Source organism: Herpailurus yagouaroundi, unplaced genomic scaffold (assembly GCF_014898765.1).
Source record: "Herpailurus yagouaroundi ecotype Mexico unplaced genomic scaffold, PumYag 162, whole genome shotgun sequence".
Classification (NCBI taxonomy): Eukaryota; Metazoa; Chordata; class Mammalia; order Carnivora; family Felidae; genus Herpailurus; species Herpailurus yagouaroundi.
Genome location: NW_024412403.1, coordinates 36,975,797 through 37,037,547, shown reverse-complemented (window position 1 = coordinate 37,037,547; position 61,751 = coordinate 36,975,797). Strand labels below are relative to the sequence as shown.

General features: G+C 34.7%; 2 long non-coding RNA genes across 2 annotated transcripts in view; both read left to right on the top strand.

Moving 5' to 3' along the window:
* The window catches only part of LOC121035766 (uncharacterized), a 21,373-nt gene extending 12,531 nt beyond the window's left edge, over positions 1 to 8,842 (top strand). Inside the window, exon 4 of the long non-coding RNA XR_005793057.1 lies at positions 8,762 to 8,842. This is a non-coding gene — a long non-coding RNA (uncharacterized LOC121035766). The remainder of the gene's footprint in view (positions 1 to 8,761) is intronic.
* A 2,520-nt stretch (positions 8,843 to 11,362) lies between these two features.
* On the top strand, positions 11,363 to 42,364 carry LOC121035765 (uncharacterized). The gene is made up of 4 exons (XR_005793056.1): positions 11,363 to 11,473; positions 36,362 to 36,442; positions 38,692 to 38,880; positions 42,210 to 42,364. It is a non-coding gene; the product is annotated as an uncharacterized LOC121035765 (long non-coding RNA).
* Positions 42,365 to 61,751: the final 19,387 nt, after the last annotated feature.

Genomic DNA, 61,751 nt, shown 5'->3' with positions numbered 1-61,751 from the left:
TTTTTTTTTCCTTTTTTCTTTTTTCCTTTTTTTTCCCCCTTTTTTTCCTTCCCCTCCCCCATGGGTTTCTGTTTCTGACACCTGTTTTGAATATTGTCTATGAACTACTAAATTTTTCTTACTTTCTGTAAAGTTGTTTAAAATATAAATATAAAATATAAAATATATTTAAAATATAAAATGCAGTTTAAAATATAAAAATGCAGTTACACATTGGAAAATATGTTATCACCTGGAAGGTTATAAATGGTATTATCTTTACCTTATTAATGCAATCATCACTATTGCTTTCAACTGGAGAAGCAAAAAGATGCAAATAGCATTAGAGTTTTATGTACGGTCTTTCTATTAACCTATATTATTTTCCTCACAGAGGAAAAATACATTGAGACAAGAAAGTGCATTATTCATCTTGGTTCTGTTAATAATTATGCTTTTATCTACCTATGAGAATTGAGATAGCCTCTTTGGTCATTACCTTTGCCTTTAGATTATCTAGATTTTCCAAAAACTTGTGAAACACAGACAAAGTGATTAACCAGCTATACTGGAGACAAGTGTACCACTCTTGAAGGGCATTATAGCACCACAGGAATTTAAATGAGATACAAATAAGTCAGTCAGAGAAAGAGAAAGACAAATATTATATGATTTCACACATATGTGGAATTTAAGAACAAAACACTTGAGCTAGGGAAAAAAAAGAGACAAATCAAGAAACAGACTCTTAAACTAAAAAGAACAAACTGCTGGTACCAGAGAGGAGGTGGGGTGAGTTAAATAGGTAATGGGGTTTGGGGTGTATGGGTGGTTCAGTCGGTTAAGGTCCGACTTTGGCTCAGGTCATGATCTCAAGGTTTGTGAGTTTGAGCCCTGCATTAGGTTCTGTGCTGACAGCTAGGAACCTGGAACCTGCTTCTGATTCTGTTTCTCCTTCACTCTCTGCCCCTCCCCCACTTGTGCTCTGTCTCTCTCTCTCTATCAAAAACAAATAAATATAAAAAAAATTTTAATAGGTTATGGGGATTAAGGAGGGCACTTGTGATGAGTACTGGGTGTTGTATAGAAGTGTTGAATTACTATACTGTATGCCTGAAAGTAATTTTACACTGTATGTTAACTGGAACTTAAATTAAAAATAAGGAAATAAATAAATAAATAAATGAGATAGAGAAAGTCTTTGTCAGTCAAATGCCTGTCCAGAAAAAAGGAACATGTAGCTAGAAGTAGAACTTTGAAAAGTCACTTAGGGTAAAAGGCCCATATGATCCCCTCAATGCGTGTATAGCCAGATGATACCACTTGTTTGCTCAGCTACTTCTAAGAAGGCTGGACTTTCACACCTATGAGACATTTGTTTGGGTAAGTATAGTATGCAGGTTTGGGTCAACAATTCATTTACTTAGGACAATGCACTAGAAGCTGAGTACTTCTAGTAGAGAAGTACTGGGATCTCTCGATCTCTCTCTCTCTCTCTCTCTCTCTCTCTCTCTTTCTTTTTCTTTTTCCCCTTCCTCTCATCCTCATGGTGCTTAGATTCTTTTCTCCATAAGATAAATATTTAATAAATGCCACTTAAACATAAATGACCCATTATGAATTAGCTTATTTGGGGTGTAGTAGTTTGAATGGGTTCTGAATCATCTCTAAAATGCTATGGGTTGAAGATTTAATAAATGTACTAACTACCTGTCTCCTCTTCATTTGTGAAGCATTCACAATTGCCACAAAAGCATTAGATACCTACAAGACCCGGCTCTGTACTGATTTATTTTACCAAATGATCAGATCAAAGAAGCCTCTCTCTGAGACGCAGGAACAGCATACCATGTTCTTCAGATTTTCCTCTCCCACTTTAACCTGGGGTTAAGGGATAAAATGAAAGCTTCCTGTGGTCTTTAGTAGTTTCATACTCTGATTTCCAGAGGCGATCCTATCATGCTCTATTATCTTTTTGGCTATTTAATGTAAACGTGTTAAAAATAATGCCTCATTTATAAGTGCTAATTCCCACACTACTCTGCATATTCCCTTGAATTACTAGCGCTAAATATGTCATTTTCTCTTAATATGAAACAGTGTTTTTGTATGTGCAATTATTGTGAAGAGGAGGACTACTGTTATTTAATAGTATGCATTTAGAAATAATAGGTATAATTTGATTTTCAAGCCATCTGTGCTATTTAGTATATTCATAAACTGGACCCTAATTATCTTTTACGTATGAATATAAGGAACTTGGTATGTCTTCAGTGTTCTGTGATTTTCCCCCCAGATTTTAACCATGCCAATCAAGGGAAGACTGCATGTTTAAAAAAAAAAAATGGAACTTCACTAAAATTGTTCACCATATTGGAAAATTGACTCACCAATAGACTCTGTTGGTGTTAGAGTTGTGGTACAGCATACCACAAGCAATTTGCATTTTTACCTCCCTCAGGGTGATCCTAAGTAGAAATGCAGGCTTCTAACTATGTTATTATATCTTATAGTAGAATCATGTCTGAACATTTATATACTGATGCACATTATTTAATATAAACGATTTCCTTCTGTTTACCCATAGGAATCCTAGGATATTGCATTGATTTTTAAAGTATCTTTTAAGTTGTTTATATTTTCTATGAATTTCACTTCACAAGTTTAAAGTGGTATCACATAATGTTTATTATAAAATGGGACTTTGAAACTGATATGTGTCCTGAGAAATATTGCTCTGAATTAATCTCACTCCCATTTCTCCCCCAAACAGTTTCACTGTGTCATTTCTAAGTAATCTGCCCTGACACTCCATAACGTTCTTGCTTTAATTTAAGTATTGCTATTCCTGAATGTACTACTTCATCTACATCCCTCTTAAGTAGATTTATTAATTTCTTTCTCTTATATTCTATGTACCAATGCCATAAAGGAGATATAGGTAAAACTTTGTTTCACATTGCTGCTTGCCAGTGGTCTCACATCCTTCCTTCTTCACGTATAGTCCAGTGCATGGAAAGGTCATCAGAGTTCACTGCATTTCATCCCTTCATGTTATTGTCATTTATTGAAGTTCACTTATGAGTTCAATACCTAACTCACCTTGTCTTTCTCCTCCACTACTCTTCTCATTATCATTGATGACTTAAACCATCACATCAGCGATCCATCTAAACTTTTATTGTTTCAGTTTCTTTACCTCTTTCTCCAGGACAGTAATCTTTCTTGACAAAATCATAGGCCCCCAAAACACTTGTTTATATTTTTGTCTTTTCATTATTGACTTCAAATATTACTTCTTTTATCCATCATAGTCAAAAAGTGAAAACAGCCCAAATATCCATCAACTGGTAAATGGCTAAACAAAATTTGGTGTATTCATAGAATGGAATATTATTTGGCGTATTAGTTATATTAATTAAAAGAAGTACCGATACATACTACAACACAGATAAACTTTGAAAGAATTATGTTAAGTTAAAGAAACCAGACCCAAAGATCATGGATTTCATTTATATGAAAAGTTCAGAGAAAGTAAATATTTAGGAAAAAGATCAGAATAATGGTTACCTGGGATGGAGGTGGGGATAGGGATTAACTGCAAAAGGGCAGGTGGAATCTTATTAGACTTCTAGGAATGTTCTAAAACTGGGTTGTAGTGATTGCTGCACAAATTGGTAAATTTACGGAAAACTATTGAATTGTACACTTAAAGTGGGGGAATTTGTTACATAAATTATACTTCACCAGCCTTATGTGCCCCTTCCTTCTTAACCCAACCTAGAGCTAATTGTCATTCTCTATAACTAACTGAAAAATGTGGCTAACTCCATTACACTTCTCCCCTCTGATGCATTAATCTAACTTTTTAAAGCTGCTGACTGTTCTTAGAGAACCACGCGAAGTGCTAAGTATTTCAAAATTATGATGAAAAATGTCAAGTTCTTATCACCGCTGCCAAACAATCATACCAGACTTCTTTAGTAAAGTTATTTTCTGAATTTCTGTTTTACAACATCCCCTGTCTCGTCAGTCTCCTCTAAGCCAACTCGTCCATCACTCCTTTAAGCCAACTTGCCCATCACCCTGCTACTACCCTTGTCATTTCACTCAGCTTCCTGTATATGAAACCACACACTATGCTTTCATTCCTATTAGCATGGAATAATAAGTGATTGTCCCAATCTAAAGAAAACTTCTCTATTTACACCTCTATTACCCATATTACCAACCCATGTTCTATTAGCCATCCTATATTACTAGCAAAAACAAAACAAAAGTAATCAAACAGATATCCCTCAATCCTGTACTTGTATCAGTTTTCTCCTTTAACATAATTTTATTCCTTTCCACGGAACCATTGACATTGTTATGGTCATACAATTACCATTGTCCTATACCATTCCCTTAGTGGTCACCACCTACCTAAAGAAAATTTTGTAAACCCCGTATCATTCAGTTTTTGTCCTCTCTCTCTATTCCCCTTTCTAGGGCTCAAAAAGTTGTGCCCGCCTATTGTTTCTGTTTCATCCTAATTGTTCTTCAGTACACTATAATTAGGCTACCAGTGTATTGTAATTCCTCTACCATTAAAATTAACAGGTCTTATGAAGGCCAACATTAACATATTTTATTTTGTCAAAATCAATGCTTGGTTTTCTGTCTCTTCTTACTTCTTAACAGTATTGTATGTTACTGGAAATTCCCTACTTCATGAAAGTCTGCATTTGGTTTTCAGAATACCACGTGCACATAATTTTACTCCTATGTCCCCAGTACATGATTTGAAATTTCACTGCCAGTCCCTCTTATTCTTCCTCAATTGTCTCCAAATTTATTGATGTCATAATTTTAAAAGTTGCAAAATAAATACATTTTATTTTTTATTTATTTATTTTTTTTATATATGAAATTTATTGTCAAATTGGTTTCCATACAACACCCAGTGCTCATCCCAAAAGGTGCCCTCCTCAATACCCATCACCCACCCTCCCCTCCCTCCCACCCCCCATCAACCCTCAGTTTGCTCTCAGTTCTCAACAGTCTCTTATGCTTTGGCTCTCTCCCACTCTAACCTCTTTTTTTTTTTTCCTTCCCCTCCCCCATGGGTTCCTGTTAAGTTTCTCAGGATCCACATAAGAGTGAAACCATATGGTATCTGTCTTTCTCTGTATGGCTTATTTCACTTAGCATCACACTCTCCAGTTCCATCCACGTTGCTACAAAAGGCCATATTTCATTTTTTCTCATTGCCACGTAGTATTCCATAGTGTATATAAACCACAATTTCTTTATCCATTCATCAGTTGATGGACATTTCGGCTCTTTCCATAATTTGGCTATTGTTGAGAGTGCTGCTATGAACATTGGGGTACAAGTGCCCCTATGCATCAGTACTCCTGTGTCCCTTGGATAAATTCCTAGCAGTGCTATTGCTGGGTCATAGGGTAGGTCTATTTTTAATAAATACATTTTAAATATTTATCTTAAAAAAACTATGCTACAGTACTTTTAAAAATATATCCTTTGGAATCTAAATGTCATAGGTATTCAATATTTATCATCATCCCTTAGGAAAAAATACTAAGCTCTTCTTTATAAGTAAAAAGTAATTAAATGTTTTTTTTCTTCTTGAGCTTGAATTTATTTCACTTCCTCAACAAAATTTTATCCTAATATATTATTTACTCTAGAAAGACTTTTATTGATAATCCTATTATAGTTTTCAGCCCCATAATTATGTAGATAAAGTAAAAATATTTTTTGAAAGTTTAGGTTATCATAAACTCCTATACATTAAAAATATATCTTCCAGGAAAATTATTAGATTAGAGTTACTCAAAACAGCATAAATGTATTGCACACTTTGATATGTAACTTTGAATCAAAAAGAATAGTGTTGTATTTAAAATACACTTCTTTTTTTTTAAGTTTGTTTATTTTGAGAAAGAGAGAAACTGTTAACAAGGGAGGGGCTACAAAAGAGGGAGAGAGAGAACCCCAAGCAGCCTCACAAACTGTGCTATCATGACCTGAACTGAAATGAAGAATTGAACGCTGAACTAACTGAGCCATCCAGGAGCCCCTAAAATTCACTTCTTAATGAGATGAATGGATCTCGATAATATATTGGATCATCTATCCATTGTTCATTTCTATAGATTTAAACACTGGAAAAAATTATTTCTTTAAAAAAATAGGAATTTGAGGAGTTTTTAATAGGAAGTCTTCAGAATTATATGACAAAAGGCATATCATGACTAGTAAAAAATAACATTCTTTTGGCTAATGATAGTTTAGGTTTTATTTTAACTTTGTTGAAATTAAAGAATTAGAAAGCAAATAAATCACAAAAATATTTGAAAGCCCAATCATTTAAATTATTCACTTTCACAGTTTCTGGGAAGGAAGTATACAAAAAAAGTTTTTTTACTTAGAGTTACCAAGTGACTTAATTTTATCTGTTATCCTTTCATGTATAGGTACATTTTTAAAGCTGCGATAATTGAAAAGGATTGTGAAAATTGAAATACCATTAATTTTAAAAATATCTTCAATAATATCATGTTTGATTAAAGTATTTTTATCTATTCATGTGCTTTCCTTATATTTTTGGCAAAATTCAAAAATGCAGATTTATCTCTTTCAGGTTAGGGAAAATGTTTGCTATATAACCTAAATTGCAGAAATAATCAACCAAAGCAGACTTAGTTTTGCAACTTTACCCTTTAAAATATTACCTGACAGGGTCTAGTTAGAGAAGATGACCAGTTCTCACAATTTATTAAAACTATAACTTCATTTCTAGAAAGTCTTCAGATTCCATCCATTATACCAGATACTGTTTTCTTTTTTTTATCCTGTATCATTAGGAGCCAAAAGGACAGGTGAGAATCTTGCTTTCCAATTTAATAGAAATTTCTTATATCCCCTGGTGGAAGGATTACTCCCTTGGTTACCAATAAGACCTCTTAAACCAGCAGAGCTCAGATTCAGGGTCAGACTTCTTAAACCAGCAGAGCCTCTTAAATCAGCAGAAGTCCAGATTTTGGGGTCAGAGAATAAGCATTTTACAAGTGGTTTTCAGTTGTAATAGTGATATATACTACCCCCAATTCCATTCCTTGGTTCCTGGACTCATGTATTGTGGCTCTGGAAGAGACAACATGGTATATCTTCCACTGTTTCAGTGCATATAGGACTGAAAACCCACTTCTTAAAATTATGCTCACAGTAAGTGCAGTAGGTGAATATTGAATAGGCTGCTGAATAGCCCCCTGACAGAGTAGTTGTTATGGAAAGGGTCTAATCAAATCATTATGCCACTAGATGTAACACTGGAGTAACAAGTTATGATATTATGTCTCATGTACAAACAACATTGGTCATTGCTGCTGTAAGAAAAGACACCCAACCATCAATCACAATAGATTTGATGAAAGGAGGCCATGTCTTTGAGTTCCTGCTTAACCTATACTCCTACTGCCACGGCTACTTTGTCCATGAATTCATGGCTGCATGTTATAGGCTAATTTGTGTTTCCCCCGAAACTTAAATATTGAAGTACTCACCCCCAGTGCTGTCAGAATGTGGTTTTATTTGGTGATAAAATCTAAAAAGAGGCAATTAAAGTAAAATGAAGCCCTATTGACCTTTGTCCTTATTTAAAAAAAAAAAAGAAGAGAGAGAGAGATAAAAAAGAGAGAGGAAGTGAAAGAGAAAGATTTTAATACAAACAAGGCCAGAGAGAGGGCCAGTGAAGGCAAGGGAGAAAGCAGCCATCTACAAGTCAAGGAGAAGCTCTAAGGAAAACAAACCCTGCTGAGCCTCCAGAATTGTGAGAAAATAAATTTCTATTGTTTAATACACCCAGTGTGTGGTCCTTTTTTATGGCAGCTCTAACAGACTAATACATTGGGGTAAAAGGTAACTCATATCCACAGGCCAAGTCATTATTGAACATTTGATTTTAAAATCCTTCTCATCAGGTAGGTTCTTTTGTATGTGACCACACTCTCAAACCCTAGGCCCATTTTCAGAGGTCTATTATTTTATCAAAATCTCTGATTTCATTAACAGGTGATTGTTTCCTCTGATAGAGCACAGTTGCAAGTCAAGGTTTATTTGACATAAAAAGAAGGACCTTATTCCATATTTCTCAGGAACATTACTGTAGTTTTCTAATTCAGGTTTTCCACGGAACTGTTTGGGTTATACAGATCAATTACACATCCAATTCATTTCTAGGGAATAGATGATCAATACAGCACTGGATCAGATCATTCTGAATGCCGTTTTGCCCTGCTCTCTATCATAGCAACTCCGCCCTTCTTGCTCTTGTTAAATACCTCCTAATTAGATTATGCCACCATGAGGTCCCATTTCAATGGCATCATCTTTGACTTTTATCACTAATATATGGGAAAGGTCCACTACAGTAATTTTTTAGAAATACTGGTGCAATATTCAATGATCTATTTTTTCAGTGTATTTCTCCTAATGAAGTACTTACTTTACTCTGTATTTGAATTCCATAGTAGGTTATATGTCATATGTGATAAAACATGACAATGTTTCTATTTTCATAAGTATTTAAACTTCTTTTTATACATCATACAAAGACAGAATCAGCTTCCTGTAGTCACACAGTGACATGCACTCAGAAGCCCCCCACAATTGGCTTAATGTTCAGCTGCCCAAGAGACAATGCAGCATAATGTTAGCAAAGGAGATAAGTACAATATCTGTCCTCTCTAATCCTTGCCTTCCTGTTTTCATATAGCATTTGTGAGGCCCCATGAGCACAGTATTTCAGGTGACCCACAATTCATGGAATTGAACAAGAAAGAAAACAAGTACAAGGTAAGTTGTTACATCTATGACTGAAAAGCAAGGGTGCTGACAGCCCTGAGGGATCATACTTTCTGTTCAAGCTAAGACTTAATTCAAATTTTGAAGATGGCAATAGCATTCTAAAAAACTTGAATGACCAAGGAACCCTATCCCTTCCTATCTTGCTTGTGTTACTTCCCTGTGTTTGTTGATAACCACACTGAAAATGATGTCATCAAAAAATAGGGAAATATGGCACCATCCAGATTTTCCTTACTCATCAGCAAACCCAAAGGAAGAGAGTGTTGAAAGAATATGCAAAGTATGAAGAAATAGAATAAAAGCAGTCGAGCTAATCTGGAGCAGTATTCTGAGAAAATGAAATACATGTGCATCAAGAGCTATGGAATACAAATTTCAGTGATTCTGTATGGGTTAAATGCTCCTATATATGTATGGAGAACTGAATTTCACAATATAAAAATGAACCTTAAAATCCATGCTAATAATTTAAAATTTCAAATAGCAAATAAGTTAATACTACAGGTCAAGAGAGAGCCCAAAAAGGGAAAGGTCTTATAATATTTTTAGTGACTTTAACAGAACAGTTTTTCTACTTTTTGAATGAGGATATGTCACATTTTTATTTTGCACTGTGTCCCACAAATCATGTAGCGGGTCTTGTATCAAAGTATTTCTGGGATCTTAGCCATAATAGGCCACTATTGAATCTGGGTTTCAGGCAATCAACAAGCATATGATTAGAAACATAACTAGGTAATTGCAAAAGGCATGTAAAGGGGTTCAGAGCATGAGACCCCAAACTTGTCACTTTGACATAAATTATTTTGAACTGAAGGCAACTGAAAAGAAGCAGTCACAGGATAAGCTCTCTGTCCTTCCCTTATCTTCCTGAAAGGTGAACATAAATTTCCCTTGTGAAGGTGTACCTCACCTGTTTCCTCTACCAGGATGGAGATAACATCTTTATCAATAGAGTTGAGATGGCACCGAGAAAGGGTCTCTATAAACAAACTTTATTAACTTGCCCTTGTCTTCCATAGTTTCCCCATATATTTGTATTTCCCCATATATTTATTTCCCATAGTTTGCTGTCCCTAAAAAATCTAAAAGCTTTTTCTTTTGCGTGTCACTTCTTTACAAATTTATTATCCTTTGCTAAGATGCTATTACAAGCCCAAGTTCTAACTACCCTTTTGAGTTAGTCATCACTGGGGTTTCTCTGCTGACGATCATTGCATGTGCTAAGAAAGTATTTTTATTTTGTTAATCTGTCTTTTGATAGTCTAATTTGGAGGGCCTTATCTGGAGAATCAAGAAAAATAGAGGGAGAAGTGTTCACTCCCCTATATATGTGATCAAGACTTTTTTTTTTTAATGTTTATTTATTTATTTATTTTGAAAGAGACAGAGCCAGCACAAGTTGGGGAGGGACTGATAGAGAGTGACAGAGAATCTGCACTGCCAGGTTCGAGCTTGACATGGGGTTTGAAACCACAAAACTGTGAAATCATGACCTGAGCTGAAACCAAGAGTCGGACATGCAAGTGACTGAGCCACCTAGGCGCCCATGGGCAAGACTGTTAAATATATCACAATGGCATGTTCAAACTCGTTATATCTTGTCTTGATATAATAGGATTAGTATTTGTTCCCACATGTATGTACAAATATAGATATCTGTATACCATGTAGATCTATGTATCTATCAAGTTTTTTGTTGTAATTTTCCTGAATTTGATTTTGTGATCAACTATTCAAGTAGTGATAAAATCTGGCTGTAATCATAAATCTAGAAATTTTGTGAAGTCATTACAGTGTGTTCCCCACCACACACCATCCTCTCCCAAAAAGAAAAAACTTTATCAAATAAAAAAAAAAAAAGTTACAAATGACGGTTGGGATACTAGAGTGATTTGAATCTTCTATATATCACCATTGCAACTCTACATATCCAGAATGTTTCCCAGTCAATACCCTTCTACTTACTACCTTCACATCTTGGTCTCCACGTTCAGTTGATTGGTAGTGAGTTACATGGGTTATTTACCCTGATTATCATGAGGATGCAGGGCTACAATTATATAATGGATATAGGAAAGAATGTTTCACATACAGGTGATCCAGCAGAACTTCTCTTGGCTGGCTGTAACTGTAAATGGTCCATACAACAGCTATAGCCTGCTAAGAGTAGGAATCAGTATATGGTAGGTATGGAGAAGTGGCACTCAGTTCTCTTTAAGGAAGGTTTCAGGAAGTGTCATTAGCAGATAGCCTCTAGCTGTCAACTTCTTCAGTGTTGGCTTCAGCTGCACAGATTCACTTCTCCCATGTTTCCACTCTTCTAGAAGAAGCTTCATCTGATGGCACAGGTATAGAAGCCTGGCCATTTTGTACTGGCAAAGGGTAACTCCAAAAGGCAACCTTTGCCCCAGAACTCACTGCTGGGTCGGTCAAGACTTTATCATGCCTATATTGTGCTCTCTCTTTGCCTGATCTTGCTTCCTCTTTCTTCTTTCCAAAGGGTCATCCTTAATATAAATCCTGGACCCCAGAATTCTTACTTTCTCTTCTGAGGAACGCAACCTGTGACAGAGAATCACTGATCCTTTATTGATGAGAGTCTGGGTCACTCCAGCAGGTGAGCTACTTAAACCAGTAGAATTACTAGCTAGGGATCTAGAATGAGCTTAGGAAGGCAATGATGAATGTCAATTATCACCCTGGGACCAACTGCAGCATTAAGAGGGCTGTAGATCATCTCAGTAACACTCTTCCTATGCTGTTTGATTTTTTTCTACTGCTGTAAAGAAGGTGACAGTAACATTCTTTTTGTACATATTCCTTCATGTGATTATAGATGACAAAGAAAATCCAAGAAAGAAAAATTATTGGATCAGCTTGAAAAGTATTTATATGGTTTCATATTGTGAGAAGAGAAATCAATGGGCTAGTAACTATACTTAACCATGAAACTTTCTGTGGTTTATAAATATTTAGTTTTATTTTGTAGTACATTTATTAAATCAATTTTATTATTTACAAATTAATGCAACTTGAATGGCTCTAAAAACTAGATTCCTCATTTGGTGCCCAAAGTAATTTATAACACTGGAGAAAAGTAAGAGAAGTATGTAAAAACACTTGGCAAATTAACAGAAATCTTGATAGCAAAGTTGTGGACTGTTCTGAAATTAGGTAAGGTATTCCCAACTTTATGATAAGAAATAATTTCTAAATTTTTTAAGTGTTGTTTGGAAAAACAAAAGAGATGTAACATGTGCATTTGTTTCTGAAAAGAAAACACATTCAGTAATTTCTTAGTGCAGCACATCTCTGGAGAAAACATTGATTATCTTTCAGGGTTGTTACACTTCAAATGGCATGACCTTTAGCCTCGGAACCTGAAATGATCACTCTTTTGAGTAGCATAGGCGTTGACATCATGCTTTCCAATTTGGAGGCATATTAACCAGAATGATTCAACCATTTAATCTGTTATTCTTTATGCAAACATGTATTCAAACATTAGTCAATTTTTGCTTACCATTCACCTTGACCTGGGCAATGTTGGTGTGGAAATATTTTGGTGAACAAAACAAAACAAAACAAAACAAAACAAAACAAAATATAATCATCTTGTTTCTGCTTTTTACGTAAAGGTTTTTTTCTTGGTTTTGTTTTATTATTTTGTTAATAAATAACTATTTAAATATATGATTTACAAAAAGAAGTTGATCTAACATCTTAATGGGAGAATTCTGTACAAGATCCTTTTCTGCTTCAACTCCTACTTACTCAAACATTAAGTTCTAACCTTACCGTTATAAATTATGAAATTATTTCATGCTATAAACACCCAGGAGAAAGAAACCAGAAAATAACAGGTGGCAATAAAAATGTATTTGTACATCTAATATGCAGCCAGGGCAGTAAATCAAGACACAAATGTTGCCTTGTGGGAGGAAAGAGCATCCAAAGACAAAGACAGAAAGCAGCAGTGTGGCAAACAGACTTTAAGATGGCCCCATGATTTCTGCCTCTTGTATAATGCTCTTGTGTAATCACCACCTTTTCCACCCTATCCTGACCTTGACTTTGGGCAGGATACTTCCAACCAATAGTATAGCAAAGGTGATGGGATGTCGCTTTCATAATTAAGTTGCTTTGTATAAGATTCTGTCTTGCTAGCAGACTCTTTCTAGTCTCCCTCTCTTCCCTTGTTGGCAAGAAACAAGCTGCCATGAATCTTATAATCACAATGAACTGAATGCTGCCAATAGCCACAGAAGTGGCAAAGCAGAAGCTTTCCTAGTCAATTCTCCAAATGAGAAATCAGACCTTGCCAACACCTAGATTGCAGACATGGGAAATCCTCTGCAGAGAGCATAGCTAAATGATGCCTAAAATTTTAACCCACAAAAACTCTAAGATAATGCATGTGTTACTTAAGCTGCAAATTTTATGGTAGTTGGTTACACAGTATAGAAAACTGGGGTGCCTGGGCGTCTCAGCTTGTTAAGCATCCAACTTCGGCTCAGGTCATGATCTCACAGTTTGTGAGTTCGTGCCTTGCATTGGGCTCTGTGCTGACAGCTCAGAGCTTGGAGCCTGCTTCAGATTCTGTGTCTCCCTCTCTCTCTGTCCTTTCCCCACTCTCACTCTGTCTGTGTCTGAAAAATAAATTAACATTAAAAACATTAAAAAAAAAGAAAACTAATACAACATGTATGACAATCTCTGAGCTTTCATCACACTAGCCACAAACAAAGAGAGGTAGGAGAAAATAAATGAGGCCTGTTCTGTGCACTGAAATTTGAAATATAAAAAATGGCTGGTTACAAGAAATAAAAAAGGCCCTACTCTCCAGGTCAATGGTCTACTCAAGTGGGCAATATCTCACCATTATAAACCTAATGATGTTCCTCCTGTTGCTTCAAATTCTTAAATGGTTTCCATTTTTTTTATATAACAAAATCATTGGAAAATTTCATAAAGGTCCATATGGAGCTCTCACCCTATTTTATCAAGTACCCTTTGTGCTTCAGCCACACTTCTCTTTTTTCAAGTCTGAGAAAAAAGTCATATTCATCTTTGACAAGATCTCATGCTTCTATCATCTTGAATTAGGTTCTCTTTATTTTGCGTAATAAAATTTTACTCATTTTTTATACCTTTATAACCAACCATTGCTTCCTCATGGATACTTTTTATGATCCTTAAGACTAGGACAAATGCTCTATTTTAATTCTTATTATATCATATTTCTCTATGATATCTCTTCATGATACCTTGCTCTATAAAATCTATATCTCATTACCACATCACAGAGGGTAAGAGAGTGAGTAGAGAGGCAAGAAAAAAAAAGCAAGTGCTTGAAGATTATTTGTTTATTGAAAGTAAGTATCCAAGTATGATTATTGTAATATTGGTTAAATATTAATTCATTCTGAAGTACTAAATAATGGCAAGGAGAATGCTTTTCACAGCGACAACACATCTGAAGTCATTGGGAGATTTAGAAGATGTAAACTTCCAAAGACTTCTGGTAGCAACTTAAATGTATGGATATTTCATAAAGCATTTACTGTGGCAACGAGTATAAGCATGTATCCGGAACAACTTCTTATGTTAGTATTCAGAATATTTAACATTGTTTTAACATATGTCAAGAATATTAAATTCAAGGAAATATAAAACACATATTATGATAGTCCAGTTTGCTTCCCACACAGCAAATTGTATGTGTAAAGAAGTAATACAGCATTTAGTGTGATTCAGTGAAGTATGTTTTCTGAGACTTGAATCTTTCTTTTTTTCTTAAATGTATATAATAAAAAACTGATCTGTCTTTAGTTTCACAAATATTTTTCAATCAGGTACTACGTTCTAAGAATTATGTTTTAAATTTAATTTGGGACAAATTTTTTTCACAAAAATTGTAGTGAACGACAAACGTTAAGAGAACTCATTAATAATTGTAATCTGAGAATACAACCACTGACAAGTTCTATTTCTCTGGACGGTGTATTCATTTTCTAAAACCCATTGACTAGCTACTCTTTGCTATCTTTTTATACTGGAAAGAGTAGCTATTCCAACAGCTGCGCCTTAAGTAATTTCTTTCCTTTTATACTCAGTTTAGTCTGAAGTATATGGTTCTTCCTGACTTCTTGAAATATGCTGAAACAGCAGAAGTCAACATTTATTGAACATTTGCAGATCTCACTATGCAATAAAAGCATTCTTTTTAAAAGGACCACTGTATATATATATATATTTTTTATTTTTATACTACCTTCCCAGCAAAAACCGCAAACATTTGTACATAAAATTTTAAACATGTAAAATATAAAAACAGAAAATGAAAAACCAAGATGAGTATGAAAGGGTATATACACATTGAAAGAAAAAAATGAAGAAGAAATAAAAATAAGGAAGTAGTCTTGGTAAAATGAGTAAATGTTGCTTACATTTTGTTCAAAAATTTATTATTTGGCATTTTAGCAAGAGTAAGTAGATAACTATTCTTAGAAAATTGAAATTCCAAAAGAGTCAGCATTTTTATAAGATGTTCAACAATCCCGTCAGAGCTTTGTAATCCTGACTCTGTTTAGATTCATATTTTCCATATTTGAAAAATATGTGTACCATATTCCAAAGCCCATAATCAGGTATGCTGGCCAATGTGGTCAGAGGTACCTGAAATCTCTGAAGTTAAACTTCATGATAAGAAAACAGAGATTAAGAATGTTATAACTCTATTTTTATTTCATATATTTTATTTTGTATAAAATAAAATATTTTATATAACAATATTTGGATCTAAATCTAAAAGGTGTTTTCACAAATTATCACAAATTTCGTGGTTTAAACAACACTCATTTAGTATCTCACTTTTCTAGAAGTCCGCGGGCTCAGCTAAGATTCGGCTTAGTGTCCCAAGATTGAAATCAAGGAGTCCACAGGGCTCTGTTGCTCTCTGGAGGCTCTCAGGGAGAATATGCTTCCAGGTTAATGCAGATTGTTGACAGAATTCAGGTCTAAGTAGTTGTAGAACTGACATCCTGTTTTCTTGCTGGTCTTTGCCTGGGGGTCCTCCTCAGTTACTACAGGCGGCCTGCAGTCCCCGGGTGAGAGCCCTGTCACCTCAGAACTGCAAAACTGCATCAAATCCTTTTATGCTTCACATCTCCCTGACCTCCCTTTCTGCTTCCTTTCTGCAGTGCTTTTCTGTGTGACTCTTCTGCCTCTCTTCTGTCTTTTAAGGACCCTTGTGGTTACATAGAGGCTATAGATAATTCAAGATGATCTCTATTTAATCATCAGCTAATTTGCAAATTTAATTCCATATGTAAAATCCCTTTTGTCATGTAACTAACATGTTCCAGTGATTTGGCTGTGGAAATCTTTGGGATTGTTTGGCCTACACTCATAAACAAATATACCCTTATGTATATCCTATGTATGTAGAGATATATATCCACTTAACATATCCACTTGACATTATTAGCTTCTTCTAAACAATGAGCTAGTGTCACTGCTTTAAATGAAAATGTTTTAAAATTAAAATAATTGCAATTTAAAAAATTACATAGTAATTAATAATTCTGTTTCTGATCTTAAATCTAAGTAGAGTGCTTTCCTTTGCAACCATACAGAATCTTAATTATTGTGCCACATTTCTAGACTGTTTGTATCAGCAATATGAATTTCCCCCGGAAAATTTTACACCTGCCCTCCAATAACTAATTTCTTTACCTATAAATGAGTTCACATCGAGTTTCTTCAAGATATTAATGTAGGTAGGTATGAAATTTTAATTGAGTTAACTTAATTTTAATAAACATTTTAGCATTCAATCATTTATTTGATAGTTAAATGTGAACAAAAATACACATTTGTGTTCTGAGGTATTACAGAAAACGAAAAAAAAACCTTGTCTCTTAACAAGCTTACTTACATTTTAGAATATCCACCAAAATTATAAATTAAAGTATCAATAAAGGTTAATGGCCAGCAGTTTTAGAAACATTGATGAATATGATGTTATCAGAGACAGGCCACAAATAATCGATACAAGAAAAATTATACAGATGATCCAAATGAACATTCTTGAGGAAGGAAATGTCATAATCTAAAATGTGAGAGTGAAAAAAATAAAATTAAAAAAATAACATGTGAGAATGAGATGTCTAAATTTGCTAAAGCTTAAAAAGTAGATTAGATCAAAATTAAAAGAAAACACCATTAAAAGAAACTTCAGATCAGAGCATATAAACATTCTCTGTATATTGTTACTTTCACTCCTCCTTTATAAAGTGTACCTACTATTTAAAAATGACTCCTGCCTCAGAAACTTATCTCTATGTTCTTCATTCTACCCTTCTACCCTTCATTCTACCCTACATTCAAGACCCTGCTTTTACAATATACCTTCCTGTTTTCAGTGTCAATTACTCTCTCCCCTTTACTTTTCAGAAATCTGGGCATCCAGTATCTACTTCTACCACCACAATAACCTGCACATAAGTTGATTTATTTGCTGAAATCAAGATTATTTGATATAAACCATTTTTTTTAATGTTTATTTTTGAAAGAGAGAGAGACAGAGTGCGAGCAGGGGAGGGGCAGAAAGTGACTCAGACACAGATACTGAAGCAGGCTCCAGGCTCTGAGCTGTCAGCACAGAACCTGATGCGGGCCTCGAACTCATGAACCGCGAGTGATATCATGACTTGAGCCAAAGTTGGAAGCTTAACCTACTGAGCCACCCAGGAGCCCCAACTCTTTTTTCTTAGTCTCTATCACAATGCAAATTGGTCACTTTTTAATCCTTCTATCCCATATCACAGTCATTTTGCAGATCTATAGCTGTGCTTGACTTCTTTGCACCCCACTTTTGAACCAATAAGGTATGGCCCAAAGGACAGAAACATCTTATAGAAAATATCTTTCTTTAAATTACCCAACACAATGGGGTTTGCGGGTGTGGAGTTGCCCATAAAGAGGGCTGTGCAAAGTAAAGGCACATCATTGAAATTTATAGTGCAAAATTTGGACATTTCACCAGCTTGGCAATATACAGTGTACTTGGTAAATGTTAAATAATGATGAAAGATATGGGGATTCATAATTTTTCTGTCTGTTCAATAGTATTCTGAATTGTTATTTGAGAGCAGAGCAAAGATATTTTCATGAATAGGAAGAAAGAAATTGAAAATAATAACACTTCTTTTTCAAAGAAGTCTTTTCTTACTAACAAGACTACATTTATAGATTATTTTATAATTAGGTGGCTTTTGTTCACAAGAACTTATATTCATAATTATTGTTAACTTTGTTTCTTAGTGAATGTATGAATCTTATGAATTAATACCATACTAAGCTACCAGTCATTAGATCATTTTTAAATATAATATCACTTTTACATGATGAGATTATGATATCGGAGACTTTGCTTATGAATTTTAATTTCTGAAACATAGGTCTTCTCCAGAATGGAGAAGATGTAAATGCACCTATTTGCATTTACAGTAGTATCTGACCCATTGTTCTATACTCATTATTTGACCAAGTCTGTTCTTTTGTAATGTTTTTTTTTTTTTTTTTTTTTTTTTTTTTTTTTTTTTTAATAAACAGAAGTGTCAGCTACACTCTTGTAGGGAATTGGGGCTTATCTGTGGAGTTAGCTTTCTTCTAGGCATTAAGTTATTTCATTATTTTTGAACTAATTATTGGACTATTTTCTGCTCCTTTGTATGTGGATAATAGGTGGACACCAAAGCCAATGAATGCTGTAAGTCTTAGCACATTATCTTTTATTTAATTTAAGAGACTACTAGGTTTACTCATTAAACAATATTTTTTTCTGCTTGCAAAGAGTAAAATACATAAATATAATTTACCTAAGCCTTTTGGTAACTTAGAACTCTCTCTTGATTTTCTTGCAAGCATACTTTCTTTCTGGCAACAAGATATCCCAGATATATATAATTTCTGCTCCATGTCTTGAAACTACTCTTCAAAGATTGGCTTTAGCAGTTTAGAAATTGACATTTTTAAAAAAAAATTATATTCCCATTTAATAGTAAGAGCAAAAATAATGCTTCCAACTTACATAATAAAAATTATAGTAATAGACAAAAAATATAAATATTCCTTTTAGAGATCTTATTGTATATTAGGCATAATCTAAGTATTTTTAAGACATATTCACATTTAAATAGCAAACCAAGCAATGACATAGATTAGAAAAGAAGCTCCTTTGAGCCCCTGCCTGAAAAAAATTATTCAGGTTAAATAAAGGAAGCATCACAATTTATCTATGTAGCAGAATTTCAGAGATTCCTAAACAGTGTAGGAAGAGCTTAAGTTAGTAATTACATACACCTTTTCAGCACAATTTATTCAAATAAATTTAAAATTCTACACTACTTGTATTAATACAGGATTGGAGAGGCTGATTCATTTGAGGCCTAAAATTCCTTAAAGGTTGATATTTGAAAAATAAATGACTCGCACCACATCTCTGCATGTGTTCTTGCCTTTGCAAGTCTACAAAGTACCCCTTCACTTATCATTACCTCACTAGCTAAATTGTTAATTTTACCAAAGTATCTTTCATACTTTTGCAAATATGAGCTAATATTGGCAATTTTAGACAACGTGCACACACACACACACACACACACACATCCACAAACACATCTACACACACAGGTTTCCAAATTTCATTCCTTCATATTGAGATAAAAAAAATACTTAGATTCAGAAGGAAAGAAGTGGGAGGAGGGAGAGAGAAAGAGAAGAGAAAGAAGAAGGAGAAGGAGAAGAAGGAGAAGGAGACGAAGAAAAGACTAAATTGTTGCAATAGCAAGAGGAAGACTGTAGATAAAGAACAAGATAAGAAGAAAAATTAAAAGGTAGCTGTGGTGCTGTCAGCATCCAAGGTTGTGAGAACAGAATAAGCAGCAAACAAGACAACAGAGTAGAAGATAGTTGAGAATAAGGAGACAATATTCAAACAGTCCTTTAGCCTGAGGAAAGGACACAATGCTGTCTTCTCAAGTGCACCCAGAACCCATCCTGTCAATCAGAGTAGAGTGGAGAATGGGACATCAGCTACTTGAGCTTAAACATTCACCAAGGGCCCAACCTTCTATAGCCACTAGACCATATCTAGTGATGCTCAGAGTCATTTTCCATTGAATTACTACAATGGCCAGCTGATTATTCAATCCTATATTATATATTGTCTTCATTTACTTTAATATTATATTGACAAATATGACACAAGACTAAATGAAGGAAATACAATATGGTCTGGTTTCCTAGTTTAGTATGAAATAATAAAGTATTTAAAAAAATTTTTTAAATAACATGCTAACCCCCAAACTTACCAACTTCTAACATTTTGTAATAGCCAAAAGCTTTTCCTATTTTGAAAATACTTTCAATTGAAACATTTATTCATACAGAAAAATACACCACACAGGGGAATGCAGCTGTATGAAATTTTACAAACTTGTCTAGCAAATCTATATCTCCCAGCCACTATGCCTCCAAAGGTAACAGCTATCCTGACTTCGAAAAATATAGAGGAGTTGAATTGCTTATGAACACTAAATAAAAGCAAACACATAATATAGATAATTTTGTGTCTTGCCTATTTTGCTCAAACTCATGTTTGAAGAATTGAAACTTGCTGTTAAATGTATAAATAATTTCCTCATTTTCATTGTTGTACTGAAATTTGGTAGTCTTGTTTAAATTTCTACATATGTGGTGATCATAATTGAATTTGGCATCCCAAATGTGGTTCAATGATGTAAAAGTATAGTTAACTGTTACATTGGCATATTTTTATAGTTCATTTTTTATTTATTTTTTTTTATTTTTTCAACGTTTATTTATTTTTGGGACAGAGAGAGACAGAGCATGAACAGGGGAGGGGCAGAGAGAGAGGGAGACACAGAATCGGAAACAGGCTCCAGGCTCTGAGCCATCAGCCCAGAGCCTGACACGGGGCTCGAACTCACGGACCGCGAGATCGTGACCTGGCTGAAGTCGGACGCTTAACCGACTGCGCCACCCAGGCGCCCCTATAGTTCATTTTTTAAATAAATACAGAATTTTGGACAAACCCCTTTATACTCCATGTATTTGAAAATAATCCTTGGGTCCTATATTATTGACTGATTTATTTGATATACCTTTTACTTAAAATAGTGTAAAATTTTTCAAATAGAAACAGGTAAACAATAATTTACATACTTTATATGAGTGTGGTACTTAGATGTGAAATAGATCCAATGAACCTGTGTTTTGTGAGACTTCTTTGGAAAGGTTGCTGTCAAAACATGGAGATGATAGATGAGGGATTACAGAGTTTGGACTATAAAACATAGATTGGCCTGATGGGGATGGAGGGGCCAGCAGATTTAACAATTTATGATTGGTACAAAGGGTAGAATTTAATTTATTGTGGTGACTGGTTGATGAATCTGGAATTATGAGGGAACAAGGAAGCATAAAGCAGAGGTTAAAGTTGTAATAGAGAAGAAATGAAAAAGTTAAGAATGCACGTAGTAAGCTCATTGAAGTTAGAGATGGAAAACCAAGAAAAAACAGTTCCTAAATTTTGAAACTGCTCATAGTATCTGAAATTGTCTCAGAGGAAGAATACACACATCATACATGTGAGCATACATGAATACATGCACACTATGTGTACACTCATACATGCACACAAGGTGGCTGTGCGTGCAGTGATTCATGAGGTGAGACCTGGAGTTAAAATGAGGTTGATCAACCACAGCCACTTTAGCAACACTAACTCCGACCTCAGCCAGCTTAATCTTCTTAGAACATAATAAACAGTCAATAAGTGGTTAGCAATTGCTACTTTTATTGTTAACTGTTTTATTGTTAGCATAATTGTAAATAATTAGAAGAATTACAATTCTAGGCTTTTCTAAATTTTTTTTTTCAATGTTTTTATTTATTTTTGGGACAGAGAGAGACAGAGCATGAACGGGGGAGGGGCAGAGAGAGAGGGAGACACAGAATCGGAAACAGGCTCCAGGCTCTGAGCCATCAGCCCAGAGCCCGACGCGGGGCTCAAACTCACGGACCGCGAGATCGTGACCTGGCTGAAGTCGGACGCTTAACCGACTGCGCCACCCAGGCGCCCCATAGGCTTTTCTTAAAAAATGAAAATCTTGATACTAATGTCATTAATGATGACAGCCTGGATGAGGGTAACGATTAAAGTTCATCTAATAACCCTGAAGAGGTTAAAACCCTTTGGTACACAGGGGCGCCTGGGTGGCTCAATTAAGAGTCCGACTTCAGTTTAGGTCATGATCTCATAGCTTGTGAGTTCAAGCCCCGCGTCAGGTTCTGTGCTGACAGCTCAGAGCCTGGAGCCTGCTTCGGAGCCTGTGTCTCCTTCTCTCTCTGCCCCTCCCCAACTTGTGCTCTGTCTATCAAAAGTAAATAAATGTAATTTTAAAAATATTTATTAAAAAAAAAAAAAAAACCTTTGCTACACAAATAGAGTCCAGAGCCAGCAGCATGGGTATCACCTGGCAGCTTGTTAAAGTTGCAAAATCTCAGGACCGCACCAGATTTAGTGACTTAGAATCTGCATTATGATAAGAATTTCAAGTAGTTCTTGCACACATCAGATTGAGAAGCACTGAAATAGGTTACTGAGCATATTTAACTTAATAACATGTAAAAAGCCCTAAAAATATTACAAATTACAGAATTTATAATTAGAAAGATCCATAGAGATCATTTACTTCAAAGACTACATTATACTTTATGAGGAATTGAGACCCAGAAGGGTTAAGCTATTGCTTCAAGCCACATGGCTAGCTAGTTATAACTGCTTTAATAATGATGGATTCTCCCAAGGTAGTTTCGGATTTTTAGCTTTTAACATTTGAAAAGTATTGTCATATTCAGTATGAAACTTAGTCTTAAACTGACAATATTATATTTCATCTAGCTAATATATAGAAAAGAGAAGCAATTTTACAATTTGTAATATAGAGGAAATCCAAAAAAAAAATATTTTTCATTGACTAATGTTTTTTAAGACTACCAGATAAATGTGTTAAATATATATTTCCAGGGGAATTCGTTTCTGGGGCTGCCATAACAAAGTGCCACAAACTGGGTAGAATAAACATGCCTCGGTTCCGAAGGCTAGTAGTCTGGGATTAAGATCTCAACAGGGTTGTTTCCTTGTGAGGACTGTGAGGACGAACCTGTTCCTTGACACTCATCTAGCTTCTGGTGTTTTGCTGGCAATCTTTTGTGTTCTTTGACTTGTAGAAGTAACAGCCCAATTTCTGCCTTTTTCCTCGTGTGGTATTCTCCCCGTGTGTGTCTCCATCTCCAAATTTCCCCTTTTCATAAGGACACTAGTCCTATAGCATTGCAGGACAACTTCATGACCTCATCTTAACTAGTTACAGTTGCAACAATCTTATTTCCAAATAAGATCACATTCTGCAGTACCAGGGGTTAGGATTTCAACAAATGAATTTTGAAGGGACATAGTTCAGGCCCTAACGCTAGGTTTTAAATTTCCTTGAGAAAAGGAGAAGAAGATTTCTTATGAAACTTAAAATTTGAAATTGTTATCAGTGACTGCTAAAATAAATTGGAATCATGAAAGTTTTTTTTTTAATGAACATCTTTTATTCCTATTTAAAAATAAATACATTAAATAAGAAAAAGACTATTATAAACTCTTTTGAAAATATATCTTAATTTATCCCCAAAATATCTATATTTATGTATGTAAAAGAACAATATACAATCAAGCAAGTGAAAGTAATTGTTACATAATTATTTAAAATTCAAGTTTTTATAACATTTTTAGCATATTTTATAATCGGAAGCTTCAAAATTGATTACTCTAAAATTTCTTCTTTCTATAATAATTATGATAATAAGGACATGTATTCCTCTAGCTAATACTTTACTAAATCGAAATTCACATATTTCAGGAAGAAGAGAGAAAACATCTGCTAACATAATCAATGAATTCTGTTTTTAAAACCTATGAATTACATTTTGAATTCCATGTAAAATAGGTATATAATTTAATTATTAATAAATACCCATTTTCTATGTTTCTTTGTAAATAACATGTCTGGTGGGTATATAATCTCTTTCTTGACTGATTCAGTACATCTAAGACCTGACTATCCTTGCCAACTAACATCATTTATTGCTTTTTCCTACAAAGCAAGAAAAGATCTATAAACCAATGAACTGAGAATAACATTCAAACTATTTGCATGACTTCTGAAATCATTTATGTTTGGTCCCTTGCTTACATGTTCACCCTCTTTTCTTATAGCTATTTCTCAGCATGTCCCCACAGGATCTCTTTTTAATTCTTTGATGGTGATGCTTTCTCTAGCCTCTGAACGTTTGAATGGTTTGCTAATGTTGCAAACCTCTCCTGCACCTTCTTTCAGTGGCTAACTTCTTTTTTATCTTAAGAATTGTGTATGTGTAATTTGTTTTGTGAATCCTTTAGGTCTCTGCCAGATGGCTCCCTCCCTGCTACATAAGTCAACAGGACCACAGTCCATGACTATTCTGTGTTATCCTGACTTCCCAAGCATTTATGAGAGTAATTGCCTACTAACTTGTTTTACCCGCTTTGTATATGTCATGCTTCTCTGGGAAGTAACTAGGTCATGTTTACCCCTGAAATAACTATAATTAATGTATTAACTAGTGATCAACAAATGTTTACATGGCTTATGGCTTACTCTGTTTATCTGTCATGCAGAAACATGTGACCAATGATCCCTATATTTATTATTTATAACAACAATACAGCATGATGATAATCAATGGAAAAAAGGTATTCAAGTAAAATTTACTGTTAAAATACAATATTAATTAAAGCTAAAATATCACTATAAAAGTGAATTTGACACATTAAAGTCATGCTAACATAAACCATTGTGATTGCTGCTATTTTCACTCAGCTAAAGAAAAGGGAGAAGATTGTTGACCAAACAAATGCTTTAAAGATTCCTGGTTTATTTTGTCTCTCACACATCCCCCCAAACCTAAAACTGCCAGTTTCTTTGGCTTACACTTAAGGCAATCCAAAAAGGGGTACTGACGAAAGGAAATAAGAAACACATTATTCTAAATCCAAGAAAAATTAGGAAAGAGAGAAGAGATTTGGAAACAGCAGCAAATAGCTCATGAGTCTGCCTCTTGTGATTTCTGTGCTTTTAATGCAGTTTTAATTTTAATCAAAATGTGAACACTCAGAGAATTGGGAGTGGATAGAAAGAAAAAAGTAAGGCTTTTCCTGTTGAACAAAACTAATTCATATTAAACAATGACAAATCAACCGTGAGTAATGTGTGTTTGAGAAATAAAATATAATCTTCTGCTCCATAATTTTATATTGCTTGGAAAATATTTATTAGATGATTAGTATGAAAACCATTGTGCAATAATATTATCTCATTAACAACTCATAATAACTGTTCTAGTTATGTGTTAATATCAACATTAAAAATGTTTTTTTAAGTATGTTATTTTTGAATTGATTTATTTGAGAGAGAGAGAGTGAGTAGGGGAGAGGCAGAAAAAGAGGGAGACAGGGAGAGAATCCCAAGCGGGCTCTGTACTGACAGCACAGAACCTGCTATGGGGTTCAGTTCCTTGAACTGTGAGATCATGACATGAGCCAAAATCAAGAGTTGGGTGCTCAACTGACTGAGCCACCCAGGTGCTCTCAAAATGGTTTTTAATGTTAAATGAAAATAGCTACTAATCTCAATCATAAAAAGGAGCATAATATTTAGTGTTTAAGTCAATCCTTGGACATGTTTGGAAATAAGTAATAACCCTGACCTACTTGTTTAATTCTTATTAACGTCCTCTTTTAAAAAATATGCATACACTGAGCTTAGGGTAGCCATATGGAAGGTAATAAAACCAAGTAAGTAGAGTCAAGATTCAAACTGAAGTCTCTTTGTTCTCTTAACCACTAAACCAGTGTGTCTCTACCTAGAATTATCAGGTTTTGGCATTTTTCAAAACTGATGCACAAATATTTCAAAAATTGATGCACAAATATTTTCCTTTATGGAACACATGTCTAACTAACAAGGCTTTCCATTTTACTTCCCACAGTATGTGCAAATTAAACCACATTTTCCCCAATCAGTCAATTTCAATAACTTGGCTTGCTGTATACTTTTTTTTTAAAAAAAAATCTTTATTTATTTATTTTGAATGAGAGATAGAGGGAGGGGCAAAGAGAGAGAGGGAGAGAGAAAATCCCAAGCAGGCTCCACATTGTCATTGCAGAGCCTGATGAGGGGCTCAAACTCATGAAATGTGAGATCATGACCTGAGCTGAAAACAAGAATGAGTTGCTTAACCTACTGAGCTACCCAGGCACTCCTCTATACTTTTTTTCCGATATAAAATATTAGATACAAGGACAAAAGACAAGTCCTATCAGGTAATACTGAAATGATTTAGCTCATCAAGACAATATCAAACAATATTGAGACATAGAAGTATAGCAGCATGATTGATATATAGGGTTACAACATTACTCTGTGCCCAATTATGGAAAGAAAGTAAAGGGGGGACATCTTTGTGTGGTTATTTATTTCCTTGAAGAAACTTCAAAGTTCTCAAAAAAGGATACAAATTAAATTAAAATAAATGATTACTAGAGAAATTTATAAGAAGATACTTAAATGAGGATTTTTTTCTATCAGACTTCAAGTTTAGTGTAAGCATATATGGTGCAATATAGAAAGTTCAACCTATTTTTTATTAATTCCTAAGTAATTTTTATGGCCTCAACTCTATGGATGTGTTTCCAACCGGCAGAAATATTTAATGATGGTTTTGGTATTTAAATTCAAATACTTCCAAAATAAGAATATTAGCCACTGGCACAAAATTAAATTATTTTAACATCAGTTAATTACAGTTATCCCCAGCCCCCACCTCATTTTCCTCTAGAATATATGTAAAAAATGGTTTACATTACTAACTCCTATCAAAAGTGGTTTCTACTGTGAGAATATCCTCAAGCAAATCTCTTTGGATCTCTCCAAAGAAATAGCTGTGGGACAGTATCAACCCAGAGGAGCATAGTCTCAAGGGTTACAATCACTTCTGCCAATCTGCTCTATCTCTGAGTTATCAGTCAATTATAGACATTGTCACAAATTAACCTGAAAAGCCAAAACAGAAAGAAAAGAAGAAAGAAAGAAAGAAAGAAAGAAAGAAAGAAAGAAAGAAAAACATTCATCCATTTTTGTAAGTTTTAATTTTATTTTTTTTAATTGCTGTTTTCTTTTTTTTTTTTTAATTTATATATGAAATTTATTGTCAAATTGGTTTCCATACAACACCCAGTGCTCATCCCAAAAGGTGCCCTCCTCAATACCCATCACCCACCCTCTCCTCCCTCCCACCCCCCATCAACCCTCAGTTTGCTCTCAGTTCTCAACAGTCTCTTATGCTTTGGCTCTCTCCCACTCTAACCTCTTTTTTTTTTTTTTTTTCCTTCCCCTCCCCCATGGGTTCCTGTTAAGTTTCTCAGGATCCACATAAGAGTGAAACCATATGGTATCTGTCTTTCTCTGTATGGCTTATTTCACTTAGCATCACACTCTCCAGTTCCATCCACGTTGCTACAAAAGGCCATATTTCACTTTTTCTCATTGCCACGTAGTATTCCATAGTGTATATAAACCACAATTTCTTTATCCATTCATCAGTTGATGGACATTTCGGCTCTTTCCATAATTTGGCTATTGTTGACAGTGCTGCTATGAACATTGGGGTACAAGTGCCCCTATGCATCAGTACTCCTGTGTCCCTTGGATAAATTCCTAGCAGTGCTATTGCTGGGTCATAGGGTAGGTCTATTTTTAATTTTCTGAGGAACCTCCACACTGCTTTCCAGAGCGGCTGCACCAATTTGCATTCCCACCAACAGTGCAAGAGGGTTCCCGTTTCTCCACATCCTCTCCAGCATCTATAGTCTCCTGAGTTTTAATTTTAAATTCCAGTTAATTAACATACAGTGTCATATTAGTTTCAAGTGTACAATATAATGGTGCAACACTTCCACACTCCTGGTGCTCATCACAACAAGGGCACTCCTTAATCCCCATCACCTGTTTAACACCTCCCCCACCCACCTCCTTTCTGGTAAGCAGCACTTTGTTCTCTATAATTAATAGTCTCTTTTTTTATTCATCTCTCTCTCTCTCTCAATCTCTCTTTTTTTCCTTTGCTCATTTGTTTCATTTCTTCAATTCCACATATGAGTGAAATCATAATGGTATTTTTCTTTCTCTGACTGACTTAGTTCACTTAGCATAATACTCTCTAGGTCCATCCATGTCATTGCAAATGCAAGATTTCACTCTTTTTGATGGCTGAGTTACATTCTATTGTGTGTATATACATTCATCAGTCAATGGACACCTGGGCTGTTTCCATAATTTGGCTATTGTAGATAATGCTGCTACAAACATTGGGGTGCATGTATCCCTTTGAATTAGTGTTTTTGTATTTTTTTAATGTTTATTTTTGTGTGTGTGTGTGAGAGAGAGAGAGAGAAAGAGAGAGAGAAAGACCATGAACGGGGGAGGGGCAGCAAGAGAAACAGAATCCAAAGCAGGCACCAGGCTCTGAGCTGCCAGCACAGAACCCAATGCGGGGCTCTAACTCACAGACCACAAGATCATGACCTGAGCCGAAGTCAAACGCTTAACCGACTGAGTCATTCAGGTGCCCCAGTAATTTTGTATTCTTTGGGTGAATACCTAGTAGTGCCATTTCTGGATCATCGTCATTTTTTACATTCTTTTTCTGTCTCTCTTCCTGCCTTATTTCCTTTCTCATATACTTCTTTTTTCACTCTAATTTTATTTTATTTTTTTTTCATTTTTTCTCCTTTGTTTCTCTTTCCTCTTACGTTTATCTTTGGTTGATAAGTAGACAATTTCTCTTTGTGTTTTGCTTTGGGTGGTCAGAAATCTGGTTAGGAACTACATTTCTACTAGATGCTGGATGGAATGGGCGAAGAAAAAAGCAGGAGATTTAAATTGAAAAACACACAATCGCTGCATTTGGAATTTCTATTCTTTCTTTTCCACATATGTAGTCCCGCACTAGAAACATACCAAAAATCTGTTTTTGTTCATGAGGCATATTTGTCTGTATGAATTTTTCTATCTGCTAATCATAGAACTGACTCTGGACCAAACCATTTTTTGATGCAACCACAAAAAACTACAAAAGATAGTATTGTTGACATTCTAGGTTTACTGACCCAGGATGTTTATTGTGTTATTTTTAAATTATTTAAAGTTGATGGATCAAGTTCGATTTGCATATGATAATAATAGGTTATTTCTTTATTCATGGGTTATAACTATCAATAAAATAGGCACCAAGTAAAATTCTATAGAATGCGTATTTAAAACTTCTGTAGAACATTTATTTCAATTTATCAGTTAATATGGTGATAAATATGCTTTTTAATAATATTTTATCATCATTATCCTAACAAGTAAATTTCTTCATAATATAGTGCTGTTTTTCTTTCTTTCTTTCTTTCTTTCTTTCTTTCTTTCTTCTTTCTTTCTTAGTGCTGTTTTTCTAGTAAATGTGTTGAGATTAAGATAACGCACTCTGAAAGAAGTCTTCTGCAAATCTATTTCTTAGAAAAATACAGGGTGCTTTTCAGTGAAGAAATGATAAAACAAATGTGTTTCTGTACCTGCCTGAAAATAGATATTTGTTGTTGCTGCTGTTATTGTTTGATTGTCATGTAAGTCCTTATACTCATTAAAAAAAATCTTAGAGGGGCGCCTGGGTGGCGCAGTCGGTTAAGCGTCCGACTTCAGCTCAGGTCACGATCTCGCGGTCCATGAGTTCAAGCCCCGCGTCAGGCTCTGGGCTGATGGCTCAGAGCCTGGAGCCTGTTTCCGATTCTGTGTCTCCCTCTCTCTCTCTGCCCCTTCACTGTTCATGCTCTGTCTCTCTCTATCTTAAAAATAAATAAACGTTAAAAAAATAAAAAAATAAATTAAAAAATCTTAGAAAGCAGATAATATAAAAAACTCATTATGTAAAGATACTGACTTTTAATTAACATAGGAGACAACATTTTGCCAAACAAAAGTGGAAAATCAAATGCCTTTATAGATCTTTTCAGAAATTTCTTCTTCCAAGACATAGAAACAAAATTCTCATAATGCCAAAATTAAATTGATTGTAGGTGGACCTTACAAGAATCAGAAGATAAATAAAATATCTTTTGGAAGGGATGCAAAATATATGTGGTATGCCCTAGTTGATAAACTTGTAGAGATTTTGGTTTTTACTAATGCCATTCTAAAGACTAGATACATATTGTAAATTTTGAAATTTACAATAGTTAGTAGGATTTCTTTTTAAAAATAGACTATCTTGAAATTAGAAGTATATATGAATGTCCCTATCATGTCAATTCAATGAAAAATAACCTTCTCTTTCTGGTTTTAACCTTATTAAAACCTATTTCCCCTAGTGTATTCATATATTATACTTATATATTTATTATCTTAATTTTTTTTTATTTTTTTAACATTTACTTATTTTTGAGAGAAAGAGACAGAGCATGAGTGGGAGAGGGGCATAGAAAGAGGGAGACACCGAACTGGAAGCAAGCTCCAGGCTCTGAGCTATCGGCACAGAGCCCGACACAGGGCTCGAACTCACCAGCGGTGAGATCATGACCTGAGCCGAAGTCAGGTGTTTAACCAACTGAGCCACCCAGGAGCCCTTATTATTATTTGTTTTTAAGTTTATTTATTTATTATTGAGAGAGAAAGAAAAAGAGAGAGAGCATGAGCTTGCATGCCCATGAGTGGGGGAGGGGGAGAAAGAGAGAGAGAATCCCTAGCTGGCTCAGCACTGTAAGCTGGGAGCCCAACCAGGGCTTGATCTCACAAACAGAACTGTGAAATCATGACCTGAGTGGAAATCAAGAGTCAGTCGCTTAATTGACTAAGCCATCCAGGTGCTCCAGATAGCTTAATTTTTAAGTAATTTTATTATTTTTTTTCATATAGGAACAAAGCCATCTTTTAGAAACTATGGATTTATTCTTCTAACTTTTGAATAATAAAGATATTTATTCCTAATTTTGGAAAACTCATAAAAATCGAATTGAATTTCTGTTTTAACAATATTAGCTCAGTCAAGAGTATTTAACAAAATGATAGTGTTTCAGAAGGTTATGATCTAAAATGTATAATTAGCTGAGCTTTTGTTGAAAAGAAAATGTATTTAAAATTTAAATTTGTTGTCTTATATAATTAAGCTTTCTTTTGTAAAGTAATGATATATATGAGATCATATGATATATGTGATATATACCACAGACATATATGTATATATTCACATAAATATATGTATTTAAGTAAATATTATTAAGAAAATATATTTTAAAGTCTTAGAGTAAATAAAATTTAGCTAACTTCATAAGAAGATGTAGTATTTAAAGTTACATTGTATACATTATACAATAGAAATACATACAATACATATATACATGTATACAATAGATATACATTATATCTGACATTCTTGTAACCATTGTGTGATTAATAACATTTCTATAAAAATACTGTTTTAAAAAATACCACACTGAGAGGTGACATATCTCACAATAGTGAGTAGTCACTTCATTTATTAGTTCTTCAAATCATATAAATTTTTAATAAAATAATGAATAAAGGCACAACTAAAATCAGTTAGAAAATAAAAAGCAAAACATATTAAGAAATCAACCTGTGACAGAACAATGTGAGGAGATCTGCTCACCTGTTCCCCAGTGCAACAGATGAAAATTAAAATAAGGTGACCTTTAATATCTCTGGTGAGTGTCCAGGAACAAACACAAAATAAGCAATTAAATATTTAAGAAAAACCTCCAAAAATTTTGTAAGAAAATGAGAGTATATAGTGTTTGAACCAAGATCATTTCCTCTCTCTGCCATTCCAGTGCAGTGAGGTAGGCATTCTACTCTTGACTGTTGCAGCCAAGAATCAGTGATCTAAGAATGTCTCCTCAGCTCCCAACCAAAGACATTCTTGTCAGGGGGAGTAGGATGTCAGTGTTTACGTCCTGCCCCCAACTACTTATTGCCAAGAGTAAATCTCAAGTAAATGCTTGGGACATCCTTCTGCCAATTCCCCCCATGGAATGAAGGCCTCACCTTGGGCACAGTGTGTTGGAAATACTGGGGCTCTGATGGCACACATATGAGATGGTGGTTTCACTACAGGAGAGGAAAGGTGAACAAACCCTGTTGCCCAAAAATATCACCTTCTAGAGCTGGAGCTTCAGAACAAAACTTGCCAGTGTCCCCATCCTGGGCTCCAGAGCCCTGAATTGGAAATTTTGCCTGGGGGAAGATCATAGAACAAATAGCTCCTAATCTCTTCCCAAAAAACTGACTTCATTTACAACAGAGCACAAAGAAGTTCAAGACTAAGTATATTTTTAAAGAGAGTAGAGGTGTGGTGATGGGCATTTGGGAGGACTTTCAAAAGGCAGACTACGGGCACCTGGGTGGCTCAGTTGGTTGAGCGTCTGACTCTTGGTTTCGGCTCAGGTCATGATCTCAGGGTACATGGGATCTAGCCTGCATTGGACTCTGGACTGACCACAAAGTGGATGCTTGGGATACTCCGTCATTCTCTTTGTCTCTCTCTTCCCTCCTCACTTGTGCTGTCTCTCAAAATAAATAAATAAACTTAAAAAAAAAAAAAAAAAGACCAAAGACTGACTAAGATGTAGTAGGTTTCAGGAGACAATCTAGGTATAAAACTGATGGAAGAAGCCCTCCTTGGGCCTGAACAAATATCAAACACTGACCTTAAAAATTATTTCTTCAAAGGAGACAAAATTTGGTAGAATTACTGTGTAGAACAATTCATGCTCTAGAGGACTACTGATGACAATAGAGAGAAATCAGCAGGGAATTAATTAGTGGAATTCAGTAGCTGATGCAGTCAGGAAGAGCACTGCCCAGTCTCCTGCTATTTCAAGATTTAGGGTGACTGTGGGAGTGCCCAGTGAGCAGTCTCCCCTAGGAGAAAATCAGAGGGCTAATAATGTATGTAGGAAGGTGAGGAGAAAACATCACGAAAATAATCCAGCCAGTCACCAAACCAATAAAACTCTGATTACAATAAGAAGCCCAGAGATGAGAAGAAGTGAATAGTACCCAGAATTACTACACTATATTATCTAAAATGTACAGTTTTGTCTTTTTATTTATCTATTTTGAGAGAGAGAGAGAGAGAGAGAGAGCAAGAGAGCATCAGCAGGGGAGGGGCAGAGAGAGAGATAATCTCAAGCAGGCTCCACACTGTCAGCACACTTCGCGCTTAATCTCACAAACCATGAGATCATGACCAGAGCCAAAATCAAAGTAGGATGCTTAACTGACCGAGCCAACCAGGTGTCCCTAAAATGTACAATTTTCAACACAAAATTTTGAGGCATGCATGCCAAGAAAGAAGTATGACATATACAGTGAAAAAAATATTTTAAAAAGCATACAACAAAAACTGCCTGTGAGATCTACCAGAAATCAGATTTTTCAGAAAAATATTTAAATAGCCATTATAAATATTTTCACAGAACTAAAGGAAACTATGATTAAAGAAGTAAAGTCAATTTTGACAATACCACATCAAATAAAGACTATTAATAAAAAGAAAGTATAATAAAGAAATAAATGTAAACTCTGGAGTTTAAAGGGATAATAACAAATAGAAATTCACTAAACTGGTTCAGCAGTAGATTTGAAATGACAAGAAAAAAGTGAACTTGAAGCAAAATTGAGGGAGCTCATTCAAGTTGGAGAACAAAGGAAAAAGGATAAAGAAAAGTGAAGAGAGCCTCAGAGAAGTGTGGGAAACTGTTAAGTACACCAACATATGCCTAGTGAGAATACCAGAAGGAGAGGGAGGAGCACAAAAATTATTCAAAGATATAAGACCTGAAAACTTCAAACATTAGCTGAAAAACTATAACCCACAAATCCAGGAAGCTCAATGCAGTCCAAGACAAAGAGTACAAGACCTGCAGATACACAGATAATAGTAAATATGCTTCGTTCACTCAGCCCTAGAATGGGCAGATGCTTTCAGGAGTTATCTTTTTGGGGTGGGTTGGATGCTACAAAGTGCTCAACTACTGCCACAACAGTGTTTAAAAGGTTTTGGATAAATTCAAAACTTTCCTCAAGCCAAAACTCTTCTACATGGATTGTACATCTAAAATTCTTAAGACTTGTTCCAATTGTGTACTCATACCAAAGCCAAGGGTGCAATTCTCTCTCGCTAGCTTTGCCATATCTCATAGGTATAAGCTGGTCCTAAATCTGAATCTTTTAAAAAATGTATCTTTACCATCACAACCAACCAGGAGAAAGATACCAGTTAATCAATTTAAATATAAACTAATCAATTAAACTTCCAACTCCATCCCTTAAGAATAGCAGGACTGTCTGTGTGGACTGTATACCACACATTAGTATTCATTAAAAAAGTCTCTCCAATCACATTTTTTTTTTAAATTTTTTTTTAACGTTTATTTATTTTTTTGGGACAGAGAGAGACAGAGCATGAACGGGGGAGGGGCAGAGAGAAAGGGAGACACAGAATCAGAAACAGGCTCCAGGCTCTGAGCCATCAGCCCAGAGCCCGACGCGGGGCTCGAACTCACGGACCGCGAGATCGTGACCTGGCTGAAGTCGGACGCTTAACCGACTGCGCCACCCAGGCGCCCCTCACATTTTTAATTATAAACCCAAAGAATAACTGAAAGAAATTCCTCAAAAAGTGCAAGACCCCATGACTTGGTCTTCTAAAGCTGGTATGGAACAATGTGATATGGATGTTTAAATCACCACTCTATTTATTGCTTAATGGAACTTCAGTATTCTATCATACTTAAAAAGAAAGAAAGAAACTGAAAATAACCTAAAGGTCCATCAATAGTCAGTGGGTCATGCAGTTATTAAAATTAACTATGTGTGTGTATGTATGTGTGTGTTGTCTTGTTGGTATTCAGGACACATTCTATTTTTTTTTTTTCTTTTTTTACGTTTATTTATTTATTTGAGATAGAGCACGTGCACTAGCTGGGGAGGAACAGACAGAGGGGGACAGAGAGAATCTGAAGCAGGCTCTGCACTGCAGAGCCCGACATGGGGCTCATGGGGCTTCAACTCACGAACTGTGAGGTCATGACCTGAGCCGAAATCAAGAGTTGGACACTTAACCTACTGAGCCACCCAGGTGCCCCAGGGCATATTTTTAAGTTGAAAATTCAGGTTAGAAGATCATATGAATAGTGAGATTTCATTTGGGAGAACAAAACTATCTGCTTTGCATAAGAAACAGAAGTCTCAGAGATAACGTAAAAAAAAGTTAATAATGATTATCTGTTTGAAATATTTTTCTGTGTCATTATTTTCTATTTTTCCACCTGTATTTTCTCTTATTTTTATACATTAAAGCTTATTATAGAAGTGTAGGTAGGCATAACCAAACTGTTAGTCCTGAACTTTTGTGCCTGGACAGAGGGTGCCTTCATTTACATCTTTTACATTTCAATTATGCAGAAATCTGTATGAAGCCAGTAGTCAACAAATCTCACATGATGCCTAAATATATGTGTTTTTTTTCCACCATGCCTTACATTAAATCTTCAGATCTTATTTATCTTATTGTTGTAAATTTGTACCCCTCTACCAACTTCTCCCTATTTATCCAAACCCCCAGCCCTGAAAACCACTTCTACTCTTTTTTTGTATGAGTTTGATTTTGTTTTGTTTTGTTTTTAAGATTCCATCTGTAAGTGACACCATGCAGTATTTGTCTTTTAGGTTCTGATATCCCCTACAGTTCACGTAGTGCTAGAGAGAGTGGATGGTTCCCACAGCTATTTCAGTTCTGTCAGTGTTCCATATCACTATTATCCTTCCGACACCTAAAATTTTGGGAATTTAACCAATTCCCTATAATTAAGCTCCCTCAGTTAAAATAACTAGTGTAGCTCCTACTTTCCTAAGTAATGCTGACTTACATTGTCAATGTGTTTTAAATTATATTCGTCTATTGTCTATTTGTATGAAATGTTTAGTAATAAATTAAAGGTAAGCATTTTTAAAAGAATATTATACATTTTTGATATATCAGGAAAAGCATTTAATATGGTCATGCAACCCAACAGAGGTAATTATCGATGATAAAAGAATCACTGTAGAGGTCATATGTATTATGATTATTTAGAATCATAGTGCCAAATGATTACACATTGTACATTCGAGTTGTACCGTACTTGGTGAAGACTTCCCTGAATATTCGCCCATCTACCACAAGAGAAGAGATCTTATAGTTCAATAGTCTCTATTTTCTATAGGACCAGAGTACAAGATTAAGGAGATTGATGTTCCTCCATGTTATGTTAACCGTGGACCAAACAAAATACCTTTCTTCTTCTGTAAGTCCTTCATGTTCATACCACTAAAATGAATCTTCACCCTGTCATCTTCCATTTTGAAATACAATTAATAGGTATAGTTGAAAGGGTATTTGATTTCATATTTCTAGGGGCCAAAAGAGAAATATTAGTTTCCTAGGGTTGTGATAACAATATTCCACAAACTGGGTGCCTTAAACAGAGAAATGTATTTTCTCAGAGTTCTGGAAGGTAGAGCTACAAGTTCAAGGTGTCAGCAGGTTTAATTTCTTCTGTGTCCTTTCCCCTTTGCTTGCGGCTGCTGCCTTTTTGCTGTGTATTAATACGTTTGTCTCTGTTTCTCTTTTTTTTCTCTCTCTCTCTTTCTCCTAATCTCATTTTATAAAGACATAAAGGCATATTGAATTAGGAACCACTGTAACGAATGTTCTTATTTACCTGTTTCAATTCTATATTTTCAAATATAGTCCAAATATAGTGAGGTACTGGGGGTTAGGGCACTGACAAGTGAATTTTTAGAAAACACACTTAAGCCCATAACAAGAGAAATTATCCAATAAATTATTTGACAAATCTTTATAAAGAACCTCTAAGATTTTTGCTCAATCCAGGCTCATTGAGATCATTAGCGACAGAGCTCATCGCAGAACTCAGATCCCCAACACACACAATTTCAAGATCCTTTCCATCTCTTTACTTTATTTCCATCGTTGTATCAAATGCACTACTCTGAATTAGGAAATTGCAAATAATATACGCGATTGGCATACTCAAAGTATTTTCTACTTTTCTATTATTTATTATGGTTTAGCACTACTGTCAATTTTATAAAAATCCACTTGTCATTGAGATTTATTGAATAGGCATGAAACTTATGAATACACTAACATACTGGTGTTCAATAAACATTTTAGCCTCCATGATTCCTAAGGATTCCTGTGTATTTTTCAAAGAGTTCCACAAAGAGTTCTAGAAAGTTTCGCACCAGAATATTGCCAAAAGTCTCCAGATGCATTCCTATCATCAGGTCACATGAAAAATAACAAAACACATAAATATTACAACATATTTGTAAGCCAATTGCAATTCACACCTGATTTGTAGTATTATGAGAATAAGCATGGAGTGAGAAATAAGTATAAACTTAGTCTAATTTCTTAAAAAAAAAACAAAAAACAAAAAACTGGTTCTGTGCGATCAAGCCCAAACCATGCTGTTCTAGTAGAATGTAAATTCTGATTAAATCATGCAAATGACAAACTGCTTAAAAGTAAATACGATCAATAGTAAATTAAAAAGGCTTAAAGCCAAATTGGAGAGAGCCAAAAAAAAGTGAATTCAAATTAGCTATGTATGTTTTAGGTTTTGAGTTAGAAATAGTAGGCATGCTATGATTCACAATACTTATAAATACGTGTCATCCACATAATATTAAGTTATGCCAGTCATGTATTTAGTTGTCCTTTCTTTGGATCACAAAAGGCATTTTAATCTTCTGGTAATCTCTGTAATACATACTTCCTATTCTACAAAACCAGCTCTTGCCAATTTAACATCATTGGATCTGTGGTGCCATTATTAAATAGCATGAGTAAATAGTTCTTCCAATAAATGTATTCTGAATCAGACATGTAAACCCAATTACTTGCCTTGTTTTCCACAGATTTTTGATCTTTCACAAAATGCTTGTTTCTTCACTTGGAACAAGCCTTTTGAATTAATAAACATTAGGAAACCATATGCCAGATCTGCTTGAAGGTAAAGCATAGTGTTTTATGGCAGTTGGCAGTGGGCTAAAACAAGAATGTGTACATATCCAGGGGTCTGATTTGAGAACAAGGTCAAGGCTTTAGAGGTAGGACAGAGGAATATGCTTCCAAACAGAGTTTTGAGACTAAAAACTGATTTACAGGAGTATAGTCAGCACCTGGCATTATTACTGTAAGTGATGATTCCAAACCAGAATCTAATACCTGTATGTCTATATGACCAGGGCCATGGAAGGCAGGCAGGGAAAGGCTGGCAATTATTCGAGAATGGCAATTAACATTACAGAAGTCAGATAATCTGTATTGTGGTGTTGTTAAAGTGAAAATGGAATCTCAATAGAGAAACTTAAATGGCAAAACTTAAGGACAGATAAATATTTATGAGGACAGGAGTACAAAGACAGAGCTCAGGTACAATCAGACCTATGATATGTTCATTTGTTATTTGACAATGTGAATAGACTTGTGTCTCATTGAATATATATGATTTATTGCACACAGGCCTCCTTGGGCACTGAGATGTCACAGATGCTGTAAAGGTTCAGGAGCTTGGATAGGGCATTGATCTTTAAAACACTCTCATCATCACGGAGCAAACCAAACAAAATTATCTCTCTTGTTTGTGAAGCCAAATGGGGTATTAACTGCTACAGGATCAGAAAATCATTTCCAACAAAGACTATTCAAAAGGTAATACTTTCTTTCAGATTTTCCTAACTTTGCAAAGGTGATGAAAAAGCATATCGGAATAGTGTAGGACAATGGTCAGTCACTTCTATTTGGTATATCTGGATATGTATTAAATAGATATACATCAACTATATCTACTTACTTCCTATGTAATGATGATCTCATGGCTAAGTTTCATTGTTATCGACTCCATACCTGGGGAACCAATGTATACAGTGGTTTTTGAAGTTAAATTCTTATGCTAGCAGTTTCTGACATCACATACAATTCTCTTAGTGCCTACATATTTAAATAATTTCATTAAAGGTTCCTCTCTGATCTACAGTTTGTTGTAATTCCTAACTATAAACATGGTTATAACTTCTGTAGACTAAAATATGAACTAAGTGAAGTCCTTAATTTCACAAAGTTCACGTTCTAATAAATAATAAGGTAGGCATTCTTCTCGGGGAAACTAAGAAAACATGCTAGGTAGGGATTCAAACACAGAGAAAAAAGTAAGCATGTGAGATTTCAGACAGACTTATACCTAGCTGTTTCCTTCTACTTCATCCTCACTTTTTTCAACTCAATCCACATATTTTCTTTCACTAATTTGATTCACACCTTATGAATCAGAGACCTAAAACTATAGTTTGAACCTTTGCTAGAAATCTTTACGCAAATGAGACATGAACACAAATTCAGAGTGTCCCAAAATGAACTCACCACTGTGTCTTCTTCCCATTCCTCAGAAAGGTTTTTCTTCTCAAATCCTCCACCTCAGTCAACGGCCCCATATGTTTTTCTACGAACTTGAAAGCTAGAGACATCCAAGATCCCTCCATATCCCTTATTCTCCAATTCTTGTTACGCAGACTTTTTCTCCATTCAGAATATTATTCTGTTCATTCCTTTTTCCTGCATCTCCATTTCTCTCCTTTTCTATAATCTCTAGTTTTCTATTGGCTTTACAATGTTTCACTTTATTCTAATGAATTCTAAATTTAGCAACCAGTTTTTTTTTCTAGAATGCAACCTGATCATCTCAATTTTGACTTCAAGTTCTTTCAGAGTTTCTCACTTATAAACATATGGAACACTTCACGTGGACTATATGATTCATTGTGTTATGGCCTGTTCCAGCTGTCCAACCTTACCTGTCTTGATAACTACTCTGTGTTGTATTTAGCAATATTTAACCACAAACTTGTCCTGAATTCACATATTCATTGTCAGGATTTTGCATATTCTCATTGCTTGAATATACTCAGATTCTGTATACTACCCCCAAACCTATTCTACCCCATAAAATTTCCTGTAACTCCCTCAGGCAGGCAGAGACATGATTTCTTCCTGTCTGTTTCACTCTGCATATATTTCTACTAAAGCAGTGACTACATTGTATCAAACCAATTCATTTTTGTTTTCATCTGCTTTGTCTCTAGAACATATGCCCTGGAAAACAAAGACTAATCTTGTCATGATTGTGAATAAATAACTTAGCATTAAGCTTGTTACTTAAATTATGTTCACCAAAGCACTAAATGCAGCTAGATGTTTCTGACAGATTTTAAACTAGTGTCCTTTGTACCTCTTCTCTCTGGAAATAGGATAACTTTAAGCATGTGAAGTTAGTCAGTGGAGTGGGCTAGGACTCACATCATCCAGTTGCAGGCATTAGGGAAAAGAAAATTTAATGAATCAGGATAAGTTAGGTTACAACTTATAAGCTGACAAACAACCTCAAAACCTCTGTAGTTTAATAATTAATCTTTACACTTTACTCATCAAATCAGTTGTGAATATGAGTGTCCTTCTAGGTCTATTCTTTTCAATGTGACATCTTAACAATCCACATCAAGGGAGAATCCAGAATCCAGAATTCTCTATTTCCATAATCAGGACGAAAGAAGAAGAAAGACTGGAGAATATCATACTAATTCTTATGTATTTCTGCCAAGAAATGCTTTACTTTTCATTGGTTTATTTTTCATTGACAAAAGTAAGTCATACAAACTTCAAGGGGACACAGAAGTGTAATCATCCCATATGCCTAGCAGAAAAGAATGCAAGAAATATTGCTTTCAACAATAATGATACAGGAACTAAGTAGGAACCAGCAATCATTAAAAATAGGCTTTAATATTAAATATTTGCATGCGACTTTTGCACATTACAGTGAAACCATTTGATGTTGATCAGATATCAACAGTATTACAATTTAAAAAAATATGTGGGGCTTCTGGATGGCTCAGTCAGTTAAGCATCCAACTCTTAATTTTAGCACAGGTCTTGATCTCACCTGGGTTAGATAGAGCCTCTCACTGGGCTCTGCGCTAATGGCATGGAGCCTACCTAAATTTCTCTCTCTCCCCCTCTCTCTGCCCCTCCCTGGGCAAGTGCTCACTCTCTCTCTCTCTTTTTCAAAAAAAAAAAAAAAAATTGTGGTTCACTTATTTGTGCTTCTAATTGGATAGTGTCTGTTAGGGCTAGCTTAAAAAAGAAATTGTGATTTAACATGGCAGGATGGCTGCCTTTGAAAATACACGGCTGTGCACTCTAAAACATCTGGGCAATATTAAAACTTTAACTTTGAGCACTATAAAATGTTTTAAATATTCATATTAGTTCATACAACCAAGTTAATTGCACATTTTTAATTTTTCCCAATTTCAAAAACTAACTTAGAATATGTACTTACATAGTTGTTATTTAGAATGGAGAGACTTATATCATGGTACAATGTTAAGCCATGCAAGCATCCTTTCATTCCAAAAACATTACATAGATGTTACTATATTTAAGATACTGTATTTTAAAACAGTTATGATTGCTACATAAATTAATATGCAAATAGTGTATAATGTCTCATAAGTGGAGTTCCATTGTCTAAATTCTTATGTGTTTTTAGTGATTATGTTGTAAGAACTGCTTCATCACACTGGGTAACTATAATGAAACTGCCCTTTTCTACCGTCTAAAAGAATCCACATAAATAAACTTCTTTTTGTCAATATTTCTCTAGATTGCCGGGCAATCTTTTGGTGGTTTTCTACTTAGTATTAATTCATTTGAATAAATCCTAAACCATCCCATTTCCCCGAATACTTTGATTTGTTAGGATGACAGCAGATGTTCTATTGAGTAGAAAAAAATCCCTCCAGTTTTGTTTCTGCTTCTCCTCCCTATTTCAGTCACACATCAAATACTCATGACAGTTAACTTTCTTTCTCAGAAGGTGACTTGAGTTTTCTCTTGCCAGCTGCTTTGAAACAATTCCTTGTTTCTTTCCAAAGTTGATGGGATTAACAATTTTCTCTTTCTCTTTTATCTGTCTTCTGATTTAGGATATTCACAGATAAGTGGCGTTGCATATCATAATTCAAGTCTGCATTTCAAGCTGAGGAAGAACTAAAGTAAGCTGGAAGAATCTCTTCTTTAGGACCACTGAGAGTTTAAAGAGTCTCTGGAGACACAAGATCATAAAATTATTTCACAGTGATTCTCTGCATGCTTCTCTTATTCTGCTTATTATTTATTTATCTTATGCAATTTTCTCCTTAGCATTTAATTTTGAGTATGTTACTAGGCTACAAAATAATAATTTCATAGGCCCCTAGCCAGCCCTAAATTTAGTAAACTCTTTGATGTGTGGTAAATTTAGTTCTATTTAATATTGGTAGACTCTACTGGGACCTTGGAGAAACTGAGGGAGATTTGCAATAAGAACAGCAACGAGTGTTACCCTACTCCATCAAGGCACTTTCACTTGTCTTTGTAGAAGGACCTGTCATTTTGAAATATTGTTAGAAAAAAAATCCTGGCATCATAAAATACCTGCTGAGAGATTTATTTTATTTATAATTATAATTTTGTTTTTGTCTCAAGTGTTGCCAAAACATGCATTAAAAGTAAGTTACTTATTCTTAAATTTGCCTTGGTACTTTAAAAGGAGATGCCGGAAGATTTTCATATGATCACAAATTCTATAATTAAATAATTTAGCGTATGTAATAAAGGATATAGAATAGAAATAACTTTTATTTGCAAACAAATTAATATATGCATGTGCATGTCGTATATATCTATGTATTCACAAACCAATTATATTTATTGAAGATACAGGATTTTTGCTCCTTTACTTTTGTTAATGTAACCAAGAAAAATGGTCAATTTATAGTCTTATGACTGTCCCTCAAATCAATATTAAATTCTCTCAACTGAATTTCTAAAGAGGTTCTACAAAACCTAGACATAATTATTAAAAATATCGACTCAAAAATTTTCATCCTTAATATCCACCTAATGTTATGATTTTACTGATTGCAAACCATTATGTCACTGATTATTGTAAAACACCAGTAAAAGAAAAACTAAAGGGGGCATGCATTTATAAGTGTATACGTGAAATTTAAAATTTTCAGTTAGCTTACAGAAAATCTTCCAAGTTCCCACTTTATCTGTGAATTTTGACAGTTAAAGTGACCTAGATTAGATTTTGCACTGGTGATCTGTGTGCACTATCAAAAGTTAATATCCTACTGCAATTGATTTAACTAGTGAAAGTAGACATTCATTTTAGTGAAATTCAATAACAATTTTAAAAATAATAAACAATAATTAACCAACATTTACTCTGAACCACAAAATATGCTAACGCTTCATTTACATTTACCCTGTGAGATCATTACCGTTTACACAATTTTCATACAAAAATATTTTTAAAAAGTGATTCCACAATGTCAGCCTGAAAAGGGCTGTGAAAACTTTGCAATGGAGAAAAATTCAGTAAGTCAGTGTCCACTGAGGATAGAGGAAGGCCTGAGGCCAGGGGAGCGTTATCTTCTGTAACAATTGCTTTTATCCTAACAGCACACTAAGTAGATAACATGACCCAATGTGAGTAGTATATTTTGTGTTTTTCAATACTGAAACATTTCATGCCTACTAGAGAATCAAATTTATATTTTGATTTTCTATTTTCTTCATGGTTAACTTTTTCAACTTTTGAAATATCGTTTCAATTAATGTTTTCTATTTTATTTTTTTCTAAGTGATAAGATCAGGCTACAGATAATACACTTTCTGTGATAAATGTTTGTCCTATTTTTATAGCTGCTTCATTTTCCTAAGAAAACTATTACAACATTGCTATATTAATGAATGTAAATGATTTTCTTTTAATTGCTTCAAGATGAAACAGTATTTTAAAGGTATCTACAGCATTTCTTTGTTGTTGATTTCTTTTTACTTTATTATGATATCTTCAAATTTATTTAAAAAGTCATAAGATCTATTATATTATGTGATTTAATATATTAAACTTATTTATTCTAAGACTTGCCTCTACTCTCATAGACACTACTTCTTTACAGACCACTACCTTGACCAGTATAACTGACTGTAGTGATTACCACACAGCTAATAAGTGTTTAATAACTTAGATTAGAATGTGTGTATTGCTTGCATGTGTGCAAATTAGGCTTCTATGTACTATAGTCTTTTGCCAGAAAAAGTTTGATAAATAATTATGTTTGAATGGATGAGTTCCAATATTCCAGAGATTATGAGATTTTTGTGGTCTGGAACATGCAAAATGGCAAACATGATGTCAGTAAGGATGCTCATTTTGTGATTCTTATTCAATACAGTTCATATCATTTCAGAAGTCATATTATGAAGAAAAAGAGGACAGACATGTGTGGTTTTCTTCTTAAAATAAAAAATGTACTGAATTTTGGAGTTTTCAAACACAATTCCAACTGGATCTGAATCAGCATTAGGCAACTTCCCCACAGTCTGGCACAGGCCAGCACAGTTGGCATTTTGCGCTCTGCAAAGTCCCAGAACTTGACAAGGGGTTTTGGATGGAGGTGTAGTGGCACAGCTGTTTGGGGGAACCTGATGGGGAATGTGTCTCAAATATTTTTCTAGCCAGTATGAACCACTACTTTCTTTTTTCTTTTTCATAAATAGTTATCAATTTAGAAGCAAACAAATATAAAGAAAGAAAGAGAAGTTTCTAGAATTGGTTATATTTATCATTACAATTTTAAAAGAATATTATGAATATTATATCAGCAAAAAGACAAAAAGTAATATCAACAAGAAATAATCTAAAATAAATAGGAAGGTGACTCAGTGTGTGTGTGCCTGGGTGTGTAATTTAATTACATTTTATAGCATTCAATTATTTCCCCTCTGTTTCTGGTGAAAGTGAAAGTCACTCTTGGGGCGCCAGGGTGGCTCAGTTGGTTAGGCATCTGACTTCAACTCAGGTCATGATCTCACAGTTCATGAGTTTGAGCCCTGCATTGGGCTCTGTGCTGACAGCTCAGGGCCTGGAGCCTGCTTCGGATTCTGTGTCTGTCTCTGTCTCTCCCTGTCCCCAAAATAAATAAACATTAACAAAAAATTTTTTTTTAAGTTAATGTCACTCTTAAAATATTTCTATTCACTTTGTATAAAACTAAAGGAAAAAATAAAGGTAGAGTGATGCTTACTCTTTTCTCATCATTCCAGGTATTAACAGAGTTGAAATAAAATCAAACCATTTACAACATATTATCTATAAATAGAAAATTCAGGTAATTGAGCATATTCATTCAACAATAGGTAAATGTTTAAGTGGGCATATGTGGGCAAAAGTAACTTCGTAGTGTTTTCAACCTGTTTCCTAAGGATTCTTGGACAACTAAGAAGGTAAACAATAGAAAATATAAACAGTAAAGAAAATTTTAATTTAGTAATTTCTGTCCAGCAAGTTTGAATATAATCATATGGCAATTAATGCTACCTTCCTGAAACTTTTTAAATAGTAGCTAAGATATTCAACTTCAACTTTTATTACTATTCATAATAAAGGACATGAGAATGAAAGTACATAAATTTATTTTCAAAAAAGCATATTTGTTTACAATACCTTGAAATAAAAATTAACCTTTTTAGTGCATTGGCAGAATGTCTATTGCAACAGAGTATAATATGTATATTAATTCAGCTCACGTATCCTGAGCATGCACTATGTCTAAGGTTCTGCATTAGTTACCAGAGATATAAAGACAAGGATTGCATGTGTGCTGCTACTGAGATTACAGCCTAGTGAGGACCTGTTAAATTAAAATGTTGAGATAGTTGTAATAATGAAAATACAATTACGCCACAGTAGTATAACATAACACCTAAGCATTAAGAAAGTAGTATAGCATAACACCTAAACAACATGTGAAAATGAATGGGATTTAGTCAGAGGTAGAATTAAAGATAATAATCAGATTAAAAGAAAATCAACCCATGGATGGCAGATTGCAAAAATGTTCCTGACTCTTCATTTTTTGCCCACATCCACATCCTTTGTAATGCAAACTTGCAGTGCCTTCTCTGCACTCTGGGACAGAGTCATGTGACTCACTTTTATCAGTAGGCTGTCAGCAAAGCATATGCAAACAGAAACTTATAAGGATTCTATTCTGCTTTTCCTTCTGAAATTGCCATGAAAAGAAGCACAGAATGCAGGAGGATGAGAAAAACGCGTGGAAGAGCTCATTCATCCCAGCGTATTGGTTTCTTGGGTAGCTTACAATAGCAGAGATTTATTCTTTCACAATTCTGGTAGTCAGAAGTCTGAAATCAGTGTCACAGGGCTAAAGTCAAGGTGTTGGCAAGGGTCACACATCCTCCAAAGGCTGAAGAGAATCTATGCAAATTTCTTCCAGTTTCTGGTGGCCACCAACTTTCCTTGGCTGGTGGCCACATCGCTCCAGTCTGCCTCTGTGGTCACAGTGTTTTCTCTTCTCTGTGTGTCTCTGTATAATCTCATTCTGCTTCTCTCATAAGGACATCTGTGATTGCATTTAGGGCCCACCCGGATATTTCAGGATAACCTCCTCATCTCACAATCCTTAACTCAGTTATGTGCAATGGCTCTTTTTCCAAATAAGGCAACATTTACAAGTTCTGGGGATTAGTGTCTGATATCATTTAGTGTGGGGTTTTTTTTTAGCCTAACACAGTCTTTTCTCTGGCCCAAAAGATTCACATCCATGACACATGCAAAATACATTTACCACATCCCAACATTCCCAAATGGCTTAATTAATTATAGCAACAACTCAATTCCAAGATCTTATCAAAATGTCATCAGATCAAATGTCTCATATCTCATGAGTTAAATCAGATATGTGTGAGACTGTGTATGATTCACCCTGGAGCAAAATTCCTCCCCATCTGTAGACTTGTGAAACTAGGAAATAGGTTATATGTTTCCAATATACAATGGTGGGACAGGCAGAGAACAGTTATAATTATTCCTATGCCCAAAGGCAGAAAATGGAAGGAGGAAAAAGATCACCAATTTCAAGCCACTTCAAATTGGCCAGCAGGGCAAGTTCCATTAGTTTTTAAGGCCTAACAACAAACCTCTGAGGCTAGAGGCTCTAGCCTCCGGACTCCTGGTTTTGCCCTCTCAGCCTACTGCTGGCTTCACTTTTTTAAGAATACATATGATTACATTTTAGATCCACCTAGATAATCCAGAATAATTTGCTCAATCATATCAATATCCTTAATTATATCCCCAAAGTCACTGTTTCCAAATATAGTGATTTACAATTTCCAGGGATTATGACCTGACATCTTTCGGGAGGTAACATTTTTCAGCCTACCACATGCAGTCATCCCAGCCAAGTCCATTATAGATCAGTAAGCGCATCCAACTAAGACCAGCCTAACTCAGAATCACAGAGTCAAAGACTAAAGAAATGTTTAGCATGGAGGCCACAAATAATTTGTGATTTTTGTGACACAATATTATTGTGAATAAGATGCTTGATATTCCATGAAAGTCTCAAAGCTTCATGGAAACATGATATGTTCTAAGAACCTAAAAAGATTCAGTGTAGTTGGAACCTACAATTTAGAGTGAGGTTGGGGATAGAGCTGGTAATTGGCAAAACATGAGACGGGAAAGCAAGAGCTAGATGTTAAAGGACCAGGTGAGCCATGTTAAGACATTTCAAATTTGTAACTATTACAAGAATATTGGGAAATCATTGAAGCATTTGAAGCAGAAGAGGTATTCTAGATATTCTTTCAAAAACTAGATCAGACTCAGCACTAGCCAAATGTCACAGACTGGAAGCTCAAGAAAAATAGGCCATTGGTATCCTTGTAGCCAAACAGAAGTCACATGGTAGTACCCGAGGCTATATAGGTTGTAGACTGAGGGCTCAATGCTGCACAACAATTTATCCTAGAATTTTAACTGTTTTTCTTAACCTGGTCCTCTGAGCTTTCTTAGTATCTGGTATAGCAACTGAGAAACCAATTTCCTTCAGATAGCAGTGCTTTTGGTGGGAAGGAGGAAATCTTTTTATACTTGAATGCTACTTATTGCATACTGGGGTATGGCATAGATACAAGGAAGCTATCAAATGGCAGCTCTAATTTTTTTTTTTTTTTTTTTTCTTTCTGAGGCTCCTGGGTGGCTCAGTTGGTTGAGCGTCTGCCTTCAGCTCAGGTCATGATCTCGCAGCCTGTGAGTTTGAGCCCCGCGTCAGGCTCTGTGCTGACAGCTCAGAGCCTGGAGCCTGCTTCAGGTCCTGTGTCTCCCTCTCTCTCTGCCCCTCCCCTGCTCATGCTCTGTCTCTCTCTCTCTCTCTCTCTCTCTCTCTGTGTGTCAAATATAAATAAACATTAAAAAAAATAAAGTTAATTTTTTTTTTTCTTCAACGATATGAGGAAAAAACATGTTTCCAGGATTCCTGGGTAAGCCAAGGTGTCCTACATAATACGTCTTAAGTTAGATCTACAGGGTGTCTGAATGGTGTTAAATGAAAGGAGGGCAGAGTGAGTATGACTGGTTACGGGGAAAGCTAATGTGGCTGGTGTACAGACAAGCCAGCTGGCTTACATGCTTATTCTGACTGCTTGTCCTAAGAAGAAAGTGTTTTTCAAGACCTATTTTGGGGTTTTTCAACTTATGTCTGATGCTCAATTCCAACAAGTTAATGAAGATCCAATAAAATGATAAGTTTTAACTTAAAAAAAAAAGAGATGGGAGAAAATAAGACTGAAGCTTGGGAGACCAATTTATAGGGTATGGCAATAATGTAGGTTAGACACTTTGTAGGCCATAAATCTGGTACCTTAGATGGATTCAAATACTACTTAGGCTAAGAAGTTGACATTTAATAATTAAGAAAAAAGGAAATTATAATTATCTTCATTTAAAAACTGAAAAAAAAAATCCTGTATAACTTATGGAATGTAATATTAAAGATGAGAGAAATAAATTTGAAAAAAAAAAAGCAAAAACAAATACTTAAATTTTGCGAATGCTGGGTTTGGCGCACCTATGAGATTTCCAGTTAAAGATGACCAATAGACTACCAGATATATGGTTATATGTTTAAGAAAGACCTGTGGGCTGGAAAAGAGTTTCAGGATTCATCACTATATGGAGGGTAACTGAAGCATTGAAACAGATAAACCTGTTTAGGAAAATGTGTGAAGTGAGTCAGGACAGACTCTGAGAGCATTAAAATTAACAGGGTAAGTAAGGATAAGAAAAGGCGTCATCAGTGGAGATAAGAAGCAGTGTGAGACAGATAGAAAGAAAGCCACCAATACATGTTCCTTTGTTTATTTGTTTGTTTTTGTTTTTGGGGTTTTTTTCTAATATATGAAATTTATTGTCAAATTGGTTTCCATACAACACCCAGTGCTCATCCCAAAAGATGCCCTCTTCAATACCCATCACAAATACGTGTTCCAAAATAGCTGGCAGAAGATACTTTTAAAGAAGGAAGGAATTCTCACAGTCCTCTTGGTCAGTGCTCTTAATTTGCTTAACAAGACAGACCAGCAATTCTTCTGTTTCCTTAGTCTGTTCTTAACCCCATTTTTTTTCCTAGCAACTATTTGAAACATTTACATCCACTTTGAACTTACCATTCCTAAACCTACCTGCATTTCATTACTCATTCTCAGAGAAGACTTTGTCCTCTAACTCAAAAACAAAGCAAAACAAAACAAAACAAACAAAAACCCAATATACCAGATAACTTTTTTTTCAGTTTTTTGTCACTGATTAGGGTCTCTGTGATAGTTCATCTTGCTGGGTATTTATCAGAGATCAAGATTTATTAAAGACAGTGGGAGACAGCAGGATGCAGCAGGAAGAGAATTAGAACCGTGACATTGGACAATCCCATGGAGAACTCCGGAACATGTATGCCCCATCAGAATTGTGTGATGTTTTGGAAAAATATACCTCAGCTTTAATCAGTCATTGATGTGGGCTGTCCTGGGAAGGCCATTCCCTTGAGCAAAGTGACTCTCTGTAGCTGAGGCCAATGGTGAACCAGATGACAGCTGTGACAATCGATGCCTCCTTGAAGGTGGATCAGAGCGGTGCAACTCCAGGAGCATATTAGCAAACACACCATCACACTTACATACACATCACTCTGTTCTTTCTTCCCATTATATAGAAGACATCTCCTCTCCTAGCCTAAATTGCTTTTCATCAGCTTTGCACTTTCAAGTTTCTTAAAGCTCTTCTTTCATATGAGCTCTTTCCTAAACATATTTAATAGGCTTTATATATTTAAAAAATTTGTTTAAAGAAAATCTTACTTATCTACATTTTCTATCCCAGTCACAACTCTTTTCTTAGAATACAACACAATACAAACCCTTACGTGACTTTTAAAGTTATATGTGACCATTTTTCATGGTTCTCTCTTTAATCCCATGTTCCCCTTTTACTTAGTGCTTATTTCTGCTGCAGTCATATTGACCTTTGTTTGTCATTATTTATTGGCTTTCTCTTTCTTTCTTTCTTTCTTTGTTTGTTTTTTTAAGAGATTGCCTTTGTGTTTCCTTTCCTGGAATGTTTTTCCTCCAGACATTAATATATTAATTACTTTCTCTTTTCTTCAAGGTTAAAGAGGATTTCATTATTCTCACTCCCAGGGCATTCTTGATTCTTTGACACTGTTTTATTTTTCTTTAAAGGATGAATCTATACCTGAAATTATATATTCTTTATTTGATTATGCATTACTTTCATTATCCCCTATTGAATGCAAGCTCTATATGAGAATAACAGTCTCATTTGACAATGTGCGACCAACAGTAGCCTAACAATTCATAATACATGATTGTAATTCAAGTGATTTGTTAATTTGGTCCTTGTAACACCAGTACCTCATATTTTAATATAAGAGGAAACTAATGAATGTAATAGACTTATCCAACAACCATATCTCATGGATAGAGATATATAAACAAGAAATTGCATTATGGCATATATATTCAAAAAATATATTCAATTTTAGGGCTTCAGGCTCAGTTGGTTAAACATCAGACTTTGGCTCAGATCATGATCTGCCGGTCTATGGATTTGAGCCCTGCAGTGGGCTCTGTGCTGACAGCTCGGAGCCTGGAACCTGCTTCAGATTCTGTGTCTCCCTCTCTGCCCCTCCCCCGCTCATGCTTTTTGTCTATCAAAAATAAATAAACATTATAAAATTAAAAAAAAAAAACAGTGAATTTTACAACAGGCATAGGGGCCAAAGAAATTAATTCTACATTAATAATCTATAATATATTAATATGTCTTAAGGTCAGACTTCTAACCAACTAACTTTGTAGCATTAACAGTCTAAAAAAGGACAACAACACGTAAATAGTTGAGACACATGAATAGTTCTCCTAAAGCCCAGCCTCTAACCTGTGTATACTTTCGGTTTAATTTAGACACTTATTGCCTATAACTCTTATGACATGAAGGTACATCCTTCAAATAGAAAAGCACAGGGCTGAACAGGGGAATCAAACCATGTGCTGCATCTGTTGAGCAGGACATGGGCCCATCTGGTGCCATTCTGAACCCGGAGTTAATAGCATTACGTCCTGCTCCCACATCTGTGGACTCCCTGTTGGAGGGCCTAGTGAAAATGACCATATGGATGGACAACATTTAACAAAGGAGCAGTGGCAACATTCACCAGCAAAGAGGAGCCCAAGTGATGCTGTCAACCGAAATAGAACGACATTACAAAAAATACTGCAAGATATAAGTGGCAGGTAGCAAAGCTTCTCACAGTTTTAAGACAAGAACAGAGTAAGTCTATTGCTTAACATAATTAAAGAAAGTTAAAGGAGGAACATTTAGTTTCCCTTTTGTCTCCATACAACTCACACCAACACATCTGGGAAACAAGAACAATTGGTAGGGGATGGGCGGGGAGGATAAAATTCCAACGTATATTTCAGAAGAAAGACATTTGTTCTGAGTTCCTACTGATGGTCTGCCTCTTTTCAGGCTAGTGGGAAGAGATGTATATGACGTGAAATCACCACCTCACACTCAAGGAGAAGTTAGTAATTAGAATAATTGCTCTGAAAGTTTGCTAAATGAGACAAACTACTACATGGCTTTAGAAAAAAGTATTAAAGATCATCCAGCCCATGCCAACTTACTAATGATACATTTTGGTTATAGAGTACATGAGCATACAGTTTAGAAACCTTCAGGGTGATTTGATGGATTAAAAAAAATGTGATTTTCAAAGGTATTGAAAGGACCAGATGATGTTTTTGAGAGTAGCACATAATAGTATAACACTGAATAAGAAAAACAGTAGAAAGAAAACATCAAAAACAAAAACCAAACTTACTAGGGACTATCAAAGTATAGACAAATAGTTTAAAGCATTTTATGGTTTCTTGATGGTCTTGTTTTGTCAAAAGAATGCTCAAAATGTTATGAGAATTCAGGCAGGCAGAGATATAGGGCATATAAATACTTCAGTTAAGAAGGCAGAACATTGCATCTTATATTCTAGAAATATTTCCATGAAGTCAAGGGAAGACTTGTTTGAAGTTTGACTAGTTGCTTACAAAATATGCTTCAATGAAAGGTCTCTTTTTCCAAAAAATTCCAAATACATTATTCTACTCTTTAAATAATTTTCCCAATAACCAAAATTATTTTATTTGTAAAACTTTTTTATGTTTATTTTTTTAAAAACTTGTAATATCTACCTATATCCTTAAAAATAATGACTTCAGTGATTAAATTTTAAAATTGTAACAATAATATGCATCAAAATTTGTTGGAAACACTTTTCCATCTCATTTTAAAAGATTTCACCATAAATCTAAAACTTGTTGATTAGCAACTGGTATAGATGTTTGCTCAAGTCCCTGCCATTTGCGCAATGAATAAGTCCCTTGTGGAAGTGTGAACATTTCTGTTTTCCTTCTATTCTCCATTGTTTGTTAAGAACCATTCCTATACCCCTGATCTCTAAGACCACAGAGAAACATCTTTATAAATTCTTATAAATTACTCATAAGAATTATTTTAATTTTCTACTTAGTGTTATATTAAAAGAAAAATACAGGAAGAAATCACATCTTATAGGAAATCAAACAGAACTAGGTCCAAAAAGTGTTAGAAATATTAAAAGGAGAATACAGGAAGAAATCATGTCTTGTAGAAAATCAAAGAGAATTAGGTACAAAAGTTTCTCCATCCTATCTTCCACAGTTCAAGTCCTAACAACTCATAAAAACCAGGAATCATGAACACATGTGATATTTGAGAATTAGGTAACAATATTTTAAAGTGGAAAACATTTTCTCTTAAAAACCTGTTTTGAAGAATGCCAGGAACCTTTGAAAAATGAAAACTACAATCTGAGACGAGGGAAACTGAACAGCTGGGAACAGGCCAGAACAGTACATGGAATTAGCAGCCTGGAGAAACTTTTGCCCAGACAGCAGCCCAAGACTGCCTAGCAGTTTGGTTGTCACAATGCAAATGAGCTAATTGTGCTGAATTTCTGAGGAAGATGAGGGAAAAGAATAGTTTATCAGTCTATACTAGTATAGCTGATATGATATGTATTGGCGAAACATGATTTATCTTCTATTTCATGTCTGACTCCAAGTATACCTACACCCAAATAAAAGAGCAAGAGAGGTAAAAAAAAAGCAAAGCAAAACAAACAAATAAAATAACACATATTTTATTGTGTCAAAGTTCTTAAAAACTGAAACACATTTTCTTGAGCTATGTTTCTGCTTTTCAAGGCATTTTTGATTCAAAAGTTGTCATACTTTCTTTCATCTTTTTTCAGGAAAACCTTTTTCAAATGAATCTTAGCAGGAATGATAAAAGGAAAAAAAAAGAGTTACCTACATGTTGGTTTTCTGTGAAAGATTTTTACTCTGTTCTTGATCTGAAAGAACCCTTTTAAATAACTCATAAAAAAAAAGTGAAAAAAATCTTGGAACTATCAGTATGGCTCTATATTCAAATATGTGAAAGAAAAGAAAAGCATATGGCCATGACTGAGAGACCTCAGAGTGGAGCACTTAAGGAAATCAGCATGAAAAATAAAATGCCCATTACCAAGTGATGATTTACTGTATAATTTATGGGAGGGTAGAGTATGCTTGAAACTGCACTTAGCACCTGGATGCCATGAAATATAAATTGAGATGAAATGTGTTCATGAAATTCCATTAATAAGAAGTATGATGCTGGTTTCCTTTCTATTTTGTTTCTAGTGTAACAGAGAACACTGGTAAGCCTAGGCAATATTCAGTAGCTTCAACTTGATTATTTCTTAGGTGAATAAAGATCTTGGTTTTCAGAATTTAGAGATTGGTATAATCTTTCTTTCTCTCTTTTCTCTGTGTGTGTCTGTCTCTCCCTCTCTGTTTCTGTTCTCTCTCTCTCCCATCATTCAACATCCCTGACATATGCAAATCTAACACACCAAACTGTTTTATTCACATTATACTTTAGTGTAAGTCTCCTCCCACCCTGAATAATACCCCAAAGGATATTGTGAGAATGGCTGTGTGTGACCTCCAATAATAATAGGTCATAAAATACATCATGGCTTCCACTTTGTTGTCTCTTGTATCATTTGCTCCGGAGGAAGTCAGTCACCACGTCAAAAGGCCGACGTAGACATCCAAATGGTAGGGAACTGAGGCTTTCTGCCAATATCCAGCCCAACTTTCCAGGCATGTGCGTGAGATGCATTGGAATGGATTATTTCACATCATTCAAGAATTCAGATGACAGTACTCTGTACAACATCTGACTTTTTACTGAATATGATCTTTAGTTTTATTTGTCAACTTGACTGGGCTAAGGGATGTCCAGAGAGCTGTTAAAACATTATTTCTGGGGATCTCTGTAAGGATGTTTCCAGAATGTATTAGCATTCAAATTGAGGAACTGAGTAAAACAGATGGCCCTTCTCAATGTAGGTGGGCATCAATCAGTTTTTTGAGAGTCCAAATATAACAGAAAGGTGGAGGAAGGGTGAAGCAGTCTCTCTCTACTCAACTTGAGACATCCATCTTATCCTCCAGCAGACATTTGCATTCTTACTTCTTGGGCTTTTGGACGCATATCCAGACTTAGACCACCAGTTCCAAGCCTACCTTCATCCCTTCCCAATTCTCAGGCCTTCAGACTCAAACTAAATTATACCACTAGATTTCCTCGTTCTCCAAATTGTAGATGGCAGGTCACAAGACTGCTCACCTTCCATAACCACATGAGCCAGTTCCTATAACAAATCTCTCATTTATGTATGTATGTATGCACACATGTACATATGTATGTATTTAGCTCCTGTTGGTTCTGTTTCTCTGGAGAACCCTAATACACCAGTATAAGAAACCCAGGGCCAGTATCACTCGGATAAATGACTTGTAAGTTCCTGACCCTCATAAATTGTGAGATGCCTACTTTGTTTTAAGCCACTAAGTTTTGAGGTAATTTATTACACAGCTATAGAAAAAAATAATACAGTTTAAAATCTTATTCACAGCTCTTTTCAGGTTGTCCAGGCAAAGATGGGTTCCCACTTATGGATGACGGAACACTGCTTCAGCTCCTTGCTTTATTCAAATAACCTCCCTTAGCTCTCTGTCTCATGTTAAACCTGTGTTCTCATTCCCTGTCTCTGCATGGGTTTTAAAAATCTAGCTTCTATGATCTAGAACTCTGGGTAGCTTATGCTTGTTCTCCAGTATTGGTTTATTTTTTTATTTCTAGGATACAATAATTTTCTATTTTTGTATGTAATAAAACAGTCTGGCATCCTGGAAAAGGAGGTCATGTTTTATCAGAATATTATAAAAACATTTTTAATTTTCTCATCAAGTCAAAGATAAGCAGAAGATTAAAACAACTTGTGAATCCACCCTCTATTAATGTGAATCTTCCAAGTTTGTCAATCATTTTTGTTATAAAGTAACCTGGACCTAACATTGCACATAACCTTCCATCAATGGCAGCCTTATCACTCTGTGAAGGCCATGTTCCAAAATTACTTTTTCATTTCTAGAATCAGGATTTTGGTTCTATCTTTCTGAGTCCAAGAGAATATTAGGAAAGTGTTTGGTGAATGAATAACTTCATTAAAATAAGTGAATGCTTATTGTAATGCAGGTTTCATGGAGCTTCAGTCCAGGCCCACCAAATTAGGCTATTAAATTTCCTATGTGTCACTATCATAGGGTTTTAGCTGAAATTTTAATGTATTCTAGTGCTATACTCTTAGAAAGTCTGATTTAATAAATTTGAAAGCCTGGAAATCTGCATTTTAATAATCAAGAGGGATTTGAGCAAAACTAGAGCTAATGACTGCTCTAAGAAATTTTGTCAATAGTTTTTCTTGTTATCATTGATATATAATTTTGCACTCCTTTTCATTGATTCTTTAAAAGCAAGTTTTTTTTTGTTTTTTTTTTTTTTTCCCTGGTTGGCTTTTCTTTGCCGTTTTGTTTTGTTTTTGTTTTTGTTTTTGTTTTTGTTTTTGTTTTTGCTTTTCTGTGGCCTCCATGACTGCACTAAAAGTTATTACGGTCGCAAAGAGTAAACAGAAAAGAAGCAGCGGTAATTAATGATTTATGGTAAAAGCATTTATAAATCATGCTTTTATAAGTGGAGCAACTATGTAATATTTCTGCAAAAATTCAATTAAAATGAGTATAGCACACAAATACAAACATATTCTAAGATAAATGGTAATATAAACAGTAGCAGACTTTTATACTCTTCTTTAGTTAACCGCTAAATGCTAACTATATTATAAATATTAACAAAAACCTGATATCAGGATCGGGAGTGTTAGGAATGTTTCAGGTAAAGATGAAGATATTTGATTGAGGTTGGAAATATGTGTTCACTTTAGAAAAGCAATTATGCCCCAGTGCACAGCATACACATCATGTTCATTGTAGGAATGTTACCTATTTGATAGACAACTGCAAGTCCATCACTGCTAATTTGATGTGAAGCTCTTAAAGAGACATATGCATTTGTTTTTCTTTTACCTTATTGATATAAATTAGTTTATGGTCCTCATAAAGAGACAGAGGAATGTTTATATTCAGGATGACACAGTATGTAATTCTTCTTTCCAGAGAAACACTCATAAAAAATAATAACAGGATATACACACTCTCATGTGTAAAAATAAAAAATATATATATTTGAATAGCATGACACAGATAAATCTTACAGAAAGTTACAATAGAAGAATGCAGTGAATATCTTGATGTACTTGTAATTTTTATATGAAATATAATGAAATTCTTATAATATTAATTTTGATTTTGAATAGCCTGCTTATGCACTAATGCATTGAGATGCCAAATAATTGATTACTAGTATTGGATTTCTCTTTGCTTACTATACTGAGAAGAAGATAGGATTTTGCATGTAGGATTGTCATTCAAAGTACACAATTATAGTTTCAGCCATCTGTGGGTAACCTAGAAAGTTTTCAACTTTTCATGGTAGTTTGTGCTATTGCTGAGGTTAGGTAAAAAATTTAATTGCTTGTGTTTCAAAGCTGATGTGCAATAGAAAACCACATAGGAAGTGAGTGAACATAGTCTGCAGAGTATATCACCATCTGAAACTGCTCTTTTGACCTCTATTAATTATGAAGTACACATTACATGGGGGTAATGAGTTTGGATATTCTCAAAGGTTTTAAGAACATATCTTATTTAATATTTCCTTCATTCTGTAAGAAACTGAGACTCAGTTTCCTGTTATAAAACAATCTGAATATTAACAAGATCTAATTTTAGAAGACTCATATGAAGTAGATAAAGATAATATATATATGAAAAAAAAACCCTCATAACCTCTAATCACTTGAAAAGCCCTTTACTAATATTATGGTTTATAAACATCGTAATGATAATGAATACTGTAATGCAGTTGCAAAACATATTTTCCATTCTTTTATAAACTATTTGTAAATAAATGTTGATTCTAAACAATAGAAAAATAGATTTTAATTCATAAAATGTCCTTATTGAGTACCAACACAGTGCCAAGGTGGGAAACTGAAATTTAATCAAATAAAACAGTATATAAGAATGTTACTTTATTTAGCTAAAATCTATTATAAGTAAAAACAATAATATATTTTTTTAGAAATAATTTATTTTTCCATATAAACTTGGATTAACGAAGCCAGTAGCAAGAATGCTTCAGTTATCTTTCAAAATAACATATTTATATTTTATAGAAAATAAATCTTTAACTCAAGTAGTAGTTACGAATATGAATTGATATCAGAGTAGTAAATACCTAACATATATTTTTGCCTTCCACCCATTTCTTTGGAACTTGTAGTTGTATCTGGTACAAATAATTCATTTTTTGAAAACTTCAGATTAATACATATCAATACCATTCTGAGGAAAAGTCAGCATTTAAAAAAAAGTTAGCAGTTTTGAAGTACCTACTCTGTGTTAAATATTAAAGAGATAACAGATATTATGATCAAGTTCAGCAAATAAACTTAGGAAAGAAAAGATAACTTTTATGAAAAAACATAACTTACCAAAACTGACACAAGAATAAATAAAAATCCAGTATAATCCTATACTCAGTAAAGAAAATAAACCTTCAATTGAAAAGTTTCCCATAAATAAATCTTTAAACTCAGATGGTTTTATTAATTGAGTTTATTCCTTCATTTAGGAAAGAAATTGTATAATCTTTTAATACTTCTTCCATATATTTACATTTCCCAAGTGTTTTATGAGACCAGTATAATCTTGATAAGAAAATCCTATATTAGAGCACAGTATGAAAGGTTGATTGCATGACCAACTCTCTCATAAACACAATATTTGAAATTTAAATAATAACAATAAATTAAAGATTCAAATCCAGCAACTATCCAAAAACTCATAAATAAATTGGATTTATTTGACGAATGCAATATTGTTTTTAATAAAATTAACCAAATATATATCCATAGAGTAAGAGAAAAAAGATTTAATGTTTATTTATTTTTGAGAGAGAGAGAGTGACAGAGCATGAGCAGAGGAGGGGCAGAGAGAGAGGGAGACGGAATTTGAAGCAGGCTCCAGGCTCTGAGCTGTCAGTACAGAGCCTGATGAGGGGCTCAAATTTATGAGCCCTGATATCATGACCTGAATCAAAGTCAGACGCTTAACTGACTGAGCCACCCAAGCATCCTGAGAAAAAACATTTTTCAACTGATGAAGCAAAAGCATTTTGTAAAATTCAGCATAAATTTAATGATAAAGATAGTGTATATGCTAAGAAGAGAAAGGGACATTCTTAATTTGATAGAATGTATTTAATTCTTCACCCCAAAATAGGGATGAGGCAAAGGTATGTGCTATCATGATTTTAATTAAAAATCATACTTGACATCTTGGGGTGCTTGGGTGGCTCAGTCGGTTAAGCGTCCGACTTCAGCTCAGGTCACGATCTCGCGGTCAGTGGGTTCCAGCCCTGCGTAGGGCTCTGGGCTGATGGCTCAGAGCCTGGAGCCTGTTTCCGATTCTGTGTCTGCCTCTCTCTCTGCCCCTCCCCCATTCATGCTCTGTCTCTCTCTGTCTCAAAAATAAATAAAAACGTTAAAAAAAATTAAAAAAAAAAAGACATCTTAAAGGATCCAAAAGGGAAAAAAAAAAGAAATTAAAAAAAAAAAAAACATAAGGCTGGAAAGAATGAAATAAATTTGTTATTATTTATTGTCAAATGATTGTGCATGTACACAATCCAGAAAAACCTCAAGAAATATTAGAACTAAAAAGCAAATACAATAATTTCACTTAATGTAAGATAATTAAAAATAAATGACATTCTTAAATGGCATCCAGAAAAGTTAGTTAAAAAAAAAGAAATTTTAAAATTATATAATTTAAAATAGCAGAGGGGCGCCTGGGTGGCGCAGTCGGTTAAGCGTCCGACTTCAGCCAGGTCACGATCTTGCGGTCCGTGAGTTCGAGCCCCGCGTCAGGCTCTGGGCTGATGGCTCAGAGCCTGGAGCCTGTTTCGGATTCTGTGTCTTCTTCTCTCTCTGCCCCTCCCCCGTTCATGCTCTGTCTCTCTCTGTCCCAAAAATAAATAAACGTTGAAAAAAAAATTAAAAAAAAAAATAAAATAAAATAGCAGAAAGCAAATCAAATAGATTTTTTTTTTATTTCCGGCTGTGGTGCAGAGAAGAGATCGACAAAGTGCTCACCTTAAATCCAAGATTACAAGTTAAAACGTGGAAAATATACCTCAAAGATCTCACAATTCCCATCTCTGGAATTTGAACAAAGACCAATTATAAATTAGTGTTTATTCAAGAAAAACTATTAAATCATAGGTAAGAACAATGAGAGTCTGTAGCCTTATTGCTCGGGGCCATTTTTGTGTATCCTCTACCGCCTCAACCTCTGCCTTTTCAAGCCTGATTTTGTAATATTACTGTATTTGGGCTGGAAAGGGGATTGGGAAACAGCCCCCTACTGTCAAAGGGCAGACTTGATTTGGGACGGAAGGTGAATACCCAACCACATCATCAGCAAATGTAGCAAACGATGGGGTAATCCGATGACTCTGTTACTTTAGGATTAGCATCTCTGTTGGGTCAGTGATAAACCAGAAAATTAGTGGAAAATCTTTGAAAATAGAGAAACGTTGAAGGATGTATAACTTTTCACACATCCTTGGCTGAGTAGAAACCTATGTATGCATGCAGGGAAGAGGAGAGGGCTCAAGGAAAGTCAGTGCTGAGCAGGAGTTGAAAATGACCTCAACTTTGAATATGGTCTCTAACTCACAGATTTATTAGCAGAGATTGGAAGTCTTATACAATCAGATTGTTTAAGCACTTCTTTCAAATTCTGGGTTAACCACTAAGCTTTGCAAGCAAAGCTGTGACACCAAGGAAGTCAGGATAAAAAAAAGTAAAAAAAAAAAAATTAGAAATGGTATAACACTACAGGGGAGACAAATTCCGCAGATAAAGTCCAGACAAGTTACTGAAATAGATAAATAAATACATAAATAAATTAATAAAATTAAATAAATAAAAATTTAACCAGAGACACAACAATTACCCTCAAGGCAAGAGGGTGGCAAAATCCAGAGTTGCTACAATATAGTAACTGAAAGTCCAGTTTTCAACAAAATTTATCAGATATGCCAAAAAATAAGATACGGCACATACTCCAGAAAATAATATTGACTAGGAGCTGGCTCTAAGTGGATCCACACGTTAGATACATCAAACAAAACCTTTATTCAGATACTATAAATAAATTTTAAAAATTAAAGAAAACTCTATTTAAAGAAATAATAAAAATTAATATTATAGTACCTCAAAAATAGGAAATTTCAGAAGAAAAATAGAAACTATAAAAAATAATCAAATAAAATAACCAAATGAAAATAACCAATTTATATCTAGAATTGAAAAGTGCAAGTAAGAATAACAATGTATTGTGAGGTTTATAAAATATATAGAATTAGGGGCGCCTGGATGGTTCAGTTGGTTGGGCATCCGACTTCGGCT